The 72,089-nt window shown below is 35.5% G+C and overlaps 3 long non-coding RNA genes across 4 annotated transcripts; all 3 read right to left on the bottom strand.

The window, feature by feature from the left end:
- Positions 1-36,031: 36,031 nt before the first annotated feature.
- LOC128282754 (uncharacterized) lies at positions 36,032-36,544 on the bottom strand. The gene is made up of 2 exons (XR_008273158.1): positions 36,505-36,544; positions 36,032-36,396 (listed from the first exon to the last, which is right to left on the bottom strand). It is a non-coding gene; the product is annotated as an uncharacterized LOC128282754 (long non-coding RNA).
- A 192-nt stretch (positions 36,545-36,736) lies between these two features.
- On the bottom strand, positions 36,737-37,810 carry LOC128282658 (uncharacterized). Its single transcript, XR_008273058.1, has 3 exons — positions 37,675-37,810; positions 37,062-37,585; positions 36,737-36,817 (listed from the first exon to the last, which is right to left on the bottom strand). It is a non-coding gene; the product is annotated as an uncharacterized LOC128282658 (long non-coding RNA).
- Positions 37,811-40,953: 3,143 nt separating this feature from the next.
- Positions 40,954-43,156, bottom strand: LOC108471947 (uncharacterized). Of its 2 annotated transcripts, XR_008283951.1 has the most exons (3): positions 42,715-43,123; positions 42,288-42,501; positions 40,954-41,238 (listed from the first exon to the last, which is right to left on the bottom strand). It is a non-coding gene; the product is annotated as an uncharacterized LOC108471947 (long non-coding RNA). The 2 variants fall into 2 exon arrangements; XR_008283950.1 differs by having other exon boundaries at positions 42,288-43,156.
- Between the last annotated feature and the right edge of the window lie 28,933 nt (positions 43,157-72,089).

The raw sequence follows: 72,089 nt of genomic DNA, 5'->3' as shown, positions 1-72,089 counted from the left end.
CTTTAACTCGCAACCGATAATATCCGGATATCAAATCTATCTTAGAGAACACGGTAGCTCCCTTCAATTGATTAAACAAATCATCAATTCTAGGAAGTGGATACTTGTTCTTAATAGTCACCTTGTTAAGTTGCCGATAATCTATGCACAATCTCATCAAACCATCTTTCTTTTTCACAAAGAGCACTGGTGCACCCCATGGTGAACAACTAGGTCTTGCAAAGCCTTTCTCTGTTAGTTCTTGCAACTGAACTTTCAATTCTCTCAATTCCATTGGAGCCATTCTATAAGGAGAAATAGAAATGGGTGTTGTACCGGAACCAATTCAATACTAAACTCAACTTTTCTAATAGAAGGCAAACCTGGTAGTTCTTCCGGAAACACATCAAGAAACTCACATACCACAGGCACTGATTCAATTTTCAACTTTGGATCTTTATTATTCAACACAAAAGCAAGATAAGCTTCATATCCTTTTCTCAAGCATTTCTGAGCAAACATAACAGAAATCATGGCAATTGAACTATCTGATTCATCTAAATTAACCTGAAGAATTTCACCATTTTTGCATTTCAACTCAGTAAATTTCTTTCCACAATTCACTATCATGTCATGTGCAGTCAACCAATCCATACCAAGAATCACATCAAACTCATCAAATGGAAATAGCATGAGATCAGTCAGAAAACAGTAACCTCTAATCATCAAAAGGCAATTTTTACATATTTTTTCTACTAATACATACTAACCCAATGGATTCGATACTTTAATTACAAATCCCGTAGACTTTTTGGACATGTTCATACTAGGCATCAATTTCATGCAAACATAGGAATGGGTCAAACCCGGATCAATCAAAGTAATAACATTAACATCATGAAGAGAAAATGTACCCGTAATTACATTGGAGAGGATGCCTCTTCACGAGCACGGATAGCATAGGTCCTTGCAAGTGCTCTAACATCGGGTCTAGCTGCTAAATCTCTAGATGCACCTCTACCTGCCCCTATTCCCGAACTTCTCTGAGATCTACCTCTAATGGGGGCATTGTCTGATCTTACACTTGCTATTACTTCTCTTTTAACCATCCCAGGATACCCCCGAATGAAATCATCTGATGCACCACATCGGAAACAACCAGTCTCAGTTGCTCGACATTAACCTAGATGACAGCGACCACATTGAAGACACTCGGGTCTATCAGGCTGAATACTGTCAACACTCGCAATTGAAGTGGTCTGAGCTTTCTGACCCATAAATCTTCTACCTCTGTTTCAGCTAGAATACCCTACTGAAAAATTAGATCTTGTAGAGAACTCTTTAGGCCTCTTGGATATAGACTAAAATGACTTGCTCACCTGTCTTTTCTTTGTGTCTTGCATCTCAATTTCAAATTTACTCTTTCTTTTCAGCAACTCCTCTGCCTTACAAGCTCTTTCAACTAAAATGACGAACTCTTTTATTTCTAAAACACCGACTGACAGTCGAATATCATCATTGAGCCGATCTTCAAATCTCTTGCACATAATAGCTTCAGTAGACACAAACTCTCGAGCATAATTACTGAGTCTGACAAATTCACGTTCATATTCAGTCACTGTCATTTTACCCTACTTTAGTTCAAGGAATTCTTTTCTTTTCTACTTGATGAACCTCTGACTAATGTATTTCTTACGGAACTCCTCGTGATAGAAATCCTATGTAACCCTCTCTTTCGGTACTACTGACATAAGTGTCTTCCACCAATAGTAGGCCGAGTCTCATAAAAGTGATACAACACACTTCATGCACTCCTCAGGTGTGCAGGATAACTCATTAAAGACCCTGATAGTATTCTCGAGCCAAAATTCAACTTTCTCTGCATCGTCATCTTTAGTAGCCCGAAACTCTTCGGCCCCTTGTTTTCTAATTTTATCAACTGGTGGCTTCTCTCTTCTAACTGTATCTGTAACTAGGGAATCTACATGGGTAGTTTGCGGATCATGAGGGGGTGGAGGTCTAACGGTCGGATTCGTACGAACGAACTCAGCAAACCATTCAGTCATAGCTTGGAAGAAGGCTTCTCGAGCCCTTCCTCCCTAACTAACTGTAATGGGCCTTTCACTACTATCTGGTGGCACGGTCCCTTCTGCGGGAGCAAGCGCGTTACTTTCTACACTATGTGCACCAACTCATTCGGGATCCATAACTATAAAAGAAAACATTTTAAAATCGTCAAGAGTCGTCCCACTATAACGCCCTGAATTTGGGCCTAAAAGTATTAGGCCTTGAGTATGGGTCCGTAGGGAGTTTGTATATAGGTAGCTAATTATGCAAGGAAATGACACAACTGTGTATCTGCTTCAGTGGTTAAGTTGTGACAACCCAAAATTGACCCTAGTCGGGAAATGGTTTCGGGACCGCTAAACCGAGTCACCGAAATGTTTGAATGTAATATTTATTGTCTAGAATATGTAATTATGAATGTGTGAAAATTTCAAGTTCCGATTTAGCCGATTGCATGTGAATTCAGTTAGTAGGACTTGTGTGACACTTTTGAAAAGTGAAAGGCTAATCTATAAGGACCTAATAGTGCATGTAGTCATAGGGGAGGACTTGCATGTCAAATTCCCCCCCCCCCAAGTTGTAGTGGCCGGCCATGACAAGGAATCATGGGCTAAACATGTCATGAAACATGTTTTGTTGGTGCATTAGGGAGAAACAATAAACAAATAAGTATGGGTAATAAAGAAAGAAAAAAAATGTGTGTGTGTGAGTGAAACCCCATTGCTGTGCATTGTGGAAGAGAAAAGAAAAAAATTGTTCATCCATCTTTTCATTCTCTCTTGACCGAAAATACTAGAGGAAGGAAGGAATTTTACTTCATGTTTGTTTTGGAAGAGGATTAGGAAGAGGTTGGCTATACTTGCATCAAGATTAAGGTATGTTTGAGGTTGTGCCATGAGATTCATGCATGTTTTTAGTTGCTAGCTTGATGTTCTTGGTAGTCCATGGTTCAAATCTTTGCTATGTCATGGGAATGAAATTCGGCCAAAGTAAATGTGGTGTTAATGCCATTGCATGCTAAATATCAAGCTTGATAATGATACATGTGATGGGGGATTGAGGACTCTTAGATTTTCTTTTAGCATTTTTGAATGAGATACTAAGTTCTTTGTTTAATCATGACCAAAATTATGGTGTTGTGATGTATTCGGCCATGGTACATCCATAAGTGCGATTTATGCTCATTGCATGGAAAGTAAGATTTGTGTATTGAAATTTTGTTCATGTTTAGTTACAATCAACTTGAGATTCGGCTCTAGCATATATATATATGTATATATGTTTGCACACAATGTATTGGTATGACATATATGCTATTTCAAGGTGTATATTTGCTTGTGATGATGTCTCGATTATGAAGTAAATGAGAGATGTGCATTGAGCTACGATATGTAATGCGTTAGTAGTAAAATGTATGCTGTTTTGTGTGGTATTAGTGTATAATTGGCCTCAACATGGACATGTATATTCGGCCACATGAGGGAAATTGGTGTGCATGCATTCGGTTAGAGGCAAGCATATTGATGCCTATTCTTGGCTTAGAAAATTCGCTAAGAGGAATATTAACTAATGTGTTGAGTTCGATTCATGATTTCGTATATATGCGACTTTGATGCCTAATGAGTATATATATTGGCTAAGTATCTTGAATTCCTCTTTCAATGCTCAAATGATAAAACCAATTTATTTGTTAAATTAAGCTCAAGAGCAAAGGGAGCTAAATCCGATAAGGGAAGGAAAAGTCGTCGAATAGCCGTTAAATCGCTCGACCACGTCCGAGGTAAGTTCTTGAGTAATAGAGCTTAAATTTGAATTGATTAGATCATGTTTAAAGCAAATTAAAATCATGCTCTTTGTGTGTGGCTATTGAGCCGAAATTGCAAGTGTAAAAAGTGCCTTGTGTTTGAGTTTTGCTATTGAAAATGAAATACGAATGTGTCATAATTTATTGATAATTGTGCTCGATTATTCAATGATGTCCGGCTAAGTCCCAAGGCTTTGTGCTAAGTGACTATATCCGGACTAGGATCCAAAGCATTCGTATGAAGTTAATAAATCGGGCTAAGCCCAAGGCATTGTGCAAGTTACTAAACCCGGGTTAAGTCCCGAAGGCATTCGTGCGAAGTCGCTATAACGGCTTCATTCCAAGGCATTTGAGCGAGTCGTTATATCCGTTAAATTTTGAAGGTACGTGATTCTAGAATAAGCGATCTTGCTGTAAAATTTCAGTTAATGCGCTTGAAAAAATTCCAGCAATGAGGTATGTTCATATGAGCTTGAATTAGTTGATTCCTTCAATAATATTCGCTCATCGAGTAATGAGTTTCCGGTATTTGACTAAGGTGATCCCTTATGTATGAACATAGGGGTTGGAATGTGAAATGAGTATGATATTGAGAATTTGTGCATATGAAATTATCCGTTAGCTTTATGAATGCTATGCTTTTGTTGTGCTGGAATTTCTTGCTCAAACTTACTAAGCATAAATTGCTTACTCCGTTTTCTTTGTTTCTCTGTTTTATAGATTTTGCTCGTTAGCTATCGGATTCGGGATCATTGAAGTCGAAGTCATCCACACTATCAAAGCCTCCATTTTGGTATAATTTTGGTTGAACTTTGAAATGGCATGTATAGGACTACCCATTTGTTGAAGGTCATGTACCTTTCGGTTTTGTGTAAACTTGGATAGCCATGCGAAAATGGCTTATATACGTTTTTAGTATAATACTATAATCGTTTGTATGTTGATCATTATAGGGTATGGAATTGTTTTGAAACGATTAGCCATTGGAATGGTTAATCATGATCACACTTGGTGCTATGTATGCAAAAAGGGCCAATTGAATCATGGAAATCATGAAATAGGTAAAGCCTACCTTAAAGGCAGATGCTGACTGCAGCAGTGATGTGGATGTGAAAAATCACTAAAAATAGTAGGAATGGTATTAAATAGTGAATAAATTATTTAAATGAACCTTGATGAGTCTACTTTCATATGGAAGAAACGAAACGGTCATAGGAGTTACATGTTAAGAGATATTAAAGTTCTTGTGAAACAGGGCCAGAACGGTTTCTGGATCCCCTGTTCCGACTTTAGAAATTTATTGTAAATTAACCAGAGATAATTAGGAGTCATTCCATACATGTATAGATTCCTCTCTGAGTCTAGTTTCTATAGAAATCAACGGCATCAGTATTGAAGCCCTGTACAGGGAGATATCCATTTCGTAACATACGAAGGTCAGTGTAGTCGATCCCTGCAACAGGGGAGACTTTAACTAATAAACTGTACCAATTGGCTTGACCAAAAATTCTAGAAAAAAATCTATAGATGTACATATGAGTCTAGTTTCAGGGAAAAATTACGAAACAAATTTTCGAGCTCTGAAACTCAAGATATGATTTTTAAGGCGACAGTGATGCAGTAACCAGCTTGTCTGGAAATTTCTAAATGGACTGTGAAAATAGTTAAGTCTGTGTGCACCTTGTGTTCGATTCCGGTAATGGACTCGGGTACGGGGTGTTACAATTTTATTGGTATCAGAGCTACGGTTTAGTCGATTCTAGGACTACCGTAATGCGTTTGGGTCTAGCTATACATGCCATTTTTTTGTGATTATTTGATAGTGTGGATATTTCTGACGTTTGAATTTGTGTTTATTATAGTAATGGATCCCGATCCCAACCGAGCGATAGCTGATGATGTGGAGAGTGTGGCGCCTGCCCTGCACAAGGGACAGACCGCGGACTCTCAACCTGTTGCTAGCAATCCGAATGATGAGGCTAGGCAAGCCTTTTATAGCGTGATGAATGATTGGTTCAACCAATACATTCGAACTAATACTACTGTTCCACAACCTCCATTCCCAACAAACACAAACCCCATACCTACAATGCCTCCCGTAATCGACCAAATAAGGTCGAATAAGCCCCAGTTGATAGAATCCAAAACATGGGGCTACTGAATTTAAAGCTACGGATAGCGACGATGCCGAGCAAGCTGAATTTTGGTTGGACAACACTATCCGCACTCGATGAGCTATCTTTTACACCGATGAATGCCTAAAGTGTGCTATCTCCTTGCTACGTGATTCTCGCTTACTATTGGTGGAGCACTCTAACTTCACAGCCCCGAGAGCAAGTAATTGGGAGTTTTTCCAAACTGAGTTTCGGAAAAATTATATCAGTCAGAGATTTGTTGATCAAAAACGGAAGGAATTTCTTGAGCTTAAGCAAGGTTCTATGTCAGTTACTGATTACGAGCGAAGATTTGTTAGACTTAGTAGATACGCCGGAATGTGTTTCGTCCGAGGCTTTCATGTGTAAACGCTTCGAGGATGGGCTGAATGAAGACATAAAATGTTCGTTGGCATTCTTGAAATACGAGAGTTCGTAGTACTTGTTGAGCGAGCTTGTAAAGTCAAGAGCTTAGAAAAGAAAAACAAAAGTTGATGTGGGAACCGGAGAGTTTCAAAAGATCCTCGGAAAGTCTCTTCAACATGCATCAAGAAATTTAGAGATGATGTGGGCGGTCTAGAGGCGCCGGCCTTTTTAGACGAGATCGTGATCGACTTCGGGGTACACGAGGCACTTCGGTCGCCAGTGTTGGGAATGAACGCCGAGACGAACTGAGTGTCAACATTGTGGCAAATGGCATTCGAAGTCTGAGGTTCCGTGACCGCCTCTGTTATAAGTGCGGATCGGTCGACCACTTTATTAAAGATTGCCCGAGGTTGTCCGAATAGAATACAAATCGAGTGGGAAACCGGTGCTACCACCGCCGAGGTAGACCATCCGGAAATACGGCAATGCTAGTGGTGGTCGAGAGGATCTAGAGATGTTACGACCAGATTCGAGGCTCACGCCCGCTAGGGCTTATGCTATACGCCGACGTGAGGATGCTTCCTCGCCAGATGTTATTACCGGTACTTTCACTCTCTTTGATACTAATGTGATTGCTTTGATTGACCCTGGTTCTACTCATTCTTATATATGCGAAACCTTAGCATCCAGTAAGACTTTACCTATTGAGTCTACTGAGTTCGTAATTCGGGTGTCAAATCCCTTGGGTCGTTACGTGTTGGTCGACAAAGTGTGTAAGAAATGTCCCCTAGTAATTCGAGGTTCCTGTTTTCCGGCAGACTTGATGCTTTTGCCATTCGATGAATTTGATGTTATTCTTGGGTTGGATTGGTTGACCGTGCATGATGCGGTTGTGAATTGCAAAAGCAAGACTATTGATTTGAGGTGCGCAAATAACGAGATGATCCGAGTTGAGTCTACGGACTTAAAGGGGTTGCCAGCTGTAATATCATCAATGTTGGCCCAAAAATATGTAAGAAAGGGGTGCGAAGCATACCTTGCATATGTACTTGATGATAAGGAGTTAGAAATAAAACCCGAATCTGTGCCGGTGGTTTGTGAATACCCGGATGTTTTTCCCGAAGAATTACTGGGTTTGCCACCTGTTCGGGAGATAGAGTTTGGCATTGAGCTTGTACCTGGGACCACACCGATTTCGATAGCTCCGTATCGTATGGCACCAACGGAATTAAAGGAGTTGAAAGCTCAGTTGCAAGAGTTGGTGGATAGAGGCTTTGCTCGCCCGAAGTTTTTCACCTTGGGGTGCACCAGTGTTGTTTGTGAAAAGAAGGATGGAACCATGAGGTTGTGCATCGACTATCATCGCCTTAATAAAGTGACAATAAAGAACAAGTATCCGCTATCACAGATCGATGATTTGTTCGATCAACTGAAGGAGCCTCGGTGTTCTCAAAATAGATTTGAGATCGGGCTATTATCGCCATGAATCCGAGATTCGGACATACCCAAAACCGCTTTCGAATGAGATATGGTCACTACGAGTTCTTAGTGATGCCGTTTGGGCTCACTAATGCCCTCGCGGTATTTATGGATTTGATGAATCGGATCTTCGCACCATATTTGGATCGGTTCAGTAGTTGTGTTCATTGACGACATCTTGGTCTATTCAAGAGATGAGACCGAACATGCGAGCACCGAGATTAGTGTTGCAAATTTTACGGATAAGCGGTTATATGCTAAGTTCAGCAAGTGTGAGTTCGTTAAGAGAGGTTAGCTTCTTGGGTCATGTGATATCTCAGATCGGTATTCGAGTTAATCGAGTAAAATTTCAGCCATACTTAACGGAAGCCTCGAGAAATATTACCGAGGTTCGAGCTTTTTGGGACTTTGGTTACATTACCGACGGTTTGTAAAAGGATTCTCGATGATAGCCACACCCATGACGTAAACCGCTTCGAAGAATGTCAAGTTTGAATGGACGGAAAAGTGTCGAAAAGTTTCGATCAATTGAAAACTCATTTGACGGAAGCTCCAGCTTTTAGTGCAATTTTAATCTAGCAAAGAGTTTGTCATTTATAGTGACGCCTCCCTACTTGGGTTAGGTTGTGTATTGATGCAAGAAGGTCGAGTTGTGGCCTACGCGTCGAGACAATTAAAGCCACATGAGAAAAATTATCCGACCTATGATCTCGAATTGGTCGCCATCGATTCGCCTTTAAAGATATGGCGACATTACTTATTTGGTGAGAAGTGCCATGTGTATTCGGATCACAAAAGTCTCAAATATTTGATGACTCAAAGAGACTTAAATCTGCGACAAAGACGTTGGCTCGAGTTGTTAAAAGATTATGAGCTCGTCATTGATTATCACCCGGGAAAGGCTAATGTGGTTGCGGACGCCTTAAGCCGGAAATCACTGTTTGCTTTACGAGCGATGAATGTACACTTGTCTATCCTACCCGACAATGTGTTAGTAGCCGAATTAAAGGCCAAACCATTGTTGACTCATCAAATTCGTGAAGCTCAGAAAGTTGATGAGGAGTTGCTTGCAAAACGGGCTGAGTGTGTTCTGAACAAGGAATCGGAGTTTCAAATTGATGATGACGATTGTTTGAGGTTCAGAAGTCGTCTGTGTGTTCCAAAGAATTGGAACTTATTTCGATAATTCTGAACGAAGCCCATTGTAGCCGAATGGCAATACACCCGGGGAGTACAAAGATGTACAACGATTTGAAACGTCGATTTTGGTGGCATGGTATGAAACGAGACATCTCCGACTTTGTTTCGAGATGTTTAATATGTCAACAAGTGAAAGCGGAACATCAAGTGCCTTCAGGATTACTTCAGCCGATTACGATACCCGAGTGGAAATGGGATCGAGTCACAATGGACTTTGTGTCCGGACTGCCATTTTCGGAAAGTAAGAAGGACGCGATTTGGGTTGTTGTTGATAGACTGACTAAGTCGGCTCACTTTATCCCTGTGCGTACAAATTTTTCATTGGATAAACTAGTTGTATTATACGTTTCTCAGATTGTGAGATTACACGGGGTACCGTATTCTGTTGTGTCGGTTAGAGATCCGAGATTCACTTCGCGATTTTGGAAGAAATTACAAGAAGCTTTGGGTACCAAGTTGCATTTCAGCACCGCCTTTCACCCCCAAACTGATGGTCAATCCGAGCGGATAATTCAGATACTTGAGGATATGTTGAGATGTTGCATCCTCGAGTTCAAGTGGTTCATGGAACAGTACTTACCTTTGATTGAATTCGCACAACAATAGTTTTCAATCAAGTATTAAGATGGCACCTTACGAGGCCTTGTACGGGCATAAATTCCGTACACCATTGTTTTGGACCGAGCTCGGTGAGAACAAAATTTTTGGAGTGGATTTGATTAAAGATGTGAATGAAAGTAAAAGTAATCCGTGAAAATCAAGATAGCCTCCGATCGTCAAGTCGACGCGGATCTCAAACGAAAAGACATTGAGTATCAAGTGGGAGATAAAGTGTTTCTTAAAGTTTCGCCTTGGAAAAAGATACTCGATTTGGCAGAAGGCAAATTGAGCCCGAGGTTCATCGGGCCATATGAGATATCCGAACGAGTCGGTCCGATTATGTCGTTTGATTTTACCCCGAACTTGAAAAGATTCACGACGTCTTTCATGTTTCGATGCTTGGCGCTATAGATCTAATCCGTCGCACGTAATTAGTCCATCGAGGTTAAAATTCAATCCGATATGAGTTATGAAGAAGAACCGATTCGTATCCTAGCTCGTGAAGTGAAGGAGTTGCGAAACAAAAGGGTTCCGTTAGTAAAAGTGTTATGGCTCAAACACGGATGGAAGAAGCTACTTGGGAACCCGAGAGCTCTATGAAAGAGCATTACCCAAACCTATTTACGGTAAGATTTTCTGGGACGAAAATTTCTTAAGTGGGGAGAGTTGTGACACCAAAATTGACCCTAGTCGGAAGTGGTTTCGGACCGCTAAACCGAGTCACCGAAATGTTTGAATGTAATATTTATTGTCTAGAATATGTAATTATGAATGTGTGAAAATTTCAAGTTCGATTTAGCCGATTGCATGTGAATTCAGTTAGTAGGACTTGTGTGACACTTTTGAAAAGTGAAAGGCTAATCTATAAGGACCTAATAGTGCATGTAGTCCTAGGGAGGACTTGCATGTCAAATTCCCCAAGTTGTAGTGGCGGCCATGACAAGGAATCATGGGCTAAACATGTCATGAAACATGTTTTGTTGGTGCATTAGGGAAAACAATAAACAAATAAGTATGGGTAATAAAGAAAGAAAAAAAATGTGTGTGTGTGAGTGAAACCCCCATTGTCGTGCATTGTGGAAGAGAAAAGAAAAAAATTGTTCATCCATCTTTTCATTCTCTCTTGACCGAAAATACTAGAGGAAGGAAGGAATTTTACTTCATGTTTGTTTTGGAAGAGGATTAGGAAGAGGTTGGCTATACTTGCATCAAGATTAAGGTATGTTTGAGGTTGTGCCATGAGATTCATGCATGTTTTTAGTTGCTAGCTTGATGTTCTTGGTAGCCCATGGTTCAAATCTTTGCTATGTCATGGGAATGAAATTCGCCAAAGTAAATGTGGTGTTAATGCCATTGCATGCTAAATATCAAGCTTGATAATGATACATGTGATGGGGATTGAGGACTCTTAGATTTTCTTTTAGCATTTTTGAATGAGATACTAAGTTCTTTGTTTAATCATGACCAAAATTATGGTGTTGTGATGTATTCGCCATGGTACATCCATAAGTGTGATTTATGCTCATTGCATGGAAAGTAAGATTTGTGTATTGAAATTTTGTTCATGTTTAGTTACAATCAACTTGAGATTCGGCTCTAGCATATATATATATGTATATATGTTTGCACACGATGTATTGGTATGACATATATGCTATTTCAAGGTGTATATTTGCTTGTGATGATGTCTCGATTATGAAGTAAATGAGAGATGTGCATTGAGCTACGATATGTAATGCGTTAGTAGTAAAATGTATGCTGTTTTTGTGTGGTATTAAGTGTATAATTGGCCTTAACATGGACATGTATATTCAGCCACATGAGGGGAAATTGGTGTGCATGCATTCGGTTAGAGGCAAGCATATTGATGCCTATTCTTGGCTTAGAAAATTCGGCTAAGAGGAATATTAACTAATGTGTTGAGTTCGATTCATGATTTCGTACATATGCGACTTTGATGCCTAATGAGTATATATATTGGCTAAGTATCTTGAATTCCTCTTTCAATGCTCAAATAATAAAACCAATTTATTTGTTAAATTAAGCTCAAGAGCAAAGGGGAGCTAAATCCGATAAGGGGAAGGAAAAAGTCGTCGAATAGCCGTCGAAATCGTTCGACCACGTCCGAGGTAAGTTCTTGAGTAATAGAGCTTAAATTCTGAATTGATTAGATCATGTTTAAAGCAAATTAAAATCATGCTCTTTGTGTGTGGCTATTGAGCCGAAATTGCAAGTGTAAAAAGTGCCTTGTGTTTGAGTTTTGCTATTGAAAATGAAATACGAATGTGTCATAATTTATTGATAATTGTGCTCGATTATTCAATGATGTCCGGCTAAGTCCCAAGGCTTTGTGCTAAGTGACTATATCCGGACTAGGATCCAAGGCATTCGTGCGAAGTTAATAAATCGGGCTAAGCCCAAGGCATTGTGCAAGTTACTAAACCCGGGTTAAGTCCCAAGGCATTCGTATGAAGTCGCTATAACCGGCTTCATTCCCAAGGCATTTGAGCGAGTCGTTATATCCGGTTAAATTCAAGGTACGTGATTCTAGAATAAGCGATCTTGCTGTAAAATTTCAGTTAATGCGCTTGAAAAAATTCCAGCAATGAGGTATGTTCATATGAGCTTGAATTAGTTGATTCCTTGAATAATATTCGCCAATCGAGTAATGAGTTTTCGGTATTTGACTAAGGTGATCCCTTATGTATGAACATAGGGGTTGGAATGTGAAATGAGTATGATATTGAGAATTTGTGCATATGAAATTATCCGTTAGCTTTATGAATGCTATGCTTTTGTTGTGTTGGAATTTCTTGCTCAAACTTACTAAGCATAAATTGCTTACTCCGCTTTCTCTGCTTTCTGCTTTTATAGATTTTGCTCGTTAGCTATCGGATTCGGGATCATTGAAGTTGAAGTCATCCACACTATCAAAGCCTCCATTTTGGTATAATTTTGGTTGAACTTTGAAATGGCATGTATAGGACTACCCTTTTGTTGAAGGTCATGTACCTTTCAGTTTTGTGTAAACTTGGATAGCCATGCGAAAATGGCTTATATACGTTTTTAGTATAATACTATAATCGTTTGTATGTTGTTCATTATGGGGTATGGAATTGTTTTGAAACGATTAGCCATTGGAATGGTTAATCATGATCACACTTGGTGCTATGTATGCAAAAAGGGCCAATTGAATCATGGAAATCATGAAATAGGTAAAGCCTACCTTAAAGGCAGATGCTGACTGCAGCAGTGATGTGGATGAAAAATCACTAAAAATAGTAGGAATGGTATTAAATAGTGAATAAATTATTTAAATGAACCTTGATGAGTCTACTTTCATATGGAAGAAACGAAACGGTCATAGGAGTTACATGTTAAGAGATATTAAAGTTCTTGTGAAACAGGGCCAGAACGGTTTCTGGATCCCCTGTTCCGACTTTAGAAATTTATTGTAAATTAACCAGAGATAATTAGGAGTCATGCCATATATGTATAGATTCCTCTCTGAGTCTAGTTTCTATAGAAACAAACGTCATCAGTATTAAAGCCCTGTACAGGGAGATATCCATTTCGTAACGCACGAAGGTCAGTGTAGTCAATCCCTGCAACAGGGGAGACTTTAACTAATAAACTGTACCAATTGGCTCGACCAAAAATTCTAGAAAACAATCTGTAGATGGACATATGAGTCTAGTTTCAGGGAAAAATTACGAAACAAATTTTCAAGCTCTGAAACTCAAGATATGATTTTTAAGGCGACAGTGATGCAGTAACCAGCTTGTCTGGAAATTTCTAAATGGACTATGAAAATAGTTAAGTCTGTGTGCACCTTGTGTTCGATTCCGGTAACGGACTTGGGTACGGGGTGTTACATAAGTGCTCTATGAAGTGTTTGAGAAATCTTGGGTTCAAACCTGGGCTTTAGCAAAAATTTTGGTTTTAAGTGAATAAAACCCTGGATGCTTGAATGATGGCCTTTTAAATTATTGTGTTAAGTAAATGACACAAGGAAGCATGTGGTCTAGTGGTTGTGGCATCATTAAGGTTGCAAGGGAGCCTGGGTTCAACTCTTGGCTCTTGCAATTTATTTTGGTTTTTCTTTTAAAGGAACCTGGACTTTGGCATATAGACCTTATAATTAATTGAGGATATTTTGTGACACAGAAAGAGCCCGTGGTGGAGTGGCAAGGTGGCATGTTGTGTAACTGTGGGGTCTGAGGTTCAAGTCCTGGGATGCACAATGGAGTATTTATTTTGCTATTTGAGCTGGGTAGGAGGTGGAGTTGGACTGGAACTCTGTGGTTGAAGTGGTCATAAAAAAAAGAAAAATAAGGAATTTTCCTAATGGTTGAAAGTAATCCCACATCGGGAAGCTAACATGAGCATTGGTGAGAAGCTGGCTTTAAATAGAGCGAACCAGATGAGTTGGTGAGGGGGGAAGTGATTAAGACTCAATGCAGGACGTGCCAAAGTTGGTGATCGTGGACTTCAGCACGTTCTCATAAACAGGTGTGTATTCACGCCCTTCTTTGTTGGAAATCGGCAAAAGCTGAAAAGCCGAAACTTTGGCATTTGAGGCCTCAGGAGCGTACGACTGCTCGTGGGGTAAACTGAGCCCACAAACCGTGGGCGATAGACTTTAGAGGCCACCACTAGCATTCTCGTGTACTGGGCCTTGACGGGCTTTGATGGGTCAAATGGGCCCAATGGGCCCACTTGTGTAAATCTAATTGATAGGTGGGAAGTAGTTGGGCTTATCATGTCATGTTCATGGCATAGGCCGTTAAGGGCTTCGTTAGGTCGAAACGGGCCAGGAGGGCCCAATTGGCTCATGGGCCCCATACAGATTAAATCCACGGTAAGTGATAAATTTTGAACTGGGCTATGTAGGTCACATAGCCCTAGCTAAATTTGGGCTAAGTGGGCCATACGAGCGTGTGGGCCCACTTGGGCCGAATAATGGGTCTTAGGCCCATTTACACCATTAGGTCTGTTTAGGTTACTTAAGTCGCACGAGGCGACTATGGACATTCCAAGAGGTCGATTATCTGTACCAAGACCTTAGAGGGTAAAATGACCAAAATACCCTTGAGGGGTAAAAATTACTATTCTACCCCTAATGGGTGGAAATGACTGTTATACCTTAAAGGTAGGTTAATTGATGAGTGTATGATATATGCATAACCGTATCTGAGTATGAAACCATGACATGACATACTGCATTGGGGTTGGGATTCTGATTTGGAAGAAGTACTGTTCTAGTGGTTTTGACACGTATTTTGACATTAGTGGCTATGCCACATTTACCACTATTAGCAGCTTTGCTGCGTTACTATTAGCAGCTTTGATGCGTTACTATTAGCAGCTACCCTGCGATATTGGTGAGTTGGCTAGGTAGGTCGATTTAATCCCTACATGGTGAGTTGGTTGGTAAGGGTGGTGAGTAGGATGGATTGGGTTGGGTTGCATACCTGTATTGTGATTATACTATTTTGGGCATAGGCCCATATTGTTACTGCATAGGGCTTAGGCCCTGACTGTACTGTTAATGAATAGGGCTCAAGACCAGACCGTTACTGTATGCACTGTTACTATTGACCGATAGGGGATTACACATTGAGTTTTCGTAAACTCACCCTTCTTTTAACTGTGCAATTAATCCCCAGCCTTAGACGATTTGGAGCCGCGAGGGACTCAGTGGTGGCCACACGTCCGTAGGTTGGTTGTTAATAACTCAATTTATTTAAGCTGTCGTATTTGGGTTTTAGTTATGTAATATGGCCATTTGGGGGTTTTTAACTTTTAATGGGCTTTTGATTTCTTATATTAAACTTCTAGTCTAGGAAAACTCGAGTTTTCAAACTATTCACAGTTTTCTAAAGAACAAGAGCTTTAAACAACAAAGTTTTCAAAAGAGCATTCGCAATTTAAGTTGAATTAATATCCCAAAGGAAAATATTTTGAGCAAATGTTTGTGACGAGATGATTTGTTAACCCCATACAAATGGTTTTACTTTTAGAAATAAACTTTTACCGACAACTCAATTTTTGAACGATGCTTTGATACAACACACCAGATTTAGCCGTAGCATCTAGGTCGGGTTTGAGGTGTTACACACACTATCAAAATATAAGTATGGCATGTATTGCTAGACTCTTACTCATACTAAATATTCCTAGAACCGACTAAACTCTTTCTCTAATACCAATAAATGTAACACCCCTTACCCAAGACCGTCACTGGAGTCGAGCACAAGGCATTACCACACTTATCTTACTTGTTCGGGGCATAATTTTTTATTTTTTTAAATTAATTTGCTCGTATTCTGTAACGCCCCGAACCCGAGACCGTCGCCGGAGTCGAACACGAGGTGTCAACAGACCTCAAACCACTTATTGAGAAGTTCCAGACAAGCTGCCAATCTGTGTGCTAGTCGCTTCAAAAATCATAACTTGAGTTTTACAACTCGAAAATCAGCTTTGTAATTTTTTTCTGAAACTAGACTCATATTTCCATCTACATATATTTTTTCTAGAATTTTTGGTCAAGCAAATTAGTACAGTTTATTAGTTAAACTCTCCCATGTTACAGGGGCCGACTACACTGACCTTCATGAGTTACAACTCGAATAACTCCCTGTGCAGGACTTCAATACGGGTGCCGTTTGTTTCTATAGAAACTAGACTCAAGGAGGAATTTATACATATATGGTATGACTCCTAATTATTTCTGGTTAATTTATAATGAATTTTCAAAGTCGGAACAGGGAATCCAGAAACCGTTCTGGCCCTGTTTCACTAAAACCCAAATATCTCTTAACATACAACTCATATAACCGTTTCGTTTCTTCCATATGAAAATAGATTCATCAAGGTTAATTTACATAATTTATTCACTATTTAATTACATTCCTACTATTTTTAGTGATTTTTCACATCCACATCACTGTTGCTACCAGCATCATTTTCTAGGGTAGACTTTCTCTAACACATAGTTTCTATGATTCCACCACCCTTTTTTTTTATATATGGTCCAAAATATAAGCATGATGACCCATTCTAATGGCTGGTCATTGCCAAACACTTCCATGCCTCTTAATGAGCATATACATACCGAATGATTATAACATTATGCTCAAAACATTTATAAGCCATTTTCGCGTGGCTATTCAAAATTTTACATACCAAGTTCAAACAAAACATAATAGCCTATACATGCCGAAATGTTTTCTTAAACCATCTAAGAAGAAGATACCAAAAAGTCGCTAGACGGTGTGATGACTTCGATGACAGTCCCGAGCACGCAAAATGGATCAAGAACCTAAATAAACAACAAATAAGCACACCAAATGAGTACATAACTCAGTAAGTCGTAAGCACTACTCTACCATCAACAATAACAATCATAAGTGAATAATCAAATAATACAAAATAGATATTTCCAGCCATAACAAACTATACTGCAATTTCTAAAATTTTTGGTTCGGTCTCATGCCAAATCCTTCAACCAAATCAAACGCCAAGTCAGCCCAATCGATTTGGATCCGTTTCCTCAAGTTGGAACAACGATGCACTAGATAATTTTATGCGTACACCGTACAATCCCAATTTCGATATTTAGTTAGTAACTCAATCACTTACCTCGTTCATGCACAATTTATTTCCACAACCGAATGTGGCACACATAGTGCTTATTATGTTCGCACACATAGAGCTATAGCAAATCGCACACATAGTGCTATAGTAAATCGCACACATAGTGCCATAGTAAATCGCACACATAGTGCCATAGTAAATCGCACACATAGTGCCATAGTAAATCGCACACATAGTGCCATAGTAAATCGCACACATAGTGCATTTGAGATAGCCTCATGCCTCAACCTTCCAATCGGCACACATAGTGCCACATAGTCTTTGCACACATTGTGCCTTATGTCAATTCATCATGGTAAAGCAATTTACTAAATTCAAATTGTACATATAATCATATTAATAAATAGGAGAATCACTCCAAAAATATCTATCCAAGGAGTTCTCACAACAAGTGCTTAAAGACTTACCTTGCATTGAGTATAACGGTTCAACCCGGCTACTGATGTCCTTGGCTTTGCCCTTGCTTGTTTCTCCTTCTTTAACTTCTCGGGCTTAATAGATAAATAAACTAGTTTAATCATCTTGCTATACATTTATAGTTCAATTACACATGCATATGTATATTTGTAGATTCGGCAACCCCTCTTACTAATTACTCATTTAGTCGATTATACACATGATTAAAGGTAACATCATGAATGGGCATACTTATATATATATATATACATACCCGATTGTGCACAAAAGATTTGACTCAACCTCACCTATGTACTCCCTTTGATGGCGAATATATATATATGTATAGTGTCATCTATAACATCATCTAAACACCTAAATTCTTCTAATGCACACTTGACCAACCTTTTTTTTTCCAATCTAGCATAGCTTCACCTCCATTTGTGATATCATATAAATTTGCACATTGCTACATTTCTTAGGTTCAACATCTCTATGCCCATTATGGCCACTCCCCTAACCCAATTCTAAATATCGGCAACATCCCCTTTCAACTATGTTAGCCGAATACTCCTCCCCTTCTTAGTCCCAACTTCGCACCTCCAACAAAATGACTAACATCTTCACTTTCATGCTAACATAACAAGCAACTTAGTTCATCCACACAACTAACATGTCAATAGCATCAAGGTATCTACTAATTTTTTTGTCAAATCCCAACTCTCCAACAACCCCAAATCCCACCATGGGTTAGATAGAATTTAAACTAACAACCAACAATACACATGAATTTAAAGGAATAACTCCAACATACCTCAACTTGGATACTAGTATGGCCGACTTCTCCAAAGCTTTTCTCTTTTCCCTTCACTTGGTTTTTCGGCTAAGAGGTAGCAAGGATGAACACCTATTTTTTTTTTGTTCATTTTCCTATCATTAATCTTTATTTCCTCTATTTTAATATCTTACCAACATTAAATAATTATAACAACATGATCTTGGAAAGATGAAGCCATGCTTGGCCGGCCACTCAACTTAGTTTGGGGCATTTTGACATGCAAACCCAACTTTTCATAATTCCATACTATTTGGTCCTCACTTATTTACCTATCAAATTTTCTAAGTCTCTCAACTAAATCCTTTCGAGCAAGATTCACATTCCTAAGATAAAAATTGAATCACCAAATTTTTATACTAGTACTACCACACATATAAGGTATGCAAATAAAATTTTAACTAAATTTTATGACTCGGTTTTGTGGTCCCGAAACCACATCCCGACTAGGGTCAAATTAGGGCTGTTACATATTCATCCACTAAATTGATAAAAAGGGCCCCCGAGGCCCTAAAATGTGAAATTGGAACGGTTTGGAACCAAACCAGGAATATTAAAAAATTTTCGATTAATTACACAAATCAAAACAATTTATTTCAATATTCATAATAAAACTGTCAATCTGCATAACAGTCGCTAAATTAATTATAACTCGAGTTACAAAACTTGAAATTTAAATCCGTAAATTTTCAATGAAACTAAACTCATATATCTTCTTACCATAAGTTTTCTAGAATTTTTGGTTTGGCCAATTAGTACAGTTTATTCATTAAATTTTCCCCTATTTTGTAGTTCATCGGACCTGACCACTCTTCACTAACAATTGATTATCTCATTTTACAGAAATCAGATAATGTTTCTGTTTGTTTCTAATGAAAATAGACTCACTAATAAATCTATACATATACAATTTGACTTATACTTCTTTTTTTAAAATTTCTAGTGAGTTTCCAAAGTTGGAAAAGGGGATCAAGAAGTCACTCTAAACCAGTCTTACAGAAATTTAAATATCTCCGAATATAGACTTTCTTTACTTGCTCTATTTCTTTTCTATGAAAATAGACTCAATGATATTTAATTCTATATCTCACTCACCATTTAATTCCATTTCTAAAATTTTTAGTGATTTTTCAAAACCACATCACTGCTGCTGTTTCCTGACTGTTCCATGGCCAACTCTTACTCTTTCATCGTTTCTTTGCATCAAACCTCATTTAGGTATACATAATACCAAAATATGTTATTATTTAGTTATCATAATCTAATCATTACCAAGTATTCACATACCATTCTTTAGTCATATCATAAAGACATACACACAAAATAGCCAAGTCCCTATACATGCCATAACTTAAAGTATTTCTAGTCACAAAATACCGAGATAGCTCGTAGATAGTGTGAGGCGATCCCCGACGTCCTTACGATTTTCTGAATTGGCTTTGTGATACTATAAAAAAAGAGAGAAAATAAAGGGTGTAACCATAAACCTTAGTAAGTTTGCATGTAAATAAATAACAACATTCTAAATGAATTATCAAGATAACCTAAATCTTTCGAACATAGACTTATCTTACCTTCCCTTTGGTACACTCTTTAAATTTTTCGTTAAACCATTTGGAATACTAAAGATTCATGGGTACCTTTCCTTTTCAAACTTACCATTGCCATGTCTTGACATGGTCTTACGTGGTATCCTTGCTTTATGAACTCACCATTGCCATGCCTTGCCATGGTCTTACATGGGATCTTTACCTTATAGTAGTTTATCAATGCCATGTCTTGACATGGTCTTACATGATTTCCTTGCCTTGTAAAACTTACCAATGTCATGCCTTGGCATGGTCTTACTTGGTATCCTTAAACCCTAATGTCATGACATTTTTATCCTATACATTCCTAAGGTTCAACCAGGACTTTTAAGTATCATTTCTCCGACAATTCTTACTTGAATCATCAAGGAATAAATTTACAAATAAATATATAGATGCTGAAAAATAACATCATTAATTATAAATAATGAAACATTGCATTTATTTACCGCAAACTTACCTCGATACAAAATACCCAAGTCAGAGAGTTATACGGGTACGGAAGCGGGCCGGACACTGCCGTGTGTCCCTATTTCGAATGCCCACACGGCCTGAGACATGGGCGTGTCTCTTAATCGTGTGAGTCACACGGCCATGTAACCCCTACAACTTCAAAAATTTTCAATGTTTTCTAAAAAAAATTATGAGTACCCAATTTAGTCCCGACTTGTTTCTAATGCGTATTTTGGGCCCCAAGGGCTCGTATAAGGGATAATATATTTGATGTAACATCCTGATTTTTCGAATTTATTCATGGTTTTCAATATTTTATAAAGACTTTAAATTATTGTATTTGGATGTGAAATTAATATTTTGAGTAAGTAAATGGGCTTATGGAAGGCCCATGAGTTGGCCAAAACCCAGTTGAATTTTTGGAATTTTAGACTTAGGAGTTAGGGGTTTTGGCTAAGTGGCCCTTAAGTAGAGTTGTGGGTAAATTGCATCACAAAAAGAGCCTTGGTAAAGTGGCCAGGGTGACGCCACTAGGCTCCTAAAAAGGTGGCGTGTGGAGCTTTGAGGAAGGCATGGGATCGATTCCCTGTGTTGGCAAATAGATGCATTTATTTTTTAAGTGCAGGAGGGGTAAGTGTTGGAGTTCAGGTGGATTCTACTAGAAGAGAGTTGGATCAGTTTAAATGCTTGGATTAAGGAGGATAAGGGAGAGATTTAAAGGATTTGGATGAGGCTAGAGTTGGCAATTATGGGAATTGAAGAGGAAAATCGGCAGGGGTATTAGGTTGGTATTTCGCACTTAGGGTATTGAGTGGTGCCGTTTTTCTTCTGCTTTAACACCTTAGGGTTGTTTTTCCTCTCTTTTTCCTCTCTAGTCGAAACTACCACCTCCCCTATTCTTCTTCTTCTATTTTTTCTACTTCAAAACTATTCATCAAACTCGCTTATCATCAAGACCTTTGTCAAATCACAAAAGCCGAAAACCCCGTGATCACTTTGCTTGTGCCGATTTCTTCAAAGCCGTGTCCTTCTATGTTCTTTGTTTTATTAATCTACGATTATATTTTCTTAATCCTAGATACTTGACAGCAATTCTACTTCAAGGTTATAGTTCCACATTATCATCTTCTTCACCACCCAAAAGCCAAAAGTACCATTGGTTTAGGGCTTATAGTCAAACTTCTTCAAACTCCCGGATTCGGTTTTACCATTGTTCTAAGGATAAATCGCACTAGATTGCATGGAAATCAAGTAGGAGTAAGGGTAAGTACTTATCATCTCGATCTGTTTTATTTTGCGATGTTAGGAAAAGTCAAATCCCTAAAAATTAGGGAGGTGTCGATTTGAGCATAAGGCTTTAAGGGTTTGTAACTAATGTTTTCTCTCGGTGATTAGAGTCTTCTTAAGTGTTGGATTGAAAGCGTGAATCATTGGAGCAATCGGATTCGGAGCTAGCTATCGATTTTGACAAAAAGGTAAGGTTTCAAAGGCTTTTAGGGACATGGTTCGATCATGGGTGAGTAAGTTTTGGAATTTAGTAATTATAGTTTGTAAATAAGCACTGTGCTAATCAATTGTAGGATATCAAAAAAGATCTCAGTAGCAGTCGTCGCGAATCAGGTGTGTACCGAACACCTTTTCTTAGTTCAATTCGGCAAAAAGCCAAAATGCCGAAATTTCGGCATTTCACAGGCTTGTGAGTATGCGAATGCTCTCAAGACATAGGGTAATTGTTAGATCTAGCACCGCAAAGTGATAAGTAAGTTTGTGTGACGTTTCAACGTACTTCGGAAATAGGGCCTCGACGGGCCAAAAAAAAACTGGGCCCAATGGGCTTACGGCCCAGTATGGGCAAGAGGTGGGCAAAGGAGCCTGTCAGTTAGATGGGAGAATCAAATTGCATATGATTGTTAAGAATTACTGGAATAACGTGTGTAGTTGCGTAAGTACGAAATTACCCCTAAAGAGCATAATTACCGAAATACCCCTAGGGTTTAAATTGGTTACACTGCATGATTGATTAATACTGTATTTTACATGATATGCATTTATTAATATCTGTTGCATGGGTTTGGGGTGTTACATTTAGTGGTATCAGAGCCTGGTTGCAACAACTCGGCTGTGGATCGGGTCCGAAAATTTTTAAAAAAAATTTATAAGTTTTTCAATGATGTTCAAAATTTTTCTATTGAACGAGGTTAAATCAATAGTTTTAAAATGAAAGTGTTTTCAAATGAAATCTTTTATTTTCGGTAAACAAAACATGGGTTTTTTATGGACTGATAAGGAAGTGGCACATCAATCCCCGCACCAAGTCTGTAAGTGTTCTTTTTTCGCTTTAAATATTTATATAGAATCGATGGAAATAATACTATAGATAGTCTTGAGCCTTAGAGATAGTGCTATTGATAAGGTAGTATTAGGCTACAAACCGAGACCGTAGCTAAATTTTGATTGCGCGAGAATAACTCAAACTCTATCTGCTCATACGACATTCTCGTAATAAATAAGTGAAACCAGTAAACTAATGTCATAAAATTCGTAATTAGATAAATCGTTATGAGTACAAGGGCTACTCGAGGAAGAGGCCGTGGTCGAGGCCGAGGTAGCACTCAAGCTGGATCTGCGTCATCTGAACACATGCCAGCTGGCGAGGTACGTCCACCACCGGTTAATAAAAATGGGCCGTATGATCGGGCCGCAGGGGATGACGCTTTGTCTCAGGCCATGTTGAGGGTTTTGGAAAGGGTGGCCAGAACTAATGTCGGGCCCATGAATAGGGGGTCCATTTCTGAACGACTTCGGGCCAACGGAGCTGAGATTTTTAGGGGCGTATCTGGAGTGGCCCCAAATGTGGCTGAGTACTGGTTGGAAGCCACCGAGCGGATCATGGATGACCTGGACTGCTCAGTAGAACAGAAGTTGAAAGGGGCGGTTTCGTTACTGCGGGATGAAGCATATCAGTGGTGGATTACTGTGAGAGAGGGTACCCCAGCTGAGAGGGTAACATGGGAGCTGTTCAAACAGACCTTTAAGGCAAAATATGTTGGAGCTAGCTATGTGGATGCACGCAGAAAGGAGTTCCTGAATCTGACTCAGGGAAATAAGACCATTGCTGAATATGAGGCGGAGTTTCTACGATTGAGTCGGTATGCTAATGGCATCGTTTCCACTGAATACGAGCGCAGCGTTCGTTTTGAGAATGGTCTCAGAGATGAGTTAAGGGTGCTCATAGCTCCGCAGAGGGAGCGAGATTTCGCTACACTGGTAGAGAAGGCTAAGATAGCCGAGGAGGTGAAACAAACCGAACGGAAGAATCGTGATAGGGATCGGAATCGGTTCAGGAGGGATGTTGGACCAGCGGGTGCTACAAATCGAAATGTTAAGAGAGCTAGGATGGAGGAACCGGTTCGAGCAGTTCCGGTGAACACAGGTAGACCGCAAGTTTGTGGGGATTGCGGCAAAACGCATCAAGGAGAGTGCTGGAAGCGTTCTAGGGCTTGTCTTCGTTGTGGGTCTAAGGAGCATAGGATTAAGGATTGTCCTAGGAGGGCCACTCAGCTCAGGTGGCCGAGCAAGGGGTCAGGCGACCGCTCAACTGTGAGGGATGGACCGCCACGCCAAGAGGTCGTGGACAAGGTCGCGGTGGTAATGGCCTTGGACGTGGGGCACCCATAGGGTATTGGTAACGCGGATGCTCGTCACCACTTTGGTGTGTATGCCGCTCGTCGCCATGAGGAGGGTGACGACCGATGTCATAACCGCACGCTTTTTATCTATGGTGTACCTTATACTACTCTGATTGATGTGGGATCAACCCATTCATATGTGGCATATAACATTTCTGGGGTATTGGGTGTGCATTCCGAGGAGACTGTATGTAGGGTGTCTGTGATAAGTCCTTTAGGTCATTCGGTTAAGGTAGAGAAACTCTTCAATGAGGTGCCTCTGGAGATTCAAGGCGTGGTTTTCGTGGGGATTTGATGGAGTTACCGCTTGAAGAATTCGATTTGATACTAGGGATGGATTGGTGACCAAGCATAAGGCAACTTTGGATTGTGCAACTAAGAGGATGGTGTTAAGAGTCATCAATGATGAAGAGGTAATGATTATTGGAGAACGAAGGATTACTTATCCAATGTAGTATCGCGTTGAGGGTCGAGAAACCGATGCGCAAGGGATGCGAGGCATATCCGCTTTGGTAAGCTAAGTCAAACCGAGGATCCGATTGTGGAGACCCTCGTAACTGTTAGGGAATTCGGATGTTTTTGGAAGAGCTTCGGATTACCTCCGAATCGGGAAGTTGAGTTTGGAATCGATTTGTTGCTCGGAATAGCTCCAGATCTATTGCACCCTATAGGATGGCATCAAGGAGTTAGTGGAGTCAAGGCTCAAATTCAAGAGTTGTTAGATAGAGGCTTCATTAGGCCTAGTGTGTCTCCTTGGGGAGCACCGGTCCTGTTTGTGAAGAAAAAGGACGGAACGATGCGCATGTGCATCGATTATCGCCAGTTGAACAAACTGACGAGTAAGAATAAGTATCCACTACCAAAGATTGATGATCTGTTCGATCAACTGAGGGGAGCTTCGATATTCTCCAAAATCGATCTTCGTTCTGGATACCATCAACTAAGGGTAAAAGAAGGGGATATTCATAAAACAGCATTTCGAACTCGATATGGACATTATGAGTTTGTGGTCATGCCGTTTGGGCTAACGAATGCACCTGCAGCTTTTATGGATCTGATGAATCGAGTATTCCAACCTTATTTGGACCGATTTGTAGTCGTCTTTATCGACGATATCCTGGTATACTCTGAAACAGAGGCGAAGCATGATGAGCATCTCCGTATTGTGCTGCAAGTGTTAAGGGAAAAGGAGCTCTATGCGAAATTTAGCAAGTGCGAATTCTGGTTGAGGGAGGTAACCTTCCTAGGGCATGTGGTTTCTGCCGAGGGGATTAAAGTGGATCCTCGTAAAATTGAAGCGATTCTGGAATGGAAGCCACCTAGGTCAGTATCGAAAATTCGGAGTTTCCCAAGGTTGGCAGGTTACTACAGAAGGTTTGTGGAAGGTTTCTCGATGATGGCGGCACCCTTGACAAAACTCATAAGGAAAGGAGTATCATTTGTCTGGACCGAGAAACAAAAAAAGCTTTTGATCGGTTGAAAAGGTATTGACCAAGCGCCGGTGTTGATTCAACCGTGTTTGGGAAGGACTTTATCAGATATAGCGATCGTCACATGTGGGGTTAGGTTGCGATCGATGCAAGAGGGCAAGGTGGTCGCTATGCATCGCGACGACTTAAGGCTCATGAGGTGAATTACCCCACGCATGATTTGGAGCTAGCGGTGATTTTTGCGTTAAAATTTGGAGACATTACTTATATGGGGAGAAGTGCATCATATACACAGATCATAAGAGCCTAAAGTATTTGTTGACTCAGAAGGAGTTGAACCTTAGGCAACGAAGATGGGTGGAGTTGCTTAAAGACTACGACTGTTCGATAGAGTACCACCCAAGAAAGGCTAATGTGGTGGCGGATGCGTTGAGTCGAAGGGTTGTTAATGATTTGAGAGCCTTGTTCGCACGATTAAGTCTATACGACGATGGAAGCTTGTTGGCAGAACTGCAAGTAAGGCCTACTTGGACCGAAATGATTAAGGAAAAACAAATTGAAGGACGATTCATTAGCTCTTGGTTCCAAACAAGTTAAGAGTGGTGAGAACGAGGATTTTGGGTTGAACACTGAAGGAGTTCTGTGCTTTCGTGGAAGGGTTTGTATTCCAAAGGACCCTGAATTGAGGCAGTTAATTCTAAAAGAGGCTCATGGTGGACTCTGTGCCATGCATCCTGGAGGGAATAAGTTATACCGAGACTTGCGAGAGGTGTACTTGGTGGCGGATTAAAACAAGAGGTGACCTGAATTTGTTGGGAAATGTTTGACGTGCCAAGAAAGTTAAGGCCGAGCTCCAATTGCCGCCGAGATTATCGCAACTCGTGAAAATTCCACTATGGAAGTGGGAGAGAGTAACAATGGACTTTGTGAGTGGGTTACCTTTGACACCCACCAAGAAAGATTCGTGTGGGTAGTTGTGGATAGGTTAACAAAATCAGCTCATTTCATACCTGCTCGCATCGACTACTCACCGCAAAAGTTGGCCAAAGTTATATGTGGCGGAGGTAGTGCGACTGCATGGGGTGCCAGTGTCGATAATATCTGATCGAGACCCTAGGTTTACGTCTTGGTTTTGGCGAAAGTTGTAGGAAGCGTTGGGTACACGATTGGATTTTAGCACCGCTTTTCACCCACAGACAGATGGACAGTCAAAAAGGGTTATTCAGGTTCTGGAGGATATGTTGAGGGGTTGTATCATTGATTTTCGTGGAAGTTGGGAGGACTACTTACCATTGGCGGAGTTTGCCTACAATAACAGCTATCAAGCAAGTATTCAGATGGCTCCATATGAAGCGCTTTATGGGCGAAGATGTCATACGCCGACGTGTTGGACAGAGTTGGGTGAACGACGAGTGCTTGGACCGGAATTGGTGGCAGACACTGAAAGCAAGGTTAGGGTGATTAGGGAACGGTTAAAGGCGGCATCGGATAGACGTAAGTCGATGCGGATCTGAAGCGCAAAGAGATTGAGTTCACTGTTGGGATATGGTTTTCTTGAAGGTTTCCTTGGAAGAAAATTTTGAGATTTGGTAAGAAGGGTAAGTTGAGCCCACGGTTTATTGGGCCTTACCGAATTGTTAAGCGGGTTGGACCAAGTGGCTTATCACTAGAGTTACCACCGAATCGCATCGTATCCACGACATTTTCATGTATCCATGCCGAGGCGGTATCGATCCGACCCAACTCATATCATACCGATTCGTAAATCGAGATACAATGATTTAACTTTCAAGAGGAACTGTGCAAATACTTGATCGTGACGTCAAGATGTTGAGAAGGAAATCAGTTCCACTAGTGAAAGTACTTTGGAGAAACCATGGCAAAGAAGAAGCTACTTGGGAGACTGAGGAGGCTATGCGTAAACAAGACCTCAATCTGTTTCGATAAGGTAAAATTTCGAGGTCGAAATTTCTTTAAGGAGGGTAGAGTTGTAACATCCTGATTTTTCGGATTTATTCGTGGTTTTCAATATTTTATAAATACTTTAAATTATTGTATTTGGATGTGAAATTAATATTTTGAGTAAGTAAATGGGCTTATGTAAGGCCCATGAGTTGGCCAAAACCCAGTTGAATTTTTGGAATTTTAGACTTAGGAGTTAGGGGTTCTGGCTAAGTGGCCCTTAAGTAGAGTTGTGGGTAAATTGCATCACAAAAAGAGCCTTGGTAAAGTGGCCAGGGTGACGCCACTAGGCTCCTAAAAAGGTGGCGTGTGGAGCTTTGAGGAAGGCATGGGATCGATTCCCTGTGTTGGCAAATAGATGCATTTATTTTTTAAGTGCAGGAGGGGTAAGTGTTGGAGTTCAGGTGGATTCTACTAGAAGAGAGTTGGATCAGTTTAAATGCTTGGATTAAGGAGGGATAAGGGGAGAGATTTAAGGGATTTGGATGAGGCTAGGAGTTGGCCGAATTATGGGAATTGAAGAGGGAAAATCGGCAGGGGGTATTAGGTTGGTATTTCGGCACTTAGGGTATTGAGTGGTGCCGTTTTTCTTCTGCTTTAACACCTTAGGGTTGTTTTTCCTCTCTTTTTCCTCTCTAGTCGAAACTACCACCTCCCCTATTCTTCTTCTTCTATTTTTTCTACTTCAAAACTATTCATCAAACCTGCTTATCATCAGCACCTTTGCCGAAATCACAAAAGCCGAAAACCTGTGATCACTGCTTGTGCCGATTTCTTCAAAGCCAGGTCCTTCTATGTTCTTTGTTTTTATTAATCTACGATTATCTTTTCTTAATCCTAGATACTTGACAGCAATTCTACTTCAAGGTTATAGTTCCACATTATCATCTTCTTCACCACCCAAAAGCCAAAAGTACCATCGGTTTGGGGCTTATAGTCAAACTTCTTCAAACTCCCGGATTCGGTTTTACCATTGTTCTAAGGATAAACCGCACTAGATTGCGTGGAAATCAAGTAGGAGTAAGGGGTAAGTACTTATCATCTCAGATCTGTTCTTATTTTGCGATGTTAAGAAAAGCCGAAATCCCTAAAAATTAGGGAGGCTGTCGATTTGAGCATAAGGCTTTAAGGGTTTGTAACTAATGTTTTCTCTCGGTGATTAGAGTCTTCTTAAGTGTTGGATTGAAAGCGTGAATCATTGGAGCAATCGGATTCGGAGTTAGCTATCGATTTTGACAAAAAGGTAAGGTTTCAAAGGCTTTTAGGGACATGGTTCGATCATGGGTGAGTAAGTTTTGGAATTTAGTGATTATAGTTTGTAAATAAGCACTGTGCTAATCAATTGTAGGATATCGAAAAAGATCTCAAGGCGATCGTCATGAATCGTGTGTGTTTAACACCTTTTCTTAGTTCAATTCAAAAAGCCAAAATGCCGAATTTAGGCATTTCACAAAGCTTGTGAGTATGCGAATGCTCTCAAGACATAGAGTAATTGTTAGATCTAGCACCGCAAAGTGATAAGTAAGTTTGTGTGACGTTTCAACGTACTTCGGAAATAGGGCCTCGACGGGCCAAAAAAAAACTGGGCCCAATGGGCTTACGGCCCAGTATGGGCAAGAGGTGGGCAAAGGAGCCTGTCAGTTAGATGGGAGAATCAAATTGCATATGATTGTTAAGAATTACTGGAATAACGTGTGTAGTTGCGTAAGTACGAAATTACCCCTAAAGAGCATAATTACCGAAATACCCCTAGGGTTTAAATTGGTTACACTGCATGATTGATTAATACTGTATTTTACATGATATGCATTTATTAATATCTGTTGCATGGGTTTGGGGTGTTACATTTGATTTTGAAGGGTTTCTGACATAAATGCTATATTATATGAAATGAATGTTTATTTGATCTATAAACTCTAGTAATGCTCCGTTTCCCTATTCCGGCGATGAATACGAGCTAGGGGAGTTACAAAATTGGACTAAATTTCTTATTTGGGTATAATTGAGACTGGTAAACTTTGACTAAATAGGGAAATTAGGCTTTTAGTACCCTAAACTATGAATTCACCACTAGTATGGATATTAATCAACTACGGTTGTTGCCTAATTGTGTGAATTGTGAAATTGGATAATTTGCATTTTAGGCCTCTTAATTTAGGAAATTCATAAACTCTCTAATTTTTTTTTGTCGTAATATTATGTCAATTATAGTAGCTAGCTAGACTTTCCCTTGCATGCTTAGTTGTTTTTAATTGGTTTTGTTACCCTTTCTCTCTTGAGTTCAATCCTCGAAATACTCCATGTTCTGTTGTAACATAAGAAATTTTACAACTAGACCTACAAAACTTGCAAAAGACCACATTTCAATTTATTTGTTTTCAATTTTATTTGCTCGATGTACATACGCCAAGGCACGGTCAAGTTGTTGGCGCTAGGGGTGAGCAAAATTCGATTCGACTCGAAAAATCAAAAAAAACTTGAATTTCGAGTTAAACGAATCGAGTTATTCGAGTCAACTAGAATTTTTTTTCGAATTTCGAGTTCGAATCGAGTTGAGTTTTCGAATTCGAATAACTCAAATAATTCGAATATCAAATTATAATATTTTACATTTTTACCCCAAACTCCCAAACCTTTTTATTTTTCCCTCAAAATTTTTACTCCTTCTCACTTTTCCCCCAAAACTTTTACTCCCCTCCTATCCCAACCTCCCATCTACCCAAAATCCATTTCCCACCAAAATTTTACTCTCCCATTTACTTTTTCTCAAAATTTTACTCCCAAAAACCCTTAAAACTTTTTTATTTTCCCCCTAAATTTTTACTCCCTCCCACTTTCCCCCCAAAACTTTTAATTCCCTCCCATCTCACCCCCCATTTACCCCAAACCCATCCCTCCCTATTTTTTTTTAATATTTTCCCTCCAAAATTCTACTCCCCCTATTTATTTTCCCTTAAACTTTTACTCTCCAAAACTTTTTATTTTCCTCTAAACTTTTACTTCTCACTTTTTACTCCCAAATAAAAATCAAAATTATCCAAAAAAATCCTAAACATAAATAGTTATAATTTTATTTATATCTACTATTTATATTATTAAATTAAATTTCACATTTTATATTATTTATATTATTGAATTGTTTAGTCATATTGAATATTTATATTAAAATTGACTTATTAATGATGCCATAAAATATTCATGTTAAAATTTTATATTGGTATCAATTTCACATTTTATGTTTAAAATAACTTTTATTAGAAAATCACATTTTTCCATTTAATATATTTTTTAATTCCAAAATACATAGTGACAATAATATGAAGATAATTGAAACAACTAAGCAAGCAAAGAAGCTAACCCGTATATAAAAGATTAATAAATAAATTATGAGATGATGAAAGGTAATAAAAAATTTGATTACAGTAGACAAATTTTATTACGATGGGTGACAGTGGTTATAATGACCCAAAATTATTTTTTAAAATTTAACTCGAACAAATATATTCGATTCGATTCGAATTCCATCTCACTCAACTCGATTCAAGAAAATTTCAAATCAAATTAGGATGATAAAATATGATTCGTCAACTCGATTAACTCGAAATTTTTTCATTCAATTCGATTTGATCGAACGCTCACCCCTAATTGGCGCCATTAACGGGGACGTTGTGTGATGATCGATTGTGTAAAAATAGAATGTCAATAATGGCAAGAAAAAAGAAATAATAAAACACACAGATTGATTGTGGAAACCCTTTTGGGAAAAATCCATGGGCAAAGAAGAAGAAAATTCACTATGTCGAATTTGAATGATACAAGAGGAGAGACGACTACATCTATTTATAGGTTTATAAAACAATATTCTAATCAAAGTCAAATAGAAGTAATGTAGTAAAGTTAAAACACCTTCGCCCTCACAGATCCCCCTATCTTGCCACTTGTATTTTTATTTAACAAGATTTAGGTCACATATCTTTAATATATTGTGAATTATTTTTGCATGCTTTAGTTAGGAAAAATAATTAGCAAAATTTTGACTTTTAAATACAACGCTTGTTTTTCTTTTGTTTTTAGTTAATTTCTACTACAGAAAATAGGTTTTTAGCGACCTTTTTTGGGCCTATGAACGCTCTAAAACTATTTACGGCGTTTTGATAAGCGCGGAAAAAACGCCGCTATAGATAACATTGCTAAATTTTGCGGCGTTTATGAGGAAAAAGTCACTATAGAACATGAACTTTAGCAACATTTCTCATAAAAACGCCACTATAAAACATGATTTTTAGTGATGTTTTCCCCATAAATACCGCTAAAGAACATGACCTTTAGCGGCGCTTTCTCTACAAACGCCGTTATAGAACATAAACTCTAGCGGCGCTTTTTCCACAAATGCTACTAAAGAACATGATCTTTACCAGCGCTTTTCCACAGACGTGACAGCCCTAATGTGACCCTAGTCGGAAAGTGGTTTCGGGACCATAAAACCAAGTCATAAAAATAATTAACCGTCATATTTGAAGCTTATTATATGTATATATGCATGTGTGAAAATTTCATGTTTGAATTTTGTTAATTGTAAGTGAATTTTATTAAATAGGACTTGTGTGAGAAAATTTAGAAATGTGCTAGGCAAATGTTAAAGTGGCCTATTGATGCATGTTAGAAATGCTTGTACTTGCATGTCAAATTGGCCAAATTCTAGATGGTGGCCGGCCATGTTATGGACTAAAGCATATTATAATTATTCTGTGTCAACATTTTATGCTAATAATTTTATGTTACAAAATGAAATAAGGAATAAGGTTAATAAAATACTAGTTAATGGGAGGAGAAACCAAAGTTTCTCCATCCTTGCTCCTCATTGCCGTACCTAGAAGAGAAAAGCTTTGAAAAATTCAGCTATGGTGGTTAGCTAAATCAAGGTAAGTTCAAGGATGATTCTTGGATTTTTAGCATTTTTTTTAGTTAGTGATTAAGTTCTTTGCTTAACCCATGACCAAAATTTGAAATGGTGTGGTGTCTTGAGCATTCGGTTTTAGTTATTAAAGGATGAGATTGGGTTATAGTCTTTATGTTTTATGAAGAATTGTTGAAGAGAAATGTTCAAGAAATGGTTGTTGTTCATGTTATTTGGATGAAAAAGAAAATGGTAGTTAGGTGAAGTAGAGTCTAACAAATGAGCACATATGTGCATTAGTTGCTAAATGGAGAAAAATCGGCTAACAAGTTGTGTACTAAGGCCGAATATGATTTTGGATACTATTGGGAAATGTATGTGTTTTGAATTGATGGAATGGAGAGGATGCTTTAATTGTGTTATGAACAATTATATGTTAAATTAAGGTTTTCTAAGCTAGCTACTAAGGTGAAATGCAAATGTTAGCATTTGATTTGGTAATAATCTGCTTAGGGACAGCAGCAGTAAGGTGATTTTGGAAAATCGCCATAATTTGTAGGAGTTGAATTAGAAGCTGAGTAAATTATTTCATTAAAGCTTGAAGAGTCTAGTTTCTTACAAAAGAAACTATAAAAACAAAAGAGTTACCGATCTTGAGATATTTGAAGTATTGTGGGGCTGAGTCAAAATGACTACTAGATTCCCTGTTCTGTTTTTATAAAATCAGTATAAATTGTAAAAAAATGGCCCTAAGATAAAATTTATGTGCTTAGACTCCTTAATGAGTCTAGTTTCAAATGAAATAAACAAGAACATATTTGGAATTCTGTACAATGAGAAATTTTATTCGTAGTGAAGGATAGTCAGTTTAGTCAAACAGTGAAACAAGGTGAACTTTAAGAAAAATCTGGTATTGTTGGGCTAAACTAAAATTTTTGAAAATTTTATGGATAATAGATAAATGAGTCTTATGTCAAGAAAAATTTACGGCAATTGATTTGGAGTTTCGTAGCTCCAGTTATAAAAACTTTAGTGACTGTTGCTCAGGAAGTCAGCTTATAGGGAAATTGTAATTATATTGTAAACATTAATGAAAATTTGCTAATGAATTATTTATTGATTTTTATAAAGCTTACTATAATCTATGTGTGTGAAAGTCGAATCTATATGTATTATATTCTGAAAGTAATACTTGAATAGTCGATTAATGACTAGTTTAAAATTTGTTGAACTTAAGCTCAAGAGCATAGGGGGGCAATTTCAGATAAGGGAAAGGAAAAAGTAATCGAATAGCCGTTGAAGTTGTTCGACAACATTCGAGGTAAGTCTTCGAGTAATGAAACTTAGTTTATGATTTGATTAAGTCATGTCATATAAGCATAACAAATAAATGGAGATATAATGATTAGTTTATACTTATGACGGTGGTAATAATGTGTATAGAGATCATGTTAGAAAGCCACTCAAAATCATGCTCTTTGTATGTGGCTATTGAGCGAAATTGGTAAGGTTTGATAAGTGTTTTGTGTTTGAGCTTTAGTAATGAAAATGAAATATGGATGTGTCATGATTTATTGATATATGTGCATGAGTATTCGAACGATATCCGGGTTAAGTCCCGAAGGCATTTATGCTAGTGATTATATCCGGCTAAGTCCCAAGGCATTTGTGCTATTGATTATATCCAAGCTAAGTCCCGAAGGCATTTGTGCTAGTGATTATATCCGGCTAAGTCCCAAGGCTTTTGTGCTATTGACTATATCCGGGCTAAGACCAAGGCATTTGCGTGAGTTGCTATATCCACTAAACTCAAGGTACTTGGGTTTGAAGTGAGCAATCTTGCTGTAATAATTTCAATTAATACGCTCATAAAATCCAAACGATAAGGTATGTTTCGTATATGCATCGGAAAGGTTGATTCCTTTTAAATAGTATTCGCTCAATTGATTAACGAACTTCCGACCTCTAGTTAGGTTTGATTCCCTGTGTATGAATATAATGGTTGAAGCGTGAAGTAAGTATGATTTTGAGAACATGCATATATGCAATTATTCATTTAGTCATATGAACGCTATACTTTAGTCGTAAATAATTTCATTACTTGAACTTACTAAGCATTAAAATGCTTACTCTGTTACTTTGATTCTCTGTTTTATAGATTTTGTTCGTCACTATCGACTCGGAGTGTCAAAGTCAAGTCATCCACACTATCTAAGCCACTTTTGGTACTCTTTTAGTTCAATTTTGAAAATGGCATGTATAGGGCTGACCCTTGTTGTTAATTAAGTACCCTTGGTAATGTGTATTCAGATAGCCATGCGAAAATGGCTCGTATATTTCAAGTATAACATTATGGTCTCGGATATGGTTATTAAATGGTGTGGAATGTTTGGTAATGACTAGCCATTGGTATGGCCAATCATGGTCCTATTGGTGCTACGTACGCCATGGCTAATCGGGATTACCCTTGATAAAAATGTATGTCAATTTGCTATTTGATTCATGGAAAATTATGAAATAGGTAAAAATGTACCTTAAAATAGATGCTGACAGCAGCAGTGACGTAAGTTGGAAATATCACTAAAAATAGTAGGAGTGGAATTAAATAGTGAATAAATTATGTAATCGAATCTTGATGAGTCTATTTTCATATGAAAGAAACGAAACGACCACATGAGTAGTATTTTATGAGATGCTTAAGTTTTCGTGAAACAGGGCCAGAGCGTTTTCTGGATCCCCTGTTCTGAGTTTGAAAAATTACCATAAATTAACCAGAGACAATTAGAAGTCATGCTTTATATGTATAGATTCCTTTTTGAGTCTAGTTTCGTTAGAAACAAACGGAATAAGTATTGAAGCTCTGTACAGGGAGATATCTAAGTCGTAATGCATGAAGGTCAGAGTAGTCAAACCCTGAAACAGGGGAGACTTTAACTAATAAACTGTACTAATTGGCCCGACCAAAATTCTAGAAAAAAATTTGTAGATGGACATATGAGTCTAGTTTCAGGAAAAATTTACGGAATCGGTTTTCGAGTTTTGTAACTCAAGATATGATTTTTAAAGCGACTGTGATACAGTTGGCCAGCTTGTCTGGAAATTTTAAAATGAACTGTGTAAGCAAATGAATTAAGTCCGTTCACACCTCGTGTTCGACTCCGGCAACGGTCTCGGGTACGGGGTGTTACAAACGCCGCTAAAGAATATGACTTTTAGCAATGCTTTCCTCACAAATGCAGCTAAAGAACATGACTTTTAGCAGCACTTTTCCCAAAAATGGCGCTAAAGGTTATGTTCTTTGGCGGCATTTGTGAAAAGAACGCCACTAACTTTAACAGATTTTTAACAACCCATTTTCATTCATATAGAACTCGAATTGTCAAGATAATTTCCTATTACATCAAATCCAACCAAAAACTGCAAATCTAAATGATACTTCAAATCCAACGAAAGAAATAGATATATGATCTAAATTAATAAATGAAATAACAAAATTTATTATATTCAAAAATTATAATGTTAAAATTCTTACAATAAGGAAACTAACGTCTAAGATGGCGAATTCTACAACTGCTGAAACATTGTCATCATATTCTAAAGTTGTAGTTGGAGTTCGTCATATTTTCTACTTGCCTCTGCTTCCCTCGCTGCTGCCTCCACTTTAAGTTGTAGCTGGAGTTCTTCATATTTTCTTTGAGCCTCTACTTCTCTCGATGCTGCATTCGTTTTAAGTTAAGCAATTTGCTTAACTGTGCTCATTTGCATTTGAGTCATCTGATCTCTTAACCTCTGAACTTCAGCTTGAGCTTGATTCCCCAAAGGCATGTATTGCTGCAAGCTGGATCCAAAATATTGGGTTGGGTTAACAAAAAATCCTTGAAATCGAACCCGTTTCAGGACCCAAAACTTCAATAATAGTCTGGTTATCAATGCCATCAAGACTAACAGAACTATCACTCGAAGCGATCGCTTCATACTTCTTCCTTTTATCCTTTAGTTTCTCCTAATAAATCAATCAAAAAGTTAGAAACAAAATATATAATCAAAACAAGTGCAACATAACTTAACATTATTTGCATTACAAATGACGAATTAAACTATTATAATTAAACATGTTAAATATTTAAAATAATTCAAATTTTATTAAATAAATATACCATAAATTCGCAACTTCAAAGAGTCATAGGAGATCCATCTTTCTTTCTATGAATAATGTCAAAAAGTTGAAGGCGTTCAACTTTTTTACCAGACGACAATTCCTACAATATAGTAGGAAAAATATTATTTAGTAGAAAGTAATTAATATTTGACACAATTAATAAATTCAAAATATCTCATCAGCTACACAAGTAAAACTTTTCGACCTAGCTATGTGCGTGAATTTTTGTTTTTGCCTACTTGTAGTTCTAACTCGCTCACGACCCTACATTATGAAATTATTATTACGTATATAGTAAATACTATAAACTAAAATAATTATAAGAGTTTGGAAGTACGTAATACCTCTCTTTTCTTTGAATTCCAAAATCTAACTGCATCTTCCCATTGGTACATCAGCATTCCCAGCGAGACATTTCGCAATTTCTCTTCGAAGCTTATATTTTTCTTAAAATATTCCTTTTTTAAAGCACTTTTATGGTCTTTCCATTTTTTCCTAATGCCTTCTTCACATAATTATTTGAGACCTCTAAAGCAAATCTCTCATGCAAATAATATAAGTTTAGAAAGTAAATATAAATGAAACTTAAACCAAAGTATTATAAATTACATTCACGTTATTACCTTAATATTATCGAGAGCTTAATTTTTGTTACTATCAGGCATATGATGCCATGACTCGTAGTTGATAGGCAACAGATTGGTGTTTCGTGCTATAATACCAAAGTATCCTGCTAAAAGTCGAGCTTCTGATCCAATAGGCTGACCAAGACTGTTTCTAGTTACTTTGACACGCTTAACAGAATTTAACCCGTATAAATCTTTTAATAACGTATGTCATCAAGTTTTGCGCGTCCTGCCACTTTCAACTAAAAAAAATGGTATATTATAATATAAGAATTTAAAACAAAAATCAATAATAAAAGTCAACATGCATGTAAATTAAAGTTAACATTACTTTGAATTTCTGCAGGTTCGTCAGCTGTATTCGAAACATTCGAAGATCCAATAGCAGTCTGTTGTTCACTATTTGTTTCTTTCAAATTTGGAAGATTCTGAATAATACTGAGATCTCACAATCTTATTCTAGGCATTTTATCTGCAATACACATAAAATAGTTGAAATATTAATAACTAATTACAGCAATAATAGTACATGTAAAATAGTTTAAATGTTTAACAAGATCAAGATTTAAATTATAATATTACATATAATTAAAAAATCGTAAAATCTTACTACATTATGTTCATCCACATCCTAGCGAACTCATTAAAATTGTGTACTAGTATTAGGGATAGTTTCATTTAAGTTTTATTCTAGAAAAGGCAAAATTTCTAATCTTTCGTCGATGTCATTTATATTTTCATTGCCCATGTCAAACAAGTCTCTAAAGATGTTATAGAGTACAACATACCAACCATTATCAGTTGAATCTTTAGAGTAAAAAACTTGTTTGACTTGAGAAGAAAATACATACGACTCGTCTATCAATTGTTGTCTAGTGTGAATTAATCGAGAGAAGTTTACCATTGTAAAACCAAATTAATTTTTTTTAATTCCGCAAGAAATATTAACATCAACCCATAACTATTTCAACTCTTCAATAAGTGGCTGCATATAGATGTCAATATTATTTCCGGGGCCTTTTTCTTTAAGGGTAATCATTGATAAGATAAAAGAAGATTGCTTCATGCAAATTCACGGAGGCAAATTGTAAGGAACAAGCACTACAGGCCAAGTACTGTACGAAGTATTCATGATTTTAAAAAAAACTAAATTCATCCGATGTTAGCCCAAACCTCACATTCCAAGGATCGCTTGCAAAGTTTGGAAATTTATTGTCAAATGATTTTCAAGCTAAAGAATCCGCAAGATGCCTTAATAATCCATCATCGATTCATTGATCATGATGCCACCTCATAGAATTGACTGTCTTTAACGACATGAAAAGCTTTTGAAGCCTTAATATTAGTGGAAAATATCACAAAATCTTTATTGGCTTTTTTATTGACTGTGCCTCACCTTCATCCTCATTCACATCTTTTGTATTCCTATTCATCCAACGAGATTTATCGCAAATATGACAAGACTGTTGGTTTTTCCGATCACCCCAATACAACATGTAGTTATTTGGGAAACTATGAATTTTGTCATACCTAATGCCTAAATATTTTATCAATTTCTTCATATCTTTGCATGAATGAGGGATTTTTGCAAACGAAAACATCTCTCTCAAAAACTCTAACATTAGTATAAAAGAGTTTTCGGTCTACCCTTCCTAACATTTTAAGTGAAAAAGACGAATGCAGAAGAACATTTTTGAAAATCGATCCTTCATAAAGTTCTTCATTCATTTCATTAAGTAACTTGTAGAACTTTTCCGCTTCTCCATTTGGCTCTTCATCATGTACAGTTCTTCCTGTTTCGGTAAAAGCATTTCCACCAATATCACAATCATCGGATGCAATAATTTCAGGTGGAAATGATTGCAAACCATGACTGTGCATATTAAATACATCCTGCAACATACCTTTCATGTCATCTTCTCTAACAGACTGATGGTAAGCATTATGAGTATAAGCCACATTAATCATTGAAGAGATTTTACGAGGTGTACACTCTCCATGAAAAATCTATTTTCTATACCCCGAATAAAACCATTAATAATTAGATGTTCGTAGACAACTTCACAAATATGCCAATTGATATTGCCACACTTCTTACACAGGCAAAGAATCATATTCTCTTGGCTTGCATTTTGAAATGCAAAATTTAGAAAAGTTTGTCCTCCATTTCGATAGTAGTTGTTTACCCTTGACAAATTCATCCAACTCTTATCCATTTCGTAATTCTTGAAGTTTAAAGTTGACAATAAATTACTGTTACATAAATGTTCTAAATTGATTTAAATCATGTCATTGTACTAAAATAGATAATACATATCAAGTATCTAATAGGTGTAAATTAATTCGTAAGTTGTTTATTTATAAATATAATTAAGAATAGCAAAAACAATATATATTTATGTAAGTTATGATCCAAAGTTATGATATGATATATATTTATGTATTATGTATTATGTAAGTTATGATCCAAAGATTTTTTTTTATTCTTTAGATGTTTATGTAAATTATGATAATCATAAACTTTAAATGTTTATGTAAATTATGATTATCATCTTTAAATTTTAACTTTAAATTTTAACCCTTTAATTATACTATTTTAATGTTCTAAATTTGTGTTTTTATCACCTCTATGTTTACTATACTTAAAAAGACAAAAATTAACAAATTAATAGTTATACGTTAGTAACGTTAATAATTGTTAATTTTTCATCTATTATGAGTTAATATTTAAATTAAATTTCCATGAAGTTTTTAACTTTATACTACACACTAAAATCGATCAATTTATTTTTATGATAATATTTATGATTAAAATAATTTGAACATTAAGATAAATATTATTTTCCTTTAAAAAATTATTTTAATTCAATAATATTTATTTCTTTGATAAATATTATATTATGTTTTATTTTTGAAATTTGAACTTCAAACTATATACTTTAAAGGATAAATAAAAATATTATTTAAATTAAATTTTCTATGAAAATTTTAACTTAAAAACTAAATATAAAAATTAATGAATTCAAATTTAGAATTTAAAATAATAAATTAATAACACAATTAAAATCCAAAAGTTAGAATTTGAAGTTATCTTAAATTTTAAAATAAAAATAAAAATTTAGAATCAAAATTAAAATAAATAATAAAATTGGATTAAATATAAAGATATCAATAAAGTAAGATATTATAATGAGTAATATACTACTCTTTTAATGTCCCATAAGGCACATTTCCACAACATATCAGTAATATATATACTAATTGGCCAACCAAAAAACCACAAGATAATTAACAACAAATTTAGCTAACTTCCATGTCTTAAAATGTTCATATATCATATGCAAAATGCTATCCCTCTACCATTAGACTATACAAGTACCAAAAGAAACTGCTAGAATATATAAAATCATAAAGATAGAAAGGAAGCAAACAGTTGAATATTCAAAAGAAACTGCAATAAGTACCAAAAGTCAGTTGAATCCTTGACCTACCAAAATCTGAGGCAATGTCGTTGCAAAGTTTTCAGCAATAAGTGTACAAGATGAGCACTCTTGCATACATGAATACTATTAAACAAGACCCACCAGACAAAAATCAATAACAAAGTAGATTTAAACAATTCTAAAATAAATTAACAAAAAAAGCTAGATAATAATTCAAACAAACTAAACATAACAATTTCACAAAAAATAAAATATTACTAACAATTTTAACATAAAAATTCCAAGCAAATTAAAATTTCAATAACAATTCCAGACAACTTGATTTACTAGTTCTGCTTCACTTCTTTGACTATATAATGATGGAATAGACCTCGATGGAGCATTGTCACTTTATTTTTCACAAGATCGATATATATTCTCATTTCAAGGAAGTCTCTTGTAAGCTTTCAAAACTGCAAATTAACAACCAGCATTCAAATGAGCTTTTATAACCTAGTTGCTCTACGAAATTAGAAAATTCCCCAAGCAAATGGAAGCAAAAAACCTTCATCAACCACTGACTGATCTTGCATTAAACATGAATCGCCTATTTCCATTTATAAGAATGCTGAATGTGTTTTGTTCATGCGTGCATTGTACTTAAATTGCTTGTAAAAGTATAAATGGCATTAACTGGAATGATATCAGATGTCAATGGCTCTAAAATCCTCCTTACAATCATCATCATAGATCGGAATTTATCACTTGAGCTAAAACGATAAAGCTAAATTAACTACGTCTAACAATTTCTATCTCTAGTTCACAATCAATATCAGTTGGAATATCAATATAAATGTTTAGCTCCGGCCAGTATAATTTTACCTTTGAGCTAGTTCAACATGAGCTATCCCTGGAAAACCAAAACAATCAACATTTAAAGACAAGATCAAACAAACAGAAACCTTCTCACCATCCCCCATAAACTCATTGTTTTCACTACAAGCTATTTTTCAATATACCTATAAAATTTTACAATTAAGAATTCAGTTCATAAACATTAACAATAAGCATCAAAATCAAAACATTATAAACATTTTTCATGGTTCGAACATCTATGTTCTTCTAGCTAATTAAATTTGGTGAGACAAAGAAAAAGGAAATTATTATTTTTTTATTACATTCGGACATGAAAGACTCTGTCTCTCAGTTTTGGTCTAAACTTCAAACTCTTTCCATTTCTTGTTTTTCTTTCTTTATTAGAAAATAAATGAAATATATCAAAATGGAAGTGAGTGATGTTTGGAAGTTGTAAGAGACTCCATGTTTCCTCATTAGCTCATTGTTTGTTTCCTTCAAATTCAATTCTCTTAAATTTTTTACCATTAGCCTACATAGTGATAAACTTAACCAAGTAACCAGTCAAAGGAGATTAAGGGTTGACATAGTAACATCTATAACTAAAAATCAACCAGAAATAGAATCCTAAAACATCAGGAATGGGTTTACAAGTAACGAAACCAACCAGTCAAATGAGAATTTTACGGGCCGGCGGTCGACGGTGCCTTGTTGGTGCTTGCCGGTGACTGCCTGACTGGTGAGAGGCTTAGAGCTTGAGACGACACTTTTGGGAATTTTTTAGATTTTGGTTGGAGTTCGCCTTAGCTTGTATTTTAAATATCTTAACTTTGTAACTCAAAACTTGGTTGAATGGTTGCGAGCCTGCTTCAAACCAACATCTATTAAATTTAAAAAATACAACACAAAACATATCAGATTTAAGAAATCCCATTTGAATCAAAACAAGAGAGAAAGAGAGGGAAAAGATCGAATAAAAAAAAAGAAAAAGAAACTCTCTCTGTAGTTCGAAACAGGAGAGAAATAAAAAAAAAAAAGTGAGACAACTCAAAACTTAATAAACCCAAACTTTCAATCAAGAAAAGGGACATGACATTTAGCTCTTTAATTTACAGGCTTCGAACTGACGATCTCAATATTGAAGAGGCGTGACTGGCTATGAGGAAGCTACATCCGGAATGGTGCGACGATCATATGACAGAATCGACTATTATGGATTGAAATATAAAGCCAGAAGAAAAGCAGAAAAGAGAAAGGAGGACAGAAGCAGAAGCCGAGAATTCAGAAGAAAATAGAGGAAACAAAGAAGCAGAATACCATGGGGAAGGAAAAAGAAAGGGGAAGGGGAAGCAAGAGGATTCGGGGATGAAGATTTGGGGAATTAGGGATTTGGGAAAAAATTTTAGGGGGAAAAAAGTAAGGGATTTCAGGGATGACTTGGGATAAAACTGAGCATACCAAAATAATAGCGTTTTGATTAAAATAAAATGGACCTTTTGCGGCATTTTTCTTTTAGCCCATTAATGTTTGATCTTTTGTAGCGTTTTTTTCATAAATGTCATTATTGATTTATTTATTAAGGTATTTTTCCGTTAACACTATTAATGTATAATATTTGTGGCGTTTCTCTTCCAAACGTCACTAAAAACACCGTTAAAACCTTAAATTCTTTTAGTGTTCATTTCTTTAAGTTATAATTCTTTTTGTTTCTTTGGTGGTTGGATTATGTATTGTATGACTCAAAGAGATAATGAGATCATACCATTTGATTCGAAATCGAAGAAAACACTTAACAACACCTGGAGGAATGTATTTTGTGGGTAAGATCCATTAAAAGAAGATCCATTGATAGAGGATCCACCTCGACAAAATCCATTTTTTGAGGAGCTACCTCCAAATAACCTGTAGTTGGATGACCAAGAACCTTTGATTCAACCGAGACCAATAGAAAATCTTACTCTACGTGATTGCGCAATGCTTAATCTTAATGTCGTGCGAGGATACAAATGGTGCAAAGTAATTTACAGTTTAGAAGGACCATGAATGAGGACCCTAATCAGCACCTTAAGCATTTTCTTATTTTGTGTGATTCTTTCAAATATAATGGGGTATTCAATGATGCTATTCATCTAAGGTTATTCCTATTTTGTGTGCTGATGCTTTCATGTGGTTGGACGCAATCAATAGATTCAATCGCTACTTGAGATGAGTTGGCGAATCATTTCTTGTCAAAGTATCTATCACCAAGCAAAATGATGAAGCTGAGGATGGACATTACCTGTAACAACCCGATTTTTTACCCTAGTCGAAACGGTGGTTTCGGGACCACGAATCGAGTAAAAAAAATATATATTTATTTATTATTTATCTATGTTTTGAATGCATGAATTTGGTTGGCGTAAAATTTCGTTTTAAAATTTGTATCATTTGAATGCTGATTTATTGAATAGGGTCTAAATGCATAACATTAAAACTTAATGAATTATTTGGTGATAACCAAATTATGAGGATTATTATTAGTGGAGGGATTTCATAGGAAATTTTGCCATTTCCAAGTGTAGTGGACGGCACTTGTTAATTGTTATTAATTTTATATAATGAATATATGCATTTTACTTTTTAGTATTATTATATTATATGAAATGAAAGTAATAAAAATATAGAAAAGGAATAAAATAAAACCACTTGCTTTGTTCTTGTCGAAATAAAAAGAAGAAGAAAATAGAAAAGAAACAAGACATTCGGCCTTCCTTGATTCAAAATTTAGGTATGTGTTTAGCTTTAATTTGAAAATTGTTTGTATTTTTGAGATGTTAGTTGTCTTTTGATCATAACCCATGAATTTATTTTCCTGATTGTTGAACATTGAATGTTCGGTCATGAGGTTGATATGAAGAAATGCTTTAGTTCTTTGTTGAATGTGTTAGAAAATAAAAGTTGGTGTTTGATTATTGAGGTTTAAATTTAGATGTTAGGTGATTTTGTATTTATGGTATGAAATTGAAATAAATTGTTAAATGGGAAGTTAATTGCGAAATGAAGATACGTAAGGATTCATATAGGCATATGGAGCATTCAGTTATGGTACATTGAAATAAAGAATTGATGTATTTTAATTATTAAATACTTTGGACTATTTAGAAAATGTTGAATACCATGAGGAGCAAATAAGTAAACTTATTAATTATGCATTAAGTATTAATTTTTTATAAATTAAATTGAATGAGTTGAAATTGAAATTTTAATTAGATCAAGAACCGAGGAGATCAGAAGCGGATAAGGGAAAAGCAAAATTAATTGAATAGCCGAGAAACTTAATCCGTTGATAATCGAGGTAAGTTTTAAACAATTGAGTTGATTGAATTTAATTATAATGTAATTCATGAATTCAATGGAAGTACATAAATATATATGTATGGCTTGGCTTAATCGAAGGTGATTATATATGTATAGCTTGGTATAATCGAAAGTGAATATATATGTATAGTTTAATATAACCAAAGGTGAATATATATATATACATTTATTTGATCTAGCCGATTGTGGTATAGGTATGTGTATATATAATCAAAAGAGTAGTAAACTTGAGATAAGCACTAAGTGTGCGAAATGAAATTGGTACTGAGTACTAAGTGTACGAAATTAGTCATTTGGCATTAAGTGTGCAAATTGAATTTATACCGAGTACTAAGTGTACGAGATCGGTTAATGAGCACTAAGTGTGTGAGTTTATCTTTTAAGCATCAAAGATGGAGTTCGATAAATTTCGATATTATAAAATGTTTGCATTTGAGACATAAATTATATATGGTTGCTTATGAATTATAAGAAAATTTTATGTGTGGAGTGATTATTTGGAATTTAGCATAAGCCGTATATTTGAATGGCTTTGTACTTAGAATCATGGATATACATTAAAAATGAATTTACTTATTGGTTTGGCATTGAGATTAGAAGTAGTATGCGTGTTTATGATTGTGCAAGTAAGTTTTAATTGGTGAAAACATGTCTAAAACATGCTTGAAGTTATTATTATTATTAAGAGATTGATTGATAGATGTATTTAATTACTTTCAACTTACTAAGCTAAAAATAGCTTACATTGTGTGTGGTTGTTTGCTCTTGATTATATATTTCTTGGTGATCGTCTTGTGCTCGGGGATCGTGGGAGAAGCTCATCATACTATCATTAACTTTTGGTACTTTTGAAAGTTTAATCTTGGTCTTATGGCATGTATAGGCTAGTTGGTTTTTGAGTCGAATTTGAATGGTGTGTAAATTGAGCTATGCGAAAATGACCAAGATTACTTATTTGATAATGTTATTTTGAAAAATGGTTATATCTTCTTTTTTCTTTACTTTAATGTTAAGGATTCATAATATATGTGTGATATGTTTTTCTTTAATGGCTATTTATCTTGTTAATTTAAATGATATATGCATATGTTTGTTTGGTTTAAATGATTAGAGGAGTTGCAATTAAAATGATTGAAATTGCCGAATGTCGTGGCTACTTTTTAACCAAATTTATTTACTTTATCTACATTTTATTATTATAGAACTGAAGTGAATTATTAATCACGATTGAATTGAACGATGTATAAATGTTAGTTGTCATCTGGTAATACCTCGTAACCCCTTCGGCGATGGAAACGAGTTAGGGTGTTACATCACCAACTTCAAGCAACTAAAAGGGGAGCTGCTCTATGAGGCATAGGAATGGTTCAAGTTACTGCTACATAAGTGTCCTTATCATGGCCATTAGGATTGGTTTTAGTTACATATTTTTATAATGGTTTAGATAGGAACTTGTGATCTAGTCTAGACGAAGCATCCACTAACGTGTTTATGTTTAAGACTTATGCAAAAGGTTTCCAGTTAATCGAAGATATGGCAATGAAATCCTACATGTGGTTGAATGAGTGGTCACATATTGAGCTAAACCACCTACAATGAATACAATAGGTGGCAAGGATAAGTTTCAACTAATCCTCGATAAGCTTAATAGCCTGGAACATGGCCTCTTTAGATCGTAATTTCCCGATCAAACTCGTCATATTGAAGGTTATGTAGGAGGGGAAGTACACAATGCCAATTGGGGTAGTACTAATGAGAATAACTATGCCGATGTGAACTACATGGGAAATAGGGGTGGTAACCCCTACTCAAACACTTATAACCCAGGGTGGTGTGACCATCCTAACCTTACGTGGGCTGGTAACCAATGAGGGACTTCAAACCAAGGGATGGGAGGCCCAGCTACCCTAGGCAAACCCCAAACTACTAAACTCAACACCTTTTTAGGTCCTGAGAACAAGATAAGAAACCAACCTTCTCGAAAGACCCTCTAATGAACATTAGGGTAAACAACTTAGAAGGGATGCATTTGATGCATGAGACTGTGCATTAAATGTAAAGCTAAATGGAGAAACTTCCCTAAGTGTTCCAAATGAAATTTAATAATGGTATCCCAAGTAATATGGAGAACAACCCTAAACGGGATGAAAATGAGCACGCCAAGGTGATTCATCTTAAGTTGGGTAAGTTAGCACATTAGACGGTTAGACAACCTATTTTTGTTGAAGATAATGAGGAAGATACCCCCAATCTTAAAGATGTAGAAGTTGGTGAGGGGATAAGTGAGGAAGGAAAAGAGAATGAAGTTAGGGTAACTAGCCCTAATAGGAAGCAAGCAAAAAATCCTAGTGATAAGAAAGTCCCATTTTCGGCTAGACTAGAGGACAAGAGGAAAAAAAGAAAGTGAGGGGTTTCTAAATCTCCTTAATATCTTTAAAGCATAAATGTTAACTTGCCCTTATTTGAACTTTTAGAAAAGATACCTAAGTACACCAAGTTCCTTAGGGCAATCATGTGTAGACGTAAGAAGATAAGCAAGAGAGAGAATATTATTGTTAATGCTAAGTGTAGCGTAGTTATATCCCAAAAGATTCCATCTAAGTTAAAAGACCCTAGTAGTTTTACTATTCCTATAGAAATAGGAGAAGTGAACTTTGGAAGGGCTTTGTGTAATTTAGGTGTGAGTATAAACTTGATGCCTTTCTCTTTTTTCTATATGCTAGGCTTAGGTGACTTGTGTGCTACCACAATGACCTTACAACTAGCGAATAGGTCCTTAGGATACCAAGAGGGAATATTAGAAGATGTGTTAGTTAAGGTTATGCAATTTATTCTTCTAGTTAACTTTATTGTCTTAGAATTTGAGGAAGATTTAGATATCCATATCTTGTTAGAAGGACCATTTTTAATGACCTCTAAGTCTACTATAGACGTAGAGAAGGGAGATCTTACCATAAAAATAGATCGTGAGGTTAAGATATTTAAGTTTGTCAATGATCTTTTGGATGAGGTAAAGGGTTCTTCTTATTTTGCTCAAGCTTGTAAAATGATTAATCTTTTAATTCCTCATTTATCTTATAAGTTTAATCATAATTCTTATGAGTAGATTCAGATGGCAGGTGTAGCTTCAAAGCTATGACGAGATGGTCCGAAAGGAAGGAAGTTGAAGTCATTTTAATTGAAGAAACGGCTTTATATTGCTCGACTAATGAAAAAACAAAGGAATCGAGTATCGAGCACTCCTCTCAAGTATTATTTTGGGGGGGCGTGGGAAACTTTCATTAAAATTTTGATGGATTTTTCATGGACATGTAAATTAGTTTGGTTTTGTTGGTTATACTTTTTTGTTAAGAATTTGATTTTTATTTTCTTGTTAGCTTTAGGTTTTAAATGCATTGCATGGAGATGGGTTTTATTATGTCTTACTATTGAAAAAAATGAAGCCATTTGGTTGAGACTGAAGTCAATGTCGCAACATCCACCTTGTGATGTCGCAACTTTGCAAGCAGTATGGTTGCGATGGCCATTACAGGTAACATTGATAAGGAATGTTGCGACATTGAGGCCAATCTTAAGTAGGTCAAATGAGACCAATTTTGAGGTTAGTGTCGTGGCATTCAGATTGCAAAGTCGTGACTTTGCCCACAATTTACATCCAGTGTTGTGACACCAAAGGTGGATGTCATGACACCGCAATTGGGTTTTCTGATGTTGCAACCTGGCCTAGGAATACCTCTTTTATTATAGTCATTTTAGACCTATTTACTTCATTTTCTTTCAGTTATAAAGTTTTAAAATCCCTCAAACTCTCTATCTCCTCTTTTCTCTCATTCTAGGGTTTTAAAGTTTTCTTTTTTTTCTTAAAAAATCTATATTCATCATAAAAATTATACACTTTCTCTTTGTTTCTTTTTCAAAATCTCAATAAGAGGAGTCATTCTTGAAGCAAGAAGCAATCAATGGTAGGGCAAAAGTTATCTTCTTCCTTGACAAAAACTACATTTGAGGGTTTTAATCTTTATACCTTAGTGTGCTTTAATAGATTTTTGTAAAACTTTAGGATTTTGATGATTATATTAGGTTCTTTGTTGAGTAATCTTACTCTTTGTTGAATGTTGGAAAAAATCTGGTTCGAAAATTATTTTCTTGTATAGCGAAAAATTAAAATTATGAAAACTAAGCCAGTTTGTGATATTTATAGCAATAAACCCTTCACTGAAATTGCATTTGTGTTTTCGGCTAAACAGATCCTTATTATAACACCCCTAACTCATCCCTGACGTCGGAATCAAGATACGGGAAGCTTCAGTAAATAACAAAACATTTACATGAAATTTTTAAATCAAGAATTCGTTTAATATTCAAAAAATTTCATGCAACACACAATTCACGCTTTATAAACATAATCGGGTTTAAAACAAGCTTACGAAATCTCTAAAATCATCTCGGAAGTAAGAAAGGACTAATTTGAGAACTTAAAAAAAAGTATAGGAAAAATGTACAAAAAGGGGTCACACAACCGTGTTGCCAAGCCATGTGATAGGTTGAACCCTTGTGAAAAAAGTTACATAATCGTGTGGCTGGGTCGTGTATCTGACTGAAACCGTATGGCTATGAGTTACACGGTCATGTGCTTAAGTCGTGTATCTCGCTGGTGTTGTGTGAAAAAATAAGGAATTTAATTTCAAAACATAGCCAACCTGTTTAACAAACTGTGATCGTGTATGCAAAGGTTCCATAGCTTTCAATGAGCACACGATCGTGTCACCAACTTGGGTGTGACACACTGTCGTGTGTTAAACTGTGTATGGCAAAATGGACCACATGTTTCATGTCACCAACCAACTTATCCAAAAGGACCTATAATGCATTCACTAACCAATTCAACCTGCCCAAAACATGCCCAATTCATGATAAAACATAAAATAAACTCTTCCATAAACATACAACAAATATGCCATCATTGGCACCAACACAAACATTAAACACAATTCATACCTTAACCTTAATCATTCATACCACATAGTAGATCATTTTCATACCATCATCTAAACTTTGTCATTCATAATAACATCATACCAACAAGTTACTATATAGAAATATGTACTTGTAAACAAAGATAAACTAAACCAAAACACATATTTCTACCGAATCAAGAGATGCTAGGTGTGTACTTCTTGCTGATCTAATCGACATGTTCCAAACGTCCAAAATCTATAGAAAAAATAGTAACACGAGTAATTATTATAAATACTGAGTAAGATCATACAATATAAACGATTTACTTGCCTTAATTACTTAATATAATAAGTACAATATGCAAATCAATTTCCCTACCAAGGCATGACACAACAACATAAAATAAGTGAGATTTTTTATTTATGACGACACTTTTAATCCCAAATAACATTATATCAAGCACAATTTAATTTGCATCTCATATCCATATCTTGTTTATAATTTGCATCTTATATCCATATTATGTTTATCTTTTGCCAACATCAATTTCATAGTTCCACATTTTCCCATCTTTTTATTTTTACCCGATGAAACATTGTAAAAGAACTCAGTAAATAGGTGAAATAAAATCAAATTCTCATTCGAGCTAATCATAAACATTAGTTTCAAGTTACCTATCCGAGCTAAACCTTTATCGACACAACAAATAGCCAGGCCAGGGCTTTACACACATGCAAGATTACCCATCTAGGCTAAACCTCTAATATGACATCAAGTTACTTGTCCAAGCCAAACTTGTGTCACATGTATCTTCGAGTCCGCAACAAATGCTAGAGCTCAGAATCATTGGGCATAAACCCGTAACCTCATATACAGGACTTTTACTAAGTTCATCGGGATTTAACCTCAACATTTCCATCTCTTAACAATCCATTTCAATTAAGTTCAATCCTAAATTTGTTACTAGTTCATAACCAACTCAAGCTTTCAATAAAACACAATTACACATTTAACCATAATACAACAACAATTTAAAGTTGGTTATACTATATGAAATTACCTGTCAAACAACAACGGCTTAGGTGTTAGGGACTATTCAACAATTTTCCCTTTTTCTTATATATCCTCCGCTAGTTGTAAATCTTGATCTAAATCATAATTTAACTCAATTATCCATTACAAATATCATTTAACAGTATAATACAATTATGAACTAGCTCAATTTCACCTATGGAATAATTCATTAAGTTTTACATTTATTTCAATTTAGTCCATAGAATCGAAAATACCATAAATTTTGAATTTGAGCTTTGATTTTGAAACTGGACCTAAATTCATCCTTAGCTAACTCACTAGCAGCACACAACATATAATTTTCATGCCACTATTTGCAAATTTTACATTTTAGTCTTTAATGATAAAACTATCAAAATCTCATATTACAAATTAGTCCAACTAACATTTAAGCTTACATGCAACTATTTTAACACCAAAAGCTTTAAGAATCCATCAATGGTAGCTTGTCAAAACTTTAACAATTTCATGAAATGGTCCCTAGGTTAGCTAAATCAAGCTTTCGGAATCTCAAAAATATAAAAATAATAAGAAGCAGACAAGAATTCACTCACCAATCAACAATCGAAAGCTTTGAGCCCTAAGAGAGGTTCGAAAAATGGTGAATTTGGTGGAAGGTTGAAGATGAAAACATGATTTCTCTCTCCTTCCACCTTTTACTTTAACTTATAAAATCATATTTTATTATTTATTTTAATCATTCAAATTTTAGCAAAAAGTCCACCATATCTAAAGTTGTCTTAATTTCTAATCCCTATAGATTCATTATTTAAGCTATTTATCAACTAAAATCCAACAGCGATTAAGTCTTATGGTTTTTACAATTTAGTCCTTCCACATTAATTACTAATCGTTAACTAAAGTTACCCAACCAATACATAGTATAATACTATAATAACCTCATAAATTTTAATAACTAATATTTATTGACTCGGTCATCGAAATACCAAGTTTCAAAATTACTGTTTTCGACACCACTGAAAACAGGTTGCCACATTTATTATGCCCAACTTTCAACCAAACGGCCTTTTTCGTTATTCTCATACTGCGAGCTACTTTAAGTCTGGGCTCAAACAAATTCAAATTCTCACTATTTTCAGGCATAATAACAATATCTCAAAGTTGTGCATTTAGTTTTATGATGCTATCTATTTATAAGGAAAAGAAGTGAAACTCATATTGAATTAGTAGAAGTTTATTTCAATAGAAAAACTAAATCCTAGTCTAACTAAGATTAGGGGGCCGACAACCTTAATTGAATAAACTAGGGTTTTTGTCCCATATATCAACTGAGAGGCTTTTGGGCCTCTCCCATGTCGGGTTCGATTATAAGTACTTTGTAACACCCCTTACTCGTATCTGTCGCCGAAATAGGGTTACAGAGCATTACTAGACTTATTATACAATTAAACATACATTTATCATACAATTAACGAATTCAAATACAAATCATTCATAAACATTCATCAAGTCCCTAATACGAGCCTACGAGGCCTAAAACATGCTTTAAAAGTGATTCGAGACTAAACCGATAACTCAGGAAATTTTTAGAAAACTTAGAAATTTTTTCAAAATATAGTGGACACACGCCCGTATGGTTCGGTCATGTGTCTCACACGGCCAAAGACACGCCTGTGTCACAGGCCGTGTAAACATTCAAAATAGGATCACATGGTCGTGTCTCAGCCCGTGTTTGACCCCGTGTAACTTTTTGACTTGGGTCACACGGCCAACCACACGCTTGTGTGACTAGCCTGTGTGCCCTTCAAAATGGCCTCACATGCTCGTGTGCCAGGCCGTGTGCTAGGCAGTGCCAAACCTATAGGGTATACTGACTTATGCCACACGGCCAAGTCACACGCCCATGTGTTGGGCCGTGTAGAGCTTATTGACTTGGTTTATAATTTGTAACACACCATACTCGTATCCAACACTAGGACGAAATACGAGGCATTACCTAACTTAAACTCGTGCTTATGACCAATTCTGAGTCTCCAAGACATGGAAAAATTTAAAACTTTCTCAAGCTTATCAACACGACCTTAATACGAGCCTACAAAGCCCAAAACACACGTCGGAAATCATTTGGGTCCAACTCGAATTCTTTAGTTAACTTTAGAAAAATGACACTTGACACAGGGGCACACGCCCATGTGGGAGGGGCAACACACCCGTGTGACCAAATAGACATGGTCATGCTGTTGGCCCGTGTGACTTACACGGCCTAAGCAATACAGGGACATGGAACGACGAAAAAATGTGCAAGTGTACACAATCACAACAAGTAATAAAGTGACAAATAAATGTTGAGTTATCGTACCACAAAAACTGTAAAAAGAATTAATTGTGAAATTAATTGTAAAACACTTTGGCGGGGTAAAAGTAATTTGATTTAAAAATATGGTCAAAAACTAAAAAAAAAATTAAGTAAATAATTAAAATAAAACAAAGGAGTTCTAATGCACGATTTCAAATAAGATTTAATCAATGTAACATACTTGTGTTGGATTAATTATATTTCTTGAACTTGGAACTATTAAACTCATGTTTACACTGTTACAATTAAATTCATAGGAACCTGGTAATTTGCTAACTTATGAACAAACTTACATACAAAAATCCATTCATCTCTTGACATATCCCTATGTCAATTCAACCGACTAAACAAATTCTAGTAAGCAACCATGTTATTGCACATACATACTCATTAAACTGAACTAATCTCTTGCATATCCCTATGTCAATTTAAACAATTAATTAAATCTAATCAGCATATAAAAGACTATGTTAGGTAACAAGGCATCCCTACCTTGAAACAGTCACAATAATCTTGCAAGTTATGCAAGGCAATAATATCGCCAGATACATTGCTAATTTAACCTTCAGCTACCTTAGAAGAATAAACATGCACTGATTGAGTACTTTGTCAATTAATTACAATTGCAATCCTTTTAAATAATTAATTCATTAGCTACCTCACACTCGTAAAGCAAGAATAACTTAGGCATGATTTTACTTAACCAAGCAATTTACCGAGGCCTATAACATCATAAACATCATTTTAACAATTCAATCAGGTAGAATATAATCAACCCAACACAAACTTAAGTTTAAGCTAAATTGATTAAAATAACCATTTAAATAGCATAAATATTCATAAACATGTTCGTCAAAACAACAACAAAAATTAAAGGGATAGGGAACAAGAAGTAAATCCGGTGTTTCTTCGTGGCTTAACTAGTTGCTCCGTTATTCATTCTTCGTTGCCCTTGGCTATCAAGGTGGCTTATGAACATTTAATTGAAGCTCAAAAATGGATGATGAGAGCCTCTTTCCCAAGAGAAGAAATCGACACTTGAACAAGAGGGAAATGGGATGAAAAAAATGAGAGAAAAGTGAGAGAGGGAATGAGAGAATGTTGTGGAATGAGGGATGGATGAGGGATGCTTTGAATGATCAGCAAGCGGTGGCTTTTATAGCTGAATATGACAGCTAAAAATAGCAAAAAGAATCAGCCTAAGAGACCTCCCTTGGCCGGCTACACACATGGCAAAGTTGAGAGTTTCAACTTTGCTATTTTAAGCTTGGGGCAGTTTCATAAAGCCACAATTAAAGGAGGGGTTTGAATGCATTTTGAAAGTTCTTCAAGGCCCTTTTTGCAAGCATATTTAATCAGATAAAATGCTGATTTAGGTCAGCATATGGACGGTTCTAGGCTGCCCATTTAGTGGCTGGTTCGGTTCACTCAATATGGTTTGACCAATGCGGTTCAACTGGACCATTTCTCCATAATTAATTAAAAATAATTTATTTAACCCAAATTAAATGAGAATAAATTAAAATTAATTAAATTATGAATTAATACACATTTCTGGACCGTCTTAGGCTGAAAATTAATGTGCCTCAAAACTTCAAATTGCTTTTCGATTTTGTGCTTTTAGTAGTGTCAACCGAGTCAATTTTCGCCCTTTGTGCAAATCTGTTGAAAATAGTCAAAATTAATCAAAATTAAGTATAGAATTAACTAAATTCACCATGTTTATATTTTTAACATATTTTAATTATTTTATAATATTTAATTATTTTTCGACAAGAATTTAATCAGATTTGCATGAATTTAAGTAAAAATGGGTATGAAAAAGTATATAAATTTTTGTGTTTCCAGGACATGCCCGTGTCCCTCACCTGTGTGGAATTAATTCTAAATTCACACCTATAGGGGTTTTTACACGACCTGGCACACGCTCGTGTCCCTAGCCCGTGTCCTTCACACGGCCATGACACACCCATGTCTTAGCCCGTGTACAAAAACCTGGACAATCTGTTTCTGACGTCAACAATTTTTAAGGGTCACACAACCAAGGTACACGCTCGTGTTCTAGGCTGTGCCCTTTACACGGCTGAGACGCACGGTCGTGTCTCTACCCGTGCATTTACTATCATGCATACTGACTTGCAATTTTTAAGTGCAAGGGACATACGGCCGGACAACACACCTATGGGGATGGTCGTGTGTGAGACACATGCCCGTGTGTCTACCCGTGTTGACAAAATAAGGCTATTTCCCAAGCCTCCTTGCCACCCTACTTACACAACCTACACAACAGCAACCAAAACCAATACAAGACTATTTCATGCAACCAGATCAACCATAATAGATAACATTTCATTTGTGCAATTTACTCATCCATGAAAATGACATCATTTGCATATATCAAAATGAATATTAGCCATCATTTGAGGCTTAATACAAATAGAGGGGATTCACCCATGCCAACACATTTGGCCAATTTTTCAAAGACTCAAAACATCAAAGTCTAGCCCTATACATGCCATTCTCAAAAACAAATAGTCTAACTATACCGAGTGGATCGGCTGATAGTGTGATCGTTGCTTCCGACATCCAATGATCCTCGAGCTAGCCAGACGACACTATAAGAAAAAGGAAAGGGGAGGGAGTAAGTATAAAGCTTAGTAAGTTGCACATAAATAAATATACAACAACAATTTTACCATTCATCAACATGCTCGTAACACAAAAATGGGCATAAGCATAACTTACTCATTACTATCCATATAAATATTATAGCATATATCGAGCTCATATCTCATGCACTTCGAATAGGCACATGTACCACTCACAACACGGTTATACCTTACTCATTAGCTTAAACTGCATCTCTCACCGCTGAACCGTTCAGAACTTTACCGGATATTCGATAAGCCTCAAACATGGGGTAATGTACCAGTGCCATATCCCAGACATGGTCTTACACTGGCTCAAATCTCAAGTCGATGCCATGTCCTAGACATGGTCTTACACTGACTATCATTTCGTAACCGATGCATGTCCCAGACATGTTTTACACTGGCTTACGTCTCGAGGCCGATGCATGTCCCAGACATGTCTTACACTAGCACTCATTTCGATGCCGATGCCATGTCTCAGTCATGGTCTTACACTGGCTCTTATAATGTGGCCGATGCATGTGCCAAACATGTCTTACACTAGCCTACAATAACCCATTTGTCATGGCATGAATATCTGATTTATTTCTTAGGTTCAAACATGAATTCTACTATCTTTATTATCATCATACTTTCTCAATTCCATAATTAAGCAACTCATGATATATTAATTCAAATACAATTCAACACATACATAAGCAATGTAGTTGTATTATTTACATACAACTAACCTCGGATTACAAAATGTGGCGACTAGTCGATTTAGTTGATTTGCTTGGCTTTCCCCCGATCTAGGTTTAGATTCGGTATTTATTGATCTATAATAGAAAAATGTATTTATTTAGTCACTAAATAAAATTTGGCAATCAAAAATTCACATCTTCGATAAAATGACCATTTTGCCCCTAGACTTTGACAAAATGACCATTTTACCCCTATACTCGAAAATTGATTTTTATCGAATTTTTTCATATCTTAAGCCTAGACGAACCCCTTTTTCTCTTATAGTAACCCCAAATTTCCACTATTTCACACATATATCATCTATTTTACAACTTATGCAAAATAGTCATTTTAGATGTTTTCATGCTAACACATTTTTCAAAAGTTGTTTATAACACACCCAAGACTCATTTTCTTTCATAAAAACTCAGCAAAAATTACAAATCCTTTCATGACAAAACCCTAAACTCTTAATCATTTTGCAAAATAGTACCCTCATTTGAAAGCCATGCTTTAAGGGTCTCAGAAGTACAATAATATTCAAGAAAAACCATTAAAATCACTTACTTGCAAGAGGAATGAGTTGCTGAAATTTTTCAAGCTCAAAACCCCTAATAATGGCTAAAAACTCGGTTGTAATGAAGAAATAACGAAACAAAAAGATGATAGCTAGGCCCCAAAATTATAGTCTAAAATATTAATAAAATATTTTCTCTGACTTCGAATTGGTGGTCCCAAAACTATTATTCTGACTAGGCCCCAAAATTGGGCTATTACATAATTAAACACCAGGGGACACACGACCGTGTCACACATAGCTGTGTGTCACACACGGCTGAGACACACACCCGTGTCTCTACCCGTTTGGACAAAAATAGGCTATTTAACAAACCATATTTCTCACCCAATCTTTAATCACCTACACCAACCAAATTTGCATATAACCACAACTTCAAATGGCATTTAAACTCATCTAAACCAAGTTCAATTCATGCTATAACAATACCAAAAACTACAAGGCACACATGTACAACAATATACCATTCAATTCATGCCAATTCCACATTCTCAAATCACCAAAATGGTCACTTTCATTTATGCATCTCATTACTTAAATTACAATCATACCAATTCTCAATTATCAACTATATGATACTCAAATTACCAATTCACAAACAACCATACACCACAAGCATTTATATAACAATTACCAAAATGCATGACAAAGGCCATTTGCATATATATATATATATATATATATATATATATATATATATACACAAGCAAAATAAGCCAAATCACATGGCCAAAAACATAACAAACCATTCATCATTTACAAGCCAACTCAAATGGCTAAATCCAGTACCAAGCTATACCAAAATGACCATAATTCCTATACGTGCCATATAACCAAATACAAAAGCACAAAAGTACCAAAGTAGAAGCTCGAAAGTGTGATGCAATCTTTGACGACTCCTAATTCGAGCTAGCTTCGGTATTAACTATAAAACATGGAAAAATAAAAAAAAACACTGAAAAATAAACAAAGTAAGCTATAAAGCTTAGTAAAATCGTATGCTAAATAAGTAAAACTTACCAACCAACAATTCAATAACATAAACATTATCTATTACAATTCAAATTTGAAGCATAACTTAACATATATATTCAATCCAAGATTAAACACAATTTCCATCAACTTATTTATTTCGATGATTGTATAGTTCACGTACATATCTGTATAAGCTCGTATCAACCTCATACTTATCCATATCTTTGATATACCCGTTGAACCATTTGGAATACTATCGGATACTCGGGAATCTCACACCCTAAGTGCCACATACATAGTCGAAGCTATCTTAATCACATATCTCATATAATGCTCACTCTTGAGCTATTAACGAGTCTGCTCACACAAGCTAACGGTCATGACGTAGCTACACGGTGCTGCTCACACAAGCTGATGAGAATCTGCAACACATGCCGGATAACTCAGCTACCATTAGGATGTACGGACCAACACCCAAATCACATAACCCCTAATGACATGTCATTCATATCCTAATCTATTCTTAAGGTTCAACCAGGATTTCACATTTGCTGAATCGTCGTCATACATATCCGCAAGGTCATATTCACAAATAATTTAATAATAAAGCATTTAAAATACAATTTCATACAATTAGGTCCTTACCCATGCTAGCCGAATTTCATATAGTCCCATAGTAGCCCATATTTTTCATTTATTTCACAATTTAACCACAAAATTTACATATTTCATAATTTAATCCCTAACTAAAAATTTTACTAAAAATCATTTTACAAATGTTGTTTATCTAAAAACAAGCATACATTTTCTATCATCAAATATCAAAATAAACCTATATTCATCAATGGAAAAATCCTATACCTTTAACATTTTTGCAAATTAGTCCCTAAGCTAGCTAGATTAAGCTGCAACGATATCAAAAACATAGAAATCATTAAAAACGGGACAAAAATTACTCACATGCAATTGAAAGTAGCTTGGCCGAAACCTAACTATGGCTTCCCTTGTTGATTTCAGCTAAGGATGTTAAAATGGAGAAGATGGACACATTTTGTTTAAGTTATTTTAACTTTAATTACTAAATTACATAATTAACCTTTAAAATTATTATAAATTTCAAAAATACCAAACCAATATCAACCACTATCTAATTAATGATCTAATTACCACATAAGGACCTTCACTTTAAGGTTCTATAGCTATTAGACACCTTTAGCTAATAGAACTCAAGTTTTATACTTTACGCGATTTAGTTCTTTTTATCAAATTAAGCATTTAAGCAATAAAATTTCTTAACAAAATTTTCACACATTCATACTATCATTCTATAGATATTAAAATAATAATAAAATAATTATTTTGACCTCATATTTGTGGTCCCGAAACCACTATTCTGATTTGACTGAAAATGGGTTGTTACATACTTCCTGGACATTTAACTTAGTACTTTATAATTCAAGCGAAGCCAATATTTATTTTGTTATTTCCCAAAATAAACATCATAAATTAGTTTAAATAAATAATTTTCTCAACCCAATTCTAATTTCCTTAAAATCATTACTACTTTACCATAAAAGAATCTATGGAAAATATATTTAATATTACTAAATTCAACAGATTCACAATGATCAATTAATTTAATTCTATTTTTTAACTTCAGTTAATTAATTAATTAATAATTCAAAAAAATATAAATTAATTTTTAGGTCATTTCCATTTAGAGAAAACCACATTCATTTCCAAATGTTTCCCCTTTCTTAAATTTACCATTTCTATCCATTTTTATTCATTTGATTCAACATGCAATTCAATTATGGTTTCAATGAGCTAGTAGAGGGACCAATTGGACATATGCTATCAGGGCTCAAATGATTTATAATTAAGTTCCAACTTTTCACCTATTAATTATAAACTCATTTAGTCATGAAGTCATTTCTCTATAGTATCGTGATTGAGCTCTCCCTAATGACATACCATTACGAAAGTATCTCGATCAGTGCTCGTGCAATGACCTTGTTATAAGTCTGTTATCCTTAATCTTTTGGGATAAATCTACTCTCCCAATATGATTTTATTTTACCTCATGGTAATGATTACATCTTCCTTCATGAAAAGTCAATTACTATCAAATAGTAAACAATTCATTCATCATAAAGAAATACTAAACAATTACAAGAAGGAGGAGGAAATACTGAACAATCTATTTAGGTGGCTAGAGAGTCCCAACCTGAAGTGAAGACTGGGACGGTAGTGAAATCAGGATCAGTCTAGGGAGCTACAAGAAGAAATACAGTTAGGCTTTGTCCAAAAGCATCAGCAAGGGTATGTGTCATGAAATCAAAGGAGGACGCCAAATCCCTCGACGTCATTATGGGTAGTTAAGCTAAAAAGATGATAAAATGTGTCTCCTTTAAGTTTGATAGCCAAAACATCTTTAATACATAAAAAATTTCAACCTTAAAATTGAAAAATTTTCCTTTGAAGTGTATAGGTTGACTTGGGTTTGTGTTGGACACAAGACTACTCTTGCAATATTTTTCATCTCGTCGGCTAGCGATGTCGCAACATCCAAGCTTTAGTGTTGTGACACCCTTGCCAGTGACACACTCTTCGCTCTGGTGATTTTCAATGTCCTGACATTGACTAGATGGTGTTACAACATCCTTGACAGTGGCCATGACTTCTTCACTTCAATAACCAGTAGTGATATCGCAACCTTTGGGGCTTCGTGTCACAACTTTGGGATCAATGTTGCAACATAAAACCCTTAGTGTCGCGACATTCTTAACAATCTACTCTAGGTTGACTTCTTATTGAAGTTTTACACCCTTAAAATAATAAAGGCTCAATGATGTGACATCCTAGCATCAGTGTTGTGACACCCATGTCAATGTAGTTCTCCTCAAAGTTTGGCAGTCGCCGTCTCCCTACACAACTTAAGCACACCATTAGATTCCCAATTGAACCATTTTGCCAATTTGGGCCTCAAAAGGAGTAAAACTAAAAAAATGATCATAAATATTAAAGACTAAAAATTAACGAATAGCATAGAAAAGACTTGTAAATTGCTTAAGAACAAACTCATTAAGTGTTCTAAAGAGTTTAATTTGATGTATCAAATTACAACAGATCAAGGGACAGATTGGACATATGTAATTAGGGCTCAAATAATTTCAACTTGTTGCCTATTAATTATAAACTTATTTAGTCTCAAAATCATTCTACTATAGTATCATGACTGAGCTCTCCCTAATTACATACCATTACGAAAGCTACCTAACTAGTGCTCGACCAATTATCTTGTCGTCAATGTGCTAACCTCATAGGATATATTTAATCTTTTTGAGATAAATTTGTTCTCCCAACATTATTTTATTTATTCTCATGGTAACGATTACGTCTTCATTCATAAAAATTAAATTACTATCAAATAGTAATTAAGTTATTTATCATAAAAGAAAAATGACTCGTAGCGATATTTTATTTCCATCTATCATGTAATGCCGATGAGAGGATATCATTTACCCATTAGTTGAGTTATGAATTCCATTATTGTGAATGATGCTACATACTATATAAGTCATATACTAAACACACCAACTTTCGTTTCCTTATCTAGTTGAACATAGGCTTTTACTTAAATAAAAGTATATAAGTCGCGCATATATAGTTCATCATCCACTCAGCATTAAGGTATGGCACACAATGAATATCTCAAGTGAATAAATCCATAAATGGATCTAGGATCTATTCTACTTGGGTCTTGTCTGATGTACTATTAGTCTAGTCAGCCACATCTATGTCTCTATCTTCTGGGATTCATTTGTTTCAGTGCCAAAGAAAAAGTATCTCCCAATTGGACTTGATAAACGAAATATTAGTCTTTCAATCAGTTTGCTCATTTTCGATTAGACTAAGGACATGTTTAGGTTTATTTACTAATACAATTGCTTAGTATTACTTAAACATTAGATAACCAGTGAGTCAATAACTACTTTCATTTTGCTTTGCATGCAAAAACATTTTGCTTGTAGAGTAAGCCTCGCATTTTTGGCCGAAAAAAGTTGACGTCCAGACGAGGTAGCAACCATGTCACGACGTGGCGGCGTGTTCCCAAAGCTTATCAATTTTCTTCCCCTGTTAAACTTTGATTTCTTTCCCTACTTAAACTCTGCTTATTTTAGGGATGTTTTAGTCAAATTTGTACACAAAATTTGGCCTATAAATAGACACTTTTCTACCCTATAAAGGTTTAACACATAACACATTTAGGTATTAGCTTTTACAAGCTTTCAGGGAATTTTGTGATTATTTTTTGAAGGTTCTTATTTTTGGGTTTTAGGGTTTAGTTTTTATCTCTATTTTGTACTCTTCGTTTTTTTATTAGTGAAATTATCTTTGCCCGTGGTTTTTTATCTCCTTCGAAGGGGGTTTTCGACGTAAAATATTTGTGTTCGATCTTTTCAATTTTTTTGTTATTTTACTTGCTCGTTGCTTACATGGGTTTATCCTCAATAAACTAGTATTAGAGCTTGGTTGATTTTTGCATTCAACCTGTTCAAAGGTGGAAGCAACAAGGTTCAACATTGAGAAGTTCGATGGCATCAAAAATTTTAATCTGTGGCAAGTTTAGATGACGACAATACTAGTCTAGAACGGCATACAAGGAAGAAGCCCGTGGATATGGATCAGTCAGAATGGGAAGAGTTTGATGAGAATGCCCTGTCTACAATTTAGTTATGCCTCTCGAATAGTGTATTGTAAGAGGTATTCATGGAGAAAATGACATCCACCTTGTGAAAAAAGTTAGAAACCCTTTACGCGACAAAGTCTCTAGCTAAATGATTGGTGTTGAAACAGTGGCTATACACGTTCCGCGTGGACAAAGGTGAGAAACTTAAAGGTCAAATCAGTCAATTTATTACTCTTTTGAATAATTTAAAGAATTTTAAGGTTCAAATTGACGATGAAGATCAAGCATGCTATTATTGTGCTCTTTACCCCCTTCATACAAGTATTTCAAGGAGACCTTGATTTATGGCAGAGATAAACTCTCATTCAAAGATGTGAAGGGTCACTTGTTAAGCAAAGATAAACTCAACAATAAGTTTGGTTTGAATGGCAAGTCAGATAGGCAAGCCTTGGTTTTAGTAGCATCAAGGAATCGAGACAAAAGATGTCACTACTTTAAGAAGTTAGATTATGTTAAGGTAGATTGTTACAAATTATGAAATAAGAGGGCAACTGAGAGTAATGAAAAATAATTAGTAAATGTTAATTTAGCCGACAACGAGGGTGATAATTTCTTATTGGTGTCAACGGGCAAAAGCTCTAAGTTTATGTCCAAGTGGATCCTGGATTCGGGGTGTGCTTTCCACATGTGTCCCAACAAGGACTAGTTCTCTACATACAGTTTAGTTGAAGGTAGAGTTGTGCATATGAGGAATGGCTTGCCCAACAAGGTAATCAGTGTTGATACTGTTCAGATCAGGATGTACGATGGGACAATCAAGACACTGTCAGATGTCAGGCATGTGCCTAACTTAAAGAGAAATCTCATCTCATTGGGAAATTTAGACTTGAAAGGTTATAGAATTAATATCGAGTCAAGAGGCATTAAGGTATCCCGTAGGGCTCTCATTTTGATGAAAGGTAGAAAGGCTAACAGTCTTTATGTTCTGCAAGGATCAACAGTGACTAGTGAAACAACATGTCTCTCGTCTGTTAAGGAGTCAGAGTCAACTCATTTGAAGTAGAGGCAACTTGGTTATAGGAAGGAAAAAAGTACGATTGTTCTGAATAAGAGAAATTCCCTTTTGAGTGCAGGTTTCGGAAAAACAAAGCACTGCATTCATGGAAAGAAGACCCTAGTCATGTTTGATTTGGCAGTGCACAATTCGAAGACTAGAAGTCTTCCGCTTTCAAAGTTCAAGCACAACTTGGACTCAATAATTTTCGGCAAAGTTTGAAATAGGCCCGTGGCGAGCTTTGACAAAGATGGCATTGTGGAAATATTAGTCAAGATGGAGGATTTTGAAGTGTGCCTCATATTTTTGCCCAAATAGAGTTGACTTCCCGACGAGGAAGAAGCATTGTCCTGACGACGCAACCACTAACGTCTTGACTAGAAGATTTGCCACATCTTGGTAGCACAATGAAGGCCAATCAAGATGCAGTCATAGGCTTTTTCTTTGAGTGTGACACGATATAGTTGCATATCATTTTGGTGAGAGTTTAGTAGAAATTATGAATAGTATTTTATACATTTTTTGTGAGTGCCTTATGAGATTTAGGGTTTGGGTATTGGTTTGCTCTTTAAGATTTTTTGTATTCGAGGTTTTGAGTAATGTATAGGTTTTACATTTAGGTTTATTTTTTCTATATTGTACTCTCATTTGTTTACTCATTTAGTGAAAAACCAATACCTCATTTGCCCGTGGTTTTTATCCTTTTTGAAGGGTTTTCCACGTAAAATATTTGTGTCCGTTCTTCTCTACTTATACTATATTGTTGTTTATACAGGTCGATCCCCAACAGTAATTAATTAATATTATTATTAAATCAATATGTTCAGAAAATATAAGTGTACATAGTAAAAAATACTACATTTAAGATACCAGATCTAACAGAATAACTTAAAGCACTTTAATGAGGCTTTAAATTTTTTATTAAAAGTTTAAAGAAATGTTAAAAGGGGGACATTCATACTGAAAGAAAAGAATATTTTATATGTTTTGATATTTTCCTTGCATGGAATTCCAATGGACCAGCCCTAACCCACTTAGTTTAGTTAATAACAATCGAACAGTGGCGAGGCCTCCCTTTAATAAAGATTTTGGCCCACAATTGGTTTTTTCTTTTCTTATTTTCCTCTTTACGTGAACTTATATATGCCTCATATTAGGTATTTGAAATTCTTTAATATATAATTAATATTAAATGATGATTGTGTTAATATTGAATTTAATTTTTTAAATAAATGTTATTATTTCATTTAGAAAATGAACATTTATTATTATTTAATTGAATTTAAATATTATTTTGATGTTGAAGTTACTATGTTTATATTTATGCTTTTCCTGGTTAATATATTAGTCCTCTTATTAAATAGATACAATATAACATTATATTTTAGTATTTATTCATAAAATTAAAATAAAAATTAGCATAAATTTTTTATTAACATTTTGATTAATTGATTTAAATTTTATTTTTAAATCTATATATTATAATTAAAGTTTTGAAAAATATAAAATAATTATATTAATTTTTGTAATTAATAATAGAAGAATAAATATTATTTATTTGGTGTTAATTTATATAGCTCATAATACAAACTTTCATGTAATTTTTACATAAAAATTGAATATCTAAATCATTAACAATAATTGTTTCCTTTTTGTATTATAAACTTTGGATCATAGTTTTCCTAATTTTCAAACATTGTAAAGTTTATACAAAATTTAACAAATAAATATACCATATTGTAATAAATATATAAAAATAAATATATCTAATATAATAAGGTACACAAACCCATCTTGCGACAAGTAGGCATCTCCATTTTTTTCTATAGTTTTTTTAAAAATAATTTATTGAATTAATAATTATTCATTTAATTTCTCTAATTTTTAAAATTTATTATATATCTTCCTAACCAAATTACCCTTTCAAAATTTTTAATTTTAAAATATATTTATCTTTATATTTTGACATATGTAAATTTTCCTATTAAAATTTAAATTTTAATTTTTCAAATTACTCTTATGTTTTTTAGATAAATACTCCTTTCACAGTTTTTTTTATTTTTCTTATAATTTTTATATATTAAATTGGAAATTTAGTTAAATTTCAATTCACCATTTTTTTCTATTTACACAGCTAGTTTTTAATTTTTCATAGTTGACATTTTCATACATGTATTTAGACAAGAGGAAAATCCTAAAAGAAAATGTTCAATTTAAAAAAAACAGAAAGATAAAACAGAATTATTAAAATTTAAATGTCAATTATTTATCTTTACAAATTTGTTTTTGAATAATTATTTAAAGTCAAATATTTTAGTTTTCCTTAGATATATTTTTGAGGGTTTTTTCTTCTTAAAATGATTTAGGTAATTTAAAAGCAAACAGATTATTGAAAGAAACTGAAAAACTGATTAATTGTTGAACCTAAACGGTAAAATTAATTTATTTTATATCAATAATAATAAAAATATTTTAAAATTGATTTAAAATATTGATAATTATCACAATATATATTGATTTAAAATTGAGATTTTAAATGATAAATTTGAAATAAATATTGATTTTAGGTGATAAAATTTTATTTAAAACACTGATTGAGTGATAAAATTTAAAATAGATTTGAATTAAAAGTGATAAAATCAACTATAAATAACAATTAGAATACTGAACCGTGTAGACATTCATTTTAGAGATTCCATATTTTGTGTGTTTTTTTTTCCGGGCAGAATAGCAGGTAGTGAATTTTTTCTCCAAAGGTTGCCGCTTATGTTTTAAAGTCGATATACAATGTAAGGCTGTTACGTCTTTTTTCTATATATTTTCAAATACCAGGTGAATGAAATATAGATGGGTTTCTTAATTGCAAGGCAACGTACAGAAAATAGAACTTATGACAAAATATTTGTTTACTTTCATATCATTTAGTACATAATTTAATTATTTTCATTATATTGCCACATTTATATTTTTATATTTTTCTTCATTTACATAATTTTGAGTGTTGAGTATGACTCATATTTCAATTAAATTTGAGAAATAGTTTTCTAGTTAAACTCTGTTTATTTATTTCAATCAAACTTTGATTAGTCTAGATTATTTTATTATTATTTGACCTATGATTTTAGCCTATAAATATGCTCTTTTACAACCTTAGAAAAAATACCCATTAGAGATTAAAACTCATAACACTTTGGAGAATTTTGTGTTTACGTTTTGAGGGTTCTTTATTTTTTGGAGAGGGTTTCGAGATTTAGTTTTTATCTTGATCGTTGTACTCTTCGTTTTTTTTTGCCATTATAGTAAAATTATATTTGTCCCTACTTTTTTATCCTCTTTGGAGGGGTTTTTCTACATTAAATTTGTGTGTTCAATTTCTCAATTTCTTCCACTATTTTTACTTGTTCGTTGTTTAATCGGGTCGATCCCCAACAAGTGGTATCATAGTTAGTTCAACTTTTGTATATCAACCCATTCAGAGATGGCAACAACAAGGTTTAAAATTGAAAAGTTTGATGGTGTCACAAATTTCAATATGTGGCAAGTTCGGATGACGACAATTCTAGTTCAAATCGGCCTGAAAAAAGTTGTTACCAGAAAAAAATCTGAGAATATAAATCAAACAGAATGGGAAGAGATCGATGAAAAGTCCTTGTCTGCAATCCAGTTGTGCCTCGCGAATACGGTATTGTAGGAGGTATTGATGGAGAATACCTTATCCGCTTTATCGAAAAAGTTAGAAACTCTTTATGCGACTAAGTCTCTGGCTAACCGTTTAGTGTTGAAACAACGTCTAGTTACGTTTTGCATGAACGAAGGTGAACTTCTTAGAGATCACAATAGTCAATTCATTACTCTTTTAAATGATTTAAAAAAAGTTGAGGTTCAGATTGACGATGAAGATTAGGCTATGCTATTATTGTGCTCTTTATCCCCTACATACAAGTCTTTTAGGGAGACCTTGTTTATGGTAGAGATAAACTCTCGTTCGAATATGTGAAGGGTCATTTGTTAAGTAGAAGCAAACTTGAGAATGAGTTTAGTTCGGAAAGCAAGGCAGATAGGCAAGTTTCTGTTTTGGTAGCATTAAAGAAGGGAGACAAAATGTGTCACCATTGTAAAAAGTTATGTCACGTCAAAGTAAATTATTATAAACTACGAAATAAAAGAGCTACTGAGAGAAACGAGGAAGATGTAACTGGTGCTAATTTGGCCAATAAAAGCAGTGATGATTTTTTGTTAGTTTCAACAAGTGATAACTCCAAACTTACATTCGAGTGAATCCTAGATTTGGGATGTTCTTTCCACATGTGTCCCAATAGAGAATGGTTTTTCACATACAATTTGGTTAAAGCTGGAGTTGTACACATGGGAAACAATTCATCTAGTAAGGTAATTGGTATTGGTACTGTTAAAATTAGGATGCACGACAGGACGATTAGGACACTCTCAGATACACTCTCAGATGTTAGGTATGTACCTGATTTACGAAAGAATCTCATTTTCTTAAGTATCTTAGACTCAAAAAGATGCAGAATCAATATCAAGTCGAGCGGCATTAAGGTATCTCGTGGAGCTCTCATTTTCTTAAAAGGTAAAATAACCGACAATCTTTATATTCTGGAAGGTTCTACAGTGACTGGTGAAATCGGACGTCCTTCGTCCATTACGAAGTCGAAATCAACTCATTGGGAGAAGAGGTAAATAGAAGGGGAAAAGGTATGACTGTTTTGTTGAAGAGAGATTCTCTTTTGGATGAAGGTTTTGAAAATCAGACTCGGGTTAGTTTTGATTTAGCAGTGTACAAGTCAAAGGCTAGAAGTTTTTCAATTTCTAAGCATAGATTCGACTAAGTTAATTCCCTACATAGTTCAAGATAGGCCGTGGATTGCTTTGGCAAAGATGGCATTGTTGAAATATGAGTCAAGGTGAAAATTTGTTGAGTATGACTCCTATTTTAGTCAAATTTGAGAAATAATCTTCTATTTAAACTGTTTATTTGTTTCAATCAAATTTTAATTAGTTTAGATTATTTTTTTATTATTTGACCTATGAATTTAGCCTATAAATAGACTCTTTTACAACCTTAGAAAAAACACCCATTAGTGATTAGAACTCATAACAGTTTTGGAGAATTTTGTGTTTACATTTTGAGAGTTCTTTTTTTTTGGGTTTCGGGGTTTAGTTTTTATCTCCATCTTTGTACTCTCTTTTTTTGCTGTTATAGTAAAATTATCTTTGCACGCGGTTTTTTATCCTATTTGGAGGGTTTTTCCACATTAAAATTATATGTTCAATTTCTCAATTTCTTCTGCTATTTTTACTTGTTCGTTGCTTAATCGGGTCGATCCCCAACATTGTGCAATGTGAAAAAAAAATGATAACCAAAACTAAAATTGAAGCTTCTTAATTCTTTACTTACTATTTGAAATGGATAGTGGTACAATTACTGTGAATGATGCTTGAAGTTCGATGAAAAAGGTTAAACATAGGGTGGATGAACCACTGGATCTTGACGATCTCATGGTAAATGAAAAAAGCGTGAGAGTAGAAGGGTTTGTCACTCAAACTAATCTCGGAGAGAAAGTTGATGAGGAGTGTTCCTGTAGAGGTAAATGTAAAGAAAGAGTAGGATTATTGAATTAGGTGGATGGGATACAAAGGCGGAGATTATAGATGGCATTCTATCCATAACCTTTTCTAACTTGGTACACTGGTTTATCGCTAAGTTATTGGCACGAACAGTGGTTGTCAAGTTACTAGGGAAAAGAATATCATATTTCTCCATGGCGAATAAATTGTAGGCAATTTGGAGAACCAATCAACCTTTACAGATCATTGATCTGGAAAATGACTATTTCTCGATCAAATTCCAAACTTATGAGGAATATTTGGCAGTGCTGTCTGGTGGTCCATGGATAATATTCGAGCATTACTTGATTGTGCGACCGTGGATACTAACATTTTCAACAGATCAACCTTGTCCAACTAGTTTGATGGTTTGGATCAAATTGTTTGGCCTACTAGAATGCATGTATACAAAAAGCTTACTCAGATTTCTTAACAACGCGATAGGGCCGGTTGCAAAATTGATCGAAACACAGATAATACTTTCAGGGGTCAATTTGTGAGGCTTGTTGTTTTTATTGATCTGGAGAACCTCTAGCCTCGAAAGTGAGAATCGATGGGAAGGTGTAGTGTGTGGAATATTAGTCACTAACACTTGTGTACTTTGGGTGTGGGAGATTTGGCTATAAGAGTGGCATAAACAGATCTAGGAAATGGAGGTTTCTAAGGGGATATTAGAAGGTGGAGTTTGTAAGGAGATTTCCATGAAGGATCGAGTAGAGGCTGAAAAGTTTGGGTTCTAGATGCTTGTTAAGCATCGATAGTAGCGGAGTTCTAAACTTATAGTAAAATCACAGGTTGCAACCTACAATCGAGGGTGTCTGAATCTAGGTTTGGGATTCTAAGCGAGAGTCTCGGGGATATAGATGGAAAAAAATCAGCTATTTTAAATGGAAGAGAAGAGAACAATGAATCTGGGGAGGAAACTATGGAGAATAGAAATTCGAATAAGGGAAATACTAAGACTGAAGCGAAAATTAAGATGGCTATCAGTAGGAAAGGGGCTATTAAGGGTAAAAATAAGATTGGTTTTAATTCAAGTGGGCTGAAAGGAGTGTCTAATGTATTGCAGCCTGTTACTAATACTGTATCAAAGTCTGGGCTAAATGGCAACCTCTTTGAGGATGGCTCAAGAATGGGGCCACAGATCTTAAACTCAAGATTGGAACCAGTTCAATTTCGAGCGGATGGGAATAGGCTTTCCAATGGGAAAAATGTGGTTGTTTCCTTAAAGTAAAAAAAGAGGTGTTGGATGGGATTAATTTTTTGGGTAGTGCACTGCAGTTCTAAATATAATATGGAGGAGGAGACAGGACGACAATCATCTACAATCGTCAAAGGGACTGGTGAAAATATGGGGCAGGATCCAAACAATTCTTCGATAGTCGATGACCTTTCCCTTCTGATTTTTATGGCGATTAAAGACCTTAATTAAGGTTTAAGAAAAGAATTTGTTGAGGATGCGATCATGGTGGGAGGTGATACTGTGATGGTTGAGTCTAATGATGAGACTTTGGTAGATGTAAAGATGGCATGAGCAAGTGGGTATTCTTTTCTTCACTTCAATATTTCGATGATGATAGGTCCGAAGATTAGGGGGTTTTCTGAAATTATCAGGGGGTGGTCACACCTATTTTCGAAATTTCTTATTTGAGTATAAGAAGGATTTTAAACCAGATTTAGTAGCTTTATTTGAAATGAGAATCAATAGACTCAAGGTCGATTCGGTTGTGACTAAGCTTGGGTTTGAAATTTTCTTTAGAGTTGAAGCCATGGGATTTGCGAAAGATCTCTGGCTGTTATAGAATGATGATTTTGGCATTGATATTTTAAAGGTAGACTCACAATTCATACATATAAGGATACGGGTCAATGGTAATCAACTTTCGTTCTTGTGTACTGCAATTTATGCTAGCCCTTAATGTAATACAAGGAAGGAACTTTGGGGGTACTCTAGAATTAATTATTGTTGAAGTGGTGAAACCGTGATTCTTGGCATGTGATTTTAATGCCATTTTAAATTGTGAAGAAAGGCGTAGAGGGGTTGAGGCTCAGAATATGGGTTGTAACCGTTTTAGGTCTTTTATTTTTAGTAGGAGCTCTCGGGCCTGGGGTTTCAAGGATTTATATATACTTGGAGTAAGGGCAATCTTTCACAATAATTAGATCGAATGCTATGTAATGATCTCTGGTTATCTTTTGCACCTAATACTTTTGTTCGTCATTTGTACAGGTTGAAAATTGAACCATCGGCCAATTATTGTTTCGACTAATATGATTAAAGAAAGAGAAGGGGAGAGGTCTTTTTGTTTCTTAGCAAGCTAACTAGTTCATCCAAAATTTCGTGATGTTGTTGCAAAATCTTGGTAAGTCGGTGATAGTATCATTGAGAATTTAGGGAATTCAATTCAGTAGATTAAAGAATGGAACAAGACAATGTTTGGGAATATCTTTGCACGAAAAA

This window comes from Gossypium arboreum, chromosome 1 (assembly GCF_025698485.1).
Source record: "Gossypium arboreum isolate Shixiya-1 chromosome 1, ASM2569848v2, whole genome shotgun sequence".
Taxonomy (NCBI): Eukaryota; Viridiplantae; Streptophyta; class Magnoliopsida; order Malvales; family Malvaceae; genus Gossypium; species Gossypium arboreum.
This window is presented reverse-complemented; position numbering and strand designations above follow the sequence as displayed.